This window comes from Pavona decussata, unplaced genomic scaffold, assembly GCF_977016875.1.
Source record: "Pavona decussata unplaced genomic scaffold, jaPavDecu1.1 SCAFFOLD_118, whole genome shotgun sequence".
In the NCBI taxonomy this organism is placed as follows: domain Eukaryota; kingdom Metazoa; phylum Cnidaria; class Anthozoa; order Scleractinia; family Agariciidae; genus Pavona; species Pavona decussata.
The window spans coordinates 41,654-113,581 of NW_028145532.1; the positions used below are offsets into that span (position 1 = coordinate 41,654).

The 71,928-nt window shown below is 37.2% G+C and overlaps 6 protein-coding genes and 1 pseudogene across 6 annotated transcripts in view; 2 read left to right on the plus strand and 5 right to left on the minus strand.

The window, feature by feature from the left end:
- Window positions 1–5,061: 5,061 nt before the first annotated feature.
- LOC146469793 (uncharacterized) lies at window positions 5,062–6,079 on the minus strand. The gene is made up of 2 exons (XM_085122829.1): window positions 5,342–6,079; window positions 5,062–5,115 (listed from the first exon to the last, which is right to left on the minus strand). Exons 1-2 carry the CDS (start codon window positions 6,077–6,079, stop codon window positions 5,062–5,064), a joined length of 792 nt encoding a protein of 263 aa, XP_084978955.1.
- A 2,525-nt stretch (window positions 6,080–8,604) lies between these two features.
- Window positions 8,605–36,688, minus strand: LOC146469794 (uncharacterized). Its single transcript, XM_085122830.1, has 4 exons — window positions 36,649–36,688; window positions 12,298–12,420; window positions 10,139–10,279; window positions 8,605–9,095 (listed from the first exon to the last, which is right to left on the minus strand). Exons 1-4 carry the CDS (start codon window positions 36,686–36,688, stop codon window positions 8,617–8,619), a joined length of 783 nt encoding a protein of 260 aa, XP_084978956.1. The 3' UTR covers window positions 8,605–8,616.
- Window positions 35,494–38,032, minus strand: LOC146469795 (uncharacterized). Its single transcript, XM_085122835.1, has 2 exons — window positions 37,938–38,032; window positions 35,494–37,111 (listed from the first exon to the last, which is right to left on the minus strand). Exons 1-2 carry the CDS (start codon window positions 38,005–38,007, stop codon window positions 36,726–36,728), a joined length of 456 nt encoding a protein of 151 aa, XP_084978961.1. The 5' UTR covers window positions 38,008–38,032; the 3' UTR covers window positions 35,494–36,725.
- Window positions 38,033–40,730: 2,698 nt separating this feature from the next.
- On the plus strand, window positions 40,731–44,263 carry LOC146469796 (uncharacterized). The gene has a single exon (XM_085122838.1). The coding sequence runs from the start codon at window positions 41,667–41,669 to the stop codon at window positions 42,084–42,086; it is 420 nt and encodes a 139-aa protein (XP_084978964.1). The 5' UTR covers window positions 40,731–41,666; the 3' UTR covers window positions 42,087–44,263.
- On the plus strand, window positions 42,204–44,263 carry LOC146469797 (uncharacterized; annotated as a pseudogene).
- Window positions 44,264–50,067: 5,804 nt separating this feature from the next.
- LOC146469798 (uncharacterized) lies at window positions 50,068–56,809 on the minus strand. Its single transcript, XM_085122839.1, has 3 exons — window positions 56,380–56,809; window positions 56,200–56,274; window positions 50,068–55,694 (listed from the first exon to the last, which is right to left on the minus strand). The coding sequence occupies exons 1-3, from the start codon at window positions 56,546–56,548 to the stop codon at window positions 52,540–52,542; spliced, it is 3,399 nt and encodes a 1,132-aa protein (XP_084978965.1). The 5' UTR covers window positions 56,549–56,809; the 3' UTR covers window positions 50,068–52,539.
- A 12,108-nt stretch (window positions 56,810–68,917) lies between these two features.
- Window positions 68,918–71,928, minus strand: part of LOC146469799 (uncharacterized) — a 12,049-nt gene continuing 9,038 nt past the window's right edge. The window contains exons 3-6 of the mRNA XM_085122831.1: window positions 71,610–71,724; window positions 71,275–71,403; window positions 69,172–69,300; window positions 68,918–69,048 (exon numbers count right to left, since the gene is read on the minus strand). Coding sequence (XP_084978957.1) covers window positions 68,918–69,048; window positions 69,172–69,300; window positions 71,275–71,403; window positions 71,610–71,724 — 504 coding nt within the window. The remainder of the gene's footprint in view (window positions 69,049–69,171; window positions 69,301–71,274; window positions 71,404–71,609; window positions 71,725–71,928) is intronic.

Consider the following 71,928-nt stretch of genomic DNA (forward strand, 5'->3'; position numbering starts at 1 on the left):
AGCTTTCATTTCATGCATGTAACTTTGCCCTCAAGGTATTGGACAGAGAGGAGCCTGGGGCTAGAGTTAAGCCAAAATTAATGTCAAAATTACAACTCAAAATTGCCATTTTTCAAAAAATCAGTGTATCTACCTGCCTTCTTGCATAACATCCGAACCTAAACCGTTATTTACTTTAGTGACCCAACTATCAAAATCAGTTGAGAAAAATTTGGCTTATCACGGTTTGTTGAATTTTTTTTCACAAACACTCCATGCCTCTATAAGGTCATGCAAAATGGAATTTTGAGCATAATTCACGCCATAAACAAACCAAATTGTTGACATGAAGCCCTTATTCTGTATTTGGTCAGTGAAAATGAATTGCTAAAGCCAAATCAGTTTAATTGTTTAGAAATACTCTGATTCTTACCTTATAATTGCTCTTAAAGGCCTTTGATTAGCAAAACAAATACCCTGATTTAGCAAAACAAGGTTTAGTTTATACTTTGAAAACCTAGTACCCATCAAACAGCACAAATGATGAAGGCCTAACCTCGATATAACGATCTTTCTAAACGATGCTTGAATTTTTCATTGATTAATATTCAGTTCCAAGTCATAATTCTTCTCCGTTGCTCCAAGCATGTGAAGTCTCTATATTTTGTCAGGCCTGATTTTTACTATGATTACAAGATAAAGTTAGCTTAACGAAAACGTTCGTTAGCATATAATCTATGTCTGTTAACAGCCTGAACAGTTCTTGTAAATACCCACCAGTAAAGGAGCATGGCCATGCATACATAGATATATAAACTTACGTAGAGATATACGAGCTGCAGTTTATAGCAGTGCCGATGTGACCCGTTACTTCAGAGTCCTCTAGAGCGGAGTAAATGAAACCATCCGTCAAGAAGGAATGCACAGTTAGGAGAGCTCGATAGTAAAACAAAAAACCTGTGTTGCTAAATACAATAACAAACGAGGCCAGGGCATTGAGATGATGCAAAATCAACTGGCCCGCCATTTTGGACATAGGAGAGAGTGGGGACTGGACCGAGGTTACGTTCTTCTTCCGTTTCGCGGCTATGTTTTATCGATGTTTTATCAGGTGTAAGAAATTCAAGGGTAATTTCACGATGGCACTTTGTTCCTTTGAAGGGGTAAGGGATAAGTGCGGTGCCACCGCATGGGCTCCGCACGAAACAGGAATGGTTCCTTTATTATCCTGCGAGAATGATATGACTGAATGGTTGAAGGAAAAGTATAAGGGGTCAGGTGCATCTGGGGCAAGAGGAAGACCTGGTCATACTAACGCAGCAGGTGATTCAAAATATCTGTTAGGCATCATACACGCGCACAAATGGCTTTTATCGCGATCCAGTGGGCTCTTTTCTCAGTGTTGAAGAGAGACCACGATATTTTACGATATTGTCGTCTCAAATTGTTTGTTTATGACTGATTGAAGATTTCCCGAGGTAATTTACTTGATTCTTGCGATGAGAAACAAACATTCAACAAATTGTTCACAGGAAGGGCAAAGGGGTTGACTAAAGCCCTAACTTTGAAAGGTAAGAGCGCAGTTATTTTATCGCAATTATCTCTATGAGCGAAGACAACGATAAGAATAACTTGAAGTTGAAGGCTGTTTTTCGTCTGCTCGCTCTGTTTGTTTACATTCAGCTTTACCTGTTCAGACGCTTATCACGCAATCCTACATTTACCAGATTCGTCTAAGATAAGAGAAGTTGAAAAATCTTTGCAAACATGCTGCATCGAAGCAAATCTTTCAAGCAAATCTCATAACAAATGGGCAGATTTTGAGACAATATAAGGACTTCTCAACGATGCGAATTAAGCAGAGAGTCCATATACGGGAAAACATTCTGTACGTATGTCATGGTGTCATTATCAAGTCGTAATACCGTCTCAAAATCGAATGTAGTTTCTTTTTATCGTGATTCATCCATTCTTGTAGAAAAAAATGTTTAATCGATTAGTTGAGCTCAGAATACAACGATAAATCTGAGATAGGTTTTAAACTGGGTGTAAGATTCCTAAAATTATACCGCCTCTATTTACATACTAAAAAAACTAATTATAAGTAATTAAAAAATGTATCCGAATAATTTTGGTTACCAAGAAAGTTATCCGTGAAACAAGACATTTTCTCGCTCAAAATGTCAATTTCATCGAAAAGCTTCGATGCAGCATGTTTGCAAAGATTTTTCAAGTTCTCTCTTCTTAGACGAAACTGGCAAATATAGGAAACCGGTAGGGTTTCACGCTCGAATTGTGATTGCATGATAAGCGTCTGAACAGGTAATGCTGAATGTAAACAAACAGAGCGAGCAGACGAAAAACAGCCTTCAACTTTAAGTTATTCTTATCGTTGTTTTCGGTCATAGAGATTGTTGCGATCAAATAACTGCGCTCTTACCTTTCAAAGTTAGGGTTTTCAGTCAACCACTTTGCCCTTCTTGTGAACAATTTGTTGAATGTTTGTTTCTCATCGCAAGAATCAAGTAAATTACCTCGGGAAATCTTCAATCAGTCATAAACAAACAATTTGAGACGACAATATCTGATCGTAAAATATCGTGGTCTCTCTTCAACAGAAAAGAGTCCACTTGATCGCGATAAAAGCCATTTGTGCGCGTGTATGATGCCTAACAGATATTTTGAATCACCTGCTGCTTTGGTATGACCAGGTCTTCCTCTTGCCCCAGATGCACCTGCCCCCCTGACTTTTCCTTCGACCATTCAGTCATATCATTCTCGCAGGATAATAAAGGAACCATTCCTGTTTCGTGCGGAGCCCATGCGGTGCCACCGCACTTATCCCTTACCCCTCCAAAGGAACAAAGTGCCATCGTGAAATTACCCTTGAATTTCTTACACCTGATAAAACAGCCGCGAAACGGAAGAAGAAGGTAACCTCGGTCCAGTCCCCACTCTCTCCTATGTCCAAAATGGCGGGCCAGTTGATTTTGCATCATCTCAATGCCCTGGCCTCGTTTGTTATTGTATTTAGCAACACAGGTTTTTTGTTTTACTATCGAGCTCTCCTAACTGTGCATTCCTTCTTGACGGATGGTTTCATTTACTCCGCTCTAGAGGACTCTGAAGTAACGGGTCACATCGGCACTGCTATAAACTGCAGCTCGTATATCTCTACGTAAGTTTATATATCTATGTATGCATGGCCATGCTCCTTTACTGGTGGGTATTTACAAGAACTGTTCAGGCTGTTAACAGACATAGATTATATGCTAACGAACGTTTTCGTTAAGCTAACTTTATCTTGTAATCATAGTAAAAATCAGGCCTGACAAAATATAGAGACTTCACATGCTTGGAGCAACGGAGAAGAATTATGACTTGGAACTGAATATTAATCAATGAAAAATTCAAGCATCGTTTAGAAAGATCGTTATATCGAGGTTAGGCCTTCATCATTTGTGCTGTTTGATGGGTACTAGGTTTTCAAAGTATAAACTAAACCTTGTTTTGCTAAATCAGGGTATTTGTTTTGCTAATCAAAGGCCTTTAAGAGCAATTATAAGGTAAGAATCAGAGTATTTCTAAACAATTAAACTGATTTGGCTTTAGCAATTCATTTTCACTGACCAAATACAGAATAAGGGCTTCATGTCAACAATTTGGTTTCTTTATGGCATGACTTATGCTCAAAATTCCATTTTGCATGACCTTATAGAGGCATGGAGTGTTTGTGAAAAAAAATTCAACAAACCGTGATAAGCCAAATTTTTCTCAACTGATTTTGATAGTTGGGTCACTAAAGTAAATAACGGTTTAGGTACGGATGTTATGCAAGAAGGCAGGTAGATACATTGATTTTTTGAAAAATGGCAATTTTGAGTTGTAATTTTGACATTAATTTTGGCTTAACTCTAGCCCCAGGCTCCTCTCTGTCCAATACCTTGAGGGCAAAGTTACATGCATGAAATGAAAGCTCTATTATAGTAATATTCATGGTCAAATTCATTTGGCAGCATAATTTACCAGTTGGGTTTTATGGCACTTTCAAAATGACGCCTGAAAGGCTGGATTTTTTGTGCTCAAAGGGCAAAAAATGAGACCCCCCCTGAAACTCTAAAACCTAAAGTCAGGGAAGTGAGCCAAATTGGCTTTTCAAATATCTCATGGCAACCAACTTCTGTGCCAAGTTTCAGCCAAATCGGTTGACCACAAGTTTTGGCCCCTGGAACACTTTCTCAGACAATGACACTTAACTTTTCCCATAAAGAAAATCGCTTTACAATATTTCAGTAACATTAAATGCTTAGAGAACTCCGCAGGGAATGCTTCTTTGTGTTTGATTGGCCGGCGGCGTGAGCGCGTTGACAAGTATTTCAATGAGGTGCGAAAACTCGGAAAATGTTTCAAGGCCGAAAGCACGGCTTTTGTTTTTGCGGGAATTCCCCCATCTTCAAATGAATTGATAGGGTTTGCAGATTTGCCAGATTTCAACGAAATTTGGCCAAAATGGTCATCAGATATTAATGCATTAAAGTGTGTCAGGCTTTTACAAAATTCAAAATATTTTTCCCGTGACGTGTTAACATCTGACGGGACTACAAAAATTTTCCATTGTCCATCTTTAGGATGGGTTTTCTCACAAACATATAGGAATAAAGAAAAAGCCTGACACACCTTGTTAGCCTATTATCTCCTGATTGATATTGTGCAGTCTGTTTGGTTGTGCGCATTTACGTAAGAGTTGGTAATTCAGTTAAGTACAAGTCGCTAGTATTGTGTTTGCAGGCTTCTGAGCGCATATGTATCCAACAAAATAAAAAAAAACATTGATATTTTCGCAAACTTCAATTTATCAACTTTACAGTGATCTGTTCATGTTGTCCTTCAGCAGCATGGTTAAAAATATATAAAACTGTTCAATTGAGGCCTTAAACTGCTGTTTAAAAGTAAAAACTAAAATCCAAGCTTTCGTCGATCAACGGCATCATCAGGGATGAGAAAATATTCCGCGCGCGCTGTATATATATGCAAAGAGAGTGTAGGGTGGAATGTGTAAAAAATGTGGCGTATATGTGAAAGTTATAGAAATAAACTGTGAGCGTTATACAAGGTTCTAATAATGGATTGTAGTCTCTAAAATGAAATATTAAAATAGCAGTTCCGCGAATTCAGTACATTCCTCTCGGGAATTGAGTGTGGGCTTGTATTTTCTGATGTAAAATGCTTCGTAGAGGCGTAGATTAGCGGGATCGTTTTCGCTCATAATAATTTTGATGTTAATGCCTTTATGGTCGTTGTTCTGGCAGGAAGAGATGTGTTTTTTAACGGAGGAGTTATCGTTATTGAGATGTTCTCTTACGCGGTCATGGATGAAGCGTGTTGTGCTACCAATGTATTGTTGATCGCAGCTGTTGCACGTGAGCTGGTACACTGCATTTCTTCGTAAACACAATCCGGTGTTAGCGATGGGGCATTTGTCTCTGGTGCATTTGCGCTCCGTGGAGGTGTGGGATAGGGCTTGTCTGAGCGTGTAGGACTTGTGGGCAACGCGTACTGGGATGTTTTCCTTTCTAAAAATGTTAGTTATCTTGTGATTGAGTCGTTCAGAAATGTAAGGGATCTTAAGGTACGACCACTCCATGCCGGAAGGTTGAGAGTTTCGTTGAAGATTTTGTGGGCATTTTGCCTGCTCTATACTGTTCTCTGGGTAACCGTTAAGGCGAAGGATGTCATCGAATGCGTCCAGGTGTTGTTTTGTAGATGTATTTGAGGAGCATCTGTCATCAATGCGTTTTCTCTCGTTGCGAATGAAGTTGAGTTTGGATTTGGTTGGCATGGCTGACTGATAGTGGACAAATAGTGGTTTCTTGGCTGGCTTTTTGTAAAATTCAAAAGAGCTGTTGCCATCCTGTGATACGGTAACTTTGAAGTCCAGCAACGACAGCGACTGGCCATTCGGTGTTGTTTGTGGTTTTTCGATTTCAAATTTCAAGTTAGGGTGCACGTTGTTTATTATCTTGTGGAAGTGGTCAGCTGTTTCTTCATTAGTCGTTTGGAGATTGATGTCGTCTACATATCTCTTGTAAGGGTTTATCATTAGGTGGGAGGAGAGGGCAATGGATTCAAGTTTATCCATAAATAGGATGGCCAATATGCTTGAAATGCTAGAACCCATAGGTAGGCCTTCTTTTTGGCGAAAAACTTGATCTCTGAAGGAGAAGTACATGTTGTTTAGCGTGACTTGGAGGAGGTCTGAGACGTCTTGTTTGGAGAGGTGGAGTACTGAGTTTTGGATTCTGTCTGTAGCGTTGGTGATGGCTTCTTGTATCTGTATTGTGGTGTATAAGGACACCACATCGAGGCTACATGGATAAGGTAGCACTTTTTTGTGGTGAGATCGCCAGCTTGGATGCATCTAATAAGTTCGAGACTGTTTTCTAAATGGGCTGGGACATGTTTTAGCATAGGTTTGAGGGCGTTGGCGAGAAGCCATGAAATCCGTTGGGTAGGTCCGTTGACATTGGATACGATAGGTCGTATTTTGATATCGGGACCTGCTTTGTGGGTCTTGATGAGATGGTAGAATTTGGGTAGGTCTGTGTTTGACGCAAGGAAGCTCTTTTGGACAAAGGGAGGGAATTCATTTTGTCGGCAGATCTTCTTCCAGGCTGTGTTTACTTTATTTTCCACTGTCTTGGCTGACATGCGGGACACTTTTTGGTAGGTGTTGGCGTCATTAAGATGGTCAAGGGCGACCCGTGTGTATGTGTCCTGTTGTATGACGCAGAATTCAGTACCCTTATCGCTGGGAAGGCATCCGTAGTTCTTCCCTTTAAGTTCTTTTATGGTTTTCTTGTCTGTTTTGTCAATATTTGACCATTTCCGTTGGGGCTGTAGTGCTTTGAGAGTGACTTGGAGTTTATGATGAATCCTCTGCAACTTGTTCTCAAGTTCGTCTTCAGACTGGGGTCTGTAGATGTGTCGGGTTTGTGGATAGGTGAGAAAATCTGACCTTTGAGGGTTTGACTCGCGATAGCGTTTCCATCTTATTTGGTTTGCTATTCTGTAGAATGCGATATTGATGCTCGTGATTGTGTTCATTGACTCCAGAAGAGAGGCTGAACTTGGGGCCTTTGGATAGGAGGTTGATTTCTTGAGCGTTGAGGTTATGTGTGAGGTCGGTGACTAGCTTCGTTTCGTTTGATGTGTTGCTTGTGTCACTGTTATTGTTACGGTTGGAAGCTGTGTTTATTTGGTTAGGGGAGTTATTATCTGAGGTGTAGTTACTAATAGTATCTTTTCTGAGGTTGTCCAGTAGTTCAAGGAATTTTTTTATCTCTTCTGGAGTCAATGAACACTTGAATATTTTCTCATCCCTGATGATGCCGTTGATCGGCGAAGGCTTGGATTTTAGTTTTTACTTTTAAACAGCAGTTTAAGGCCTCAATTGAACAGTTTTATATAACTTTACAGTGATATATAGTTTTCCGTGGTTTTATCGAAAGCAGCGCGCGTACGCTAGATTTCCCTGAAGGCACTCGCGAAACATGGCAGTAACCTCAAGCGAATTGCAATAATCGTGGAGTAACTCATGTTAAGTCACGTTTAGTTTATGTTGATATAATAAAATAACTAACTATAATACATTATAGCTAAAGATCAACCTGTTCAAAACCACACTTTAAAAACGAGTTGTGTGAATTCTAGGCCTAATTCAGTATAGGCAGTCGGTTTGTGTTGCAGTGGAAGACTTTTTAAAGGATGTGTACTGAAAGAATAAGTTTTTTTTTTTTTTTTTAATTATTCGTATCTTGTTTTCCAAAAACTTCACGTATGTCTAAAGCCGGAGATGTCAATTTGCACTTAGAGCATCTATCTAAACAAACTTGGGCAATTGTTAATTCAGCATCACTAGCTCCGAAAACAGCTAAACCATAAGCTAAGTTAGGAAAAACCAAACTTACTTAGTTCTTGTTGATCATAACCTTTTTTCCTTAAACAGCAAACTATATACACATTTGTTAGCCTTAGCTAACTTATTTCTAACATGTGATGTTAACCCTCCAATCTCAATTAATTCGATGTATTTTGGACAAAACATCAAAACTTTAAGGCAGACTGTTCAAAAGCATGTCATTTCAATTAATTGTACTGTCTATTGATACTTATCGTCGTGTAAACATTTTATTGGATTACTCCAAAGTACTTATTTGAGATGTTTTGTTTATTGTGCCCGTAGTACATAATTAAAATATGGAAAAAAATCAAGTTGCCGAACAATGGTCCGGATTGCATTGATCAATTTCAGGAAAAGCTCAAAAACAAATTTATATGATAATTTATATGAAAATTTGAAACACTTGTTTCTCAAAACGTCAGTGACCAAAGATAGCTAAAATAGGATTCTAAAAAAGTGACATTTTTGAGGATTTTTGACCCATCGAGAAGGCATGACAAAAGTCAAAAGGTATCAGATTTAATGAGTACCATCTTACGGCTTAAAAAATGAGGACCTTTTGCAAGCTCGGAACTGAAACTCTGTCAAAGTACGTAGATCGGTCGTAGCATATGAGAGAGTCGAACGTATTTAACTAATCTACGGTTGCTTCTTGTCCCTATAACCTCTAACTCTCTTCACATGTACCAAGCATACACATCAACACAAGTAGTACCACTGTTCCCACCCTCTGAACAATCTACGAAGTCCTGTCCATACCAGATCTGTAACTCTTGGTTCCGTGACAAAGACAATGGGCTTGAAAGGTTGCGAAAAAGAAGTTCTGGTGATTTGAGTACAATCCCTCCAAGAGAGTAGACGTGTTTTTTCTGTCCGCAGTCATTAGCTGGCGATCCCATTGCTTTCAAGTCTGGAGTCAGAATGGCTTCTCTGTTAGCATTTGTTATTATCGTCATTAGTTTGTTTCGTGCATAGTAATATAAATTGGTGCATCCCCAGTACGAAGCATCGTCAACAGGATTGCATAGTATGGACCCTCCGCGGCGAACAAGCTTCATGGTCATGACACGGCCAGTCTTGGTCATGTGGAAGGCACCATATTTGTTATCTCGAGCACCGAAGCAAACAGGATTTGTGTTGATTTTCCGCCAGACGTCTAAAAGTGAATACACCTTATTAGAAAACGTAAGGTCCATTGTATTGGCTATAAACTTTTTTCACGCCAGTTGGAAGAATTCAGAAGAGAGAGCAGGTTACAAATTGAAAAAGTAAGAGAAAGTATTTTTATAAAATACTGAAAATTAAAACAAACAGCAAGTAACCACACTGTAGAATGTTCTCCTTTGATAAATGAAGTAAATGACTGAAGGACTTGCACGAACTAATAAAGAGATGAATAAGTAAATAAAAAATTGGGTAAATGAATGTATGAATGGAGAGATAAAGAAAAAAAGAAAGAAAGAAAGAAAGAAAGAAAGAGAAAGAAAGAAAGAAAGAAAGAAAGAAAGAAAGAAAGATTACAAGTCGTTGCAACACGTTTTGCCGGGGAAGACATCACATAGTGTGAACAGCCAATTTAATTCTGTCAAAGCATCTTGCCACGGTCACCAAAATTAAATTGTTGAATTGTTTGAACTAAGGAGACAAATGCAAGCTCCCTGGGCTAGTGTCCTCAAAATTTAAAATGGTCCGTTATGTTTTGTGTGAGAGGCAAGTCCTTACCTCCACTGAAATTAGATCATTAATTACACAAGAAATCTGGGCCCAGTTGTTCAAAGCCTGATTAAGCTAATCCTGGATTAACGGGAACTTTGATTCGAGTTTAACTACTAAACAATGAAGATTTTTCAAAAAGACTTTTGTTCCTCAGCTTTTGCTTTGACTTTTCTTTACTATTAGCTTAAACTTAGATCTTAAAACATTTTTAACGAGTGAGCTGAAAACCTTGGTTAATTTTTAATCGTACATATGCTTTAATCGGCTTTCGAACCAACCCAGGTATCTGTGCCTGGTCAATTTAGTACCCTTCTACTCGAGATACAGTCTTGCAACTAGTCCCTGGAACGTGTTTCTCCGCAGGTACATTACTGGTTTGAACATTTTGAATGACAACACTGTCAACATTAACACTACCGATGAGCAATGGAAGAAAGAGCAGGGACTCAAAAAGAGTTGTCACTAAAACCAGATACGCTGTACCTTGACATTTAGCCAGGATCGCCTGACCGGCATTTTCCTCTAAGTATATCCAGTATTCGCTGCTATTCATTTTGTCCCCCTCACTTGCCTTGATTTCGCTACAGGATTGAGCTGGTCGCTCTGGAACTGAGCCTATGTGCGCTGCATGATAAACATGATACAAAACTACTTTAATTACCTTTTTACAATAACTGGTTTGTACGAAAGAGACAAGCTCAAAAAATAGGCTGCAGATTAAGAACAGATAAGAGTTGGTCAAGGTATAAATCTGTCAAAAACCAAGTGAAACAGCGATGAAAGTGGCTAAAGCCTACTATTATGGAAATATTAGGAATTTCCCGGAAAGTAGTCAAATCAACCCAATTAACTGGAATTAATGCTCTCAAAATTGGTGATGTTTCTTACACTTCTCCTCAAGGAATAGGTGGTCTCAAATAATCCCTTCTCTAACGTAAGGCCATCGCTAGCCAGAGAAATTCCACATACCACATACCTTTGCTTTAACTTAAACGACCAATAATATCGTTGCCTTTAAAAAAGTGTAGTGGTCTTGGTGTGACGCGTGACCAGGACGCTCGGGTCTTTTTGAGGGTTTTGTAAAACTACGTTAGGCCCCGAATGAAAGAACGATTGGTAGGTTACAGGTTGTAGAGTAAAAACATTTAAAAGGTGCATCACTATTTTTTTCATTTAAAAATTAACAGGAAATCTACTCAAGCAAATCTCTTGGATTCAAATCTGTTGCATATCTGCTGTTCAGCGCCTTATCAAGGAAAAAAATAGAAGCAAACTCGTATATGAGGTTTGAATGTGTGCTCTTGTTAATGGCATCAACGGTTTCTTCCATTTTGACTCCTTCATAGCTAAAAAAGATGTAATTTTTCCACTTGTGGTAGCCTGGAAACGAGCGAGGGAAGTTGACCAGAGTCTTCAGGGGCGTGGAGAGAGGCTTATATTTTGGCGCCTTTTTTCACGGCTACCATTCTGTTGGGGTACGATACCTTTGTGGTGGTAACTTTTTTGGGGGGTGAGATATTTTTGGTCAGGACTTTTATCGGTGATTACAACAAGGGAAAGCCAGGATTGTCATTCTTATGCTAAACAATCGTGTCAGTGTTTTTTTCTTTTTTTTTTTCAATAGAATTTTCTGGGCTTGCGTTCATTAGACTGTTTTTGGTCCGGGTGTAGACTAATGATAATTTTGCATAATTCACAAATACCTGTCACTGATATACCTGAGTATCCCCCCTCTCCGGGCTCCATATATCCCTTGATTACAATTTTCTCTAGTCAAAGAGTGAGTCAAACAATTTGCTCCACACTGCCAAAATTAACCTTTTGTCTATTGTCTTGCAAATCAGTATAAAATGCCACTTAAGCAAAATACTCTGATTGGCAATATAGTGCAAAAATATATAATGCTTTATCGTTCTTTTCTTTTCTTTTCTTTGTTTTTTGCACATCGTCAATTTCTAATTACCCTTGAACTTGCAGCCTATCTGAAGCGAGAATTGTTTTACAACTAAAGTCTATTTCAACTGAACTCATTATACATGTACTGGCTTAATTTCAGGCGTTTAGTGCATGACACGCTGAACACATCAGTTTTCCTGCATTAAAGATCACTTAATGATAGCTGTATTTATTTTAATGTTTAACATTGAACTTCTCCTAACATTACCTTATATGTACCACGTACGTATTGACTGTTACGGCATGAGTAAATGCATGTACATTATCAACCACACAGATCCGCAAAAGAATGATGACAATAGTCAATAAGCACAGTCATTCTGACAACCAAAATAGATTGATTCTTTGAATTATGAAAACTAAATTATAGATTGCTTTTAGCCGGTTCAGTTAGTAATAATAATAATAATAATGATGTTGATGATGATGATGATGATGATGATGACGATGATGATGATGACGATGATGATGATGATCATGAGGTCAGTCTACAAACAATCTGCTCCTTTAACGAATCACAGATAATTAAGACGTGCCTTCCAAAATTGCCCTGAGTAATAACTTGTCTCAAAGACGATAACTTCTGCCTGACGCTACCAAACAAAAACAAAGTGGAAGTTCAGGTATCAAGAGTACAAGTTCGAAATTCTTTAGATTCCCTTTACCGGTTTATATAAGTCACTTACGTTTGCAGTTGACCCCGTCGCCTTCAAATCCCCGTTTATAACAACAGTTGTAAGATCCAACAGTGTTGACACACTCGGCTTCCTTGTGACATTTGTGGTCATCCTTCGTGCATTCATCGATATCTGCCAAAGAAAGAAGCGCCTTAGTAAAACAAGGAAATCTTTAAAAAATCTTTAAAAAACAACGTTTCGAGGGAATGAAAGGTCCCGTGTAAGTTTAAGCGCGCTTAAGCTAAAACTAGCTAACAGTTAGACGATAAGTTCCAGGTTTCTATTTAACAATTAGATTATGAGCTCGAGATTTCTATCGCGTGATAGTTGATGAGGGCGAAGCCCGAATCAACTATCACGCATAGAAATCGAGAGCGAATAATCTAATTGTTTTAGTATAAATCTACTAGTCGTTCAAAACTAAACAAGAAAATTATCTATTTCCTCATCGCAGACACTTCGAAAACGCGACGAAGCGGCCGCCATTTTGTTGAAAACCGCTACTCACTATCTATCACAGAATAGATAGCGAGTAGCGTAGCCAATCAGAGAACGGCATTCGTGATAGAACACTAGTAGATTTATACTTACAGCTAATAGTTCGCCCTGAATCAAATATCAGGGCCAATAGAAAACGAAGAGAAAAAAGAATATTTGTTTTTATCGACTGAGTCGATAAGGTAATTTAGCCATCGTAAAGAGATTCCAGAGCTGATAAAACTAAATATTCGTTTCCACTCCCCCTACAGTTTCTTTAGAAACTACCCCTTACCTAGGGAAGGGAGCAAGGTTTCCAATTGTTTAGCATAAGCCAGTGAACAACCTATTTAACAAAGAAATTCTTAAAAATGATTTATTTTTCAGTAGACGGTGTAAACTAATGTTGCGTACACTCCCATGGTAGTCTGTTGAAAATTAGAACGCTCTTGTTCACATTAACTCTCGGCATCAAACTACAGCCCCAGATGACTTATTTCATGCTCTTGGAAACCTTTTTTTCATATTGCTATTTTCAGTTCGATTTATTTTGTTATGCCTGGCGAGGTTCTTCCATTTTCCCGGAGTTTGGGGAACAGAACTGAATTGTTGTTCCAGCCTTCCGTTTCTGTTTAGCCTTTCGTTATTGCCAGTAAATTACAGCGTGTTTTCTCAGTAATAAATTAATGAAGAATAAGTTGACATAAACATAGTCTAAACTTGGTAACGCCAAACTGAGCTGAGTTTGCAGATAATCAGATTTCTCTTTTTTCATTAAACCAGTAATAAGTTCCTGTTTTTGTTAACGCAATTTCAAGTTTGGCCAATTCCCTAAATTCTCAGTTGTCACCTAGTTCCTAAAACACATGATCCAAAATGTTAGACAACTGCTTACCACGTATTTTTCAAGTTGCTTTGTTTGTTATATATATGAAATTTTTCTCATTATTTTTTCGATCGTGAACGTTCGTATCCTTCAGAAAATCAGTTTAAGTGCTTCGTTTTTCGGTCGCACACTTCGGTGTCCTATTATTACTTTTATCTCACATTATTAGGCACAAATTACCTTGATGCTGTAAAGGTGAAACCCCTGCAAGACCACAAGTTTGTTTGGATTTCTATATTTATCTCCAGTTACCAGTTCACATCGTAGCTTTTTCTTTTCATTTGGCAGGAAAGCAAGGTTGAACGAAAAACATGGTGAGTTATTCAGGCTGGCGAGAGTACACTCGCTTGGTTTATCCACTTCAAGAGAAGAGTCTAAGGCCTAGGGCAAACGTCGAATCTAAGTCGCGTCGAATTTATTAAAAATAGGTTCGACAAAGAGTCCACTTAATTCCAGTGTGGTCGCAAACGTCGAACCTGAGTAGACCCTAATTCACAAGTTGCACTTTGTGAAACACGGAAATAAGCACGTGGGCCCGTGCTATTTGCCAGGGACCTTACGAAAACACCACGGCGACGGCGACGACAAAGCCACAACACAAAAGGCTTAATGAGCAAAAACAATCGTTCTGCACGTGCGTTTTAAATTTCTTTGTCGTCCTCTGCAAAACAACAACGCGAAATGACCAAATTTAAGGTTTTGTGGAGAACGTGAACCCACGGGAGTGAATTTTTCATTCTCTTCCTTAACTTGAACGGTACTCCTACCAATTTGGTTCCTGGGTAGTTTGTCCTTTGTGTATATAAGTTGAATGAGTTAAAATAATCGCGAAGTAGCACAAATGAAATAAAGTTATACTTTCAAATGACGTTTGCGTTGGCGTCACCGTCTTGCATTCGTAAGGTCCCTATTCACTCAATGCGCGGCTAGTTACTGCTAGGACTTGCTAGCGAAATGCCTAGATACAGTGCTCGTCGGGCTTTTCTTTGGCAATTAATTGCGAAAAATAGAAAGAGAAAACTCAAACACTGAGCATTTATTGCAAATAGGCAATTCGCATTTCAATCATTTATATTTAGTGTTCAAGAAACACGAAAAACACATTTCCATCACGCTGTGCGATGTCAGCAATGACTTTCGATAGCTCGCCATTTCTGGTCGCGAAATTGTCTTTGTACAGCGCATGCTCGTCAGGGGGGGAAATAGCGTTTGGCAGATGGGGGAGTCAGTATTTTTGTTACTTTTGCGCAGTTCATCACATTTGAATTAATTATTTTGTAATTTGCATGATTTATGAATTGAGTTCAGCGCGTGTTTAGAACGGCGTTTGCTGTAACGCCGAACCACTGTCGCATTATCCGACTTGGCAAGTCGAACTTATGCTGGAGTCAAACCAATTAATTTGAGTCGAACTTAATTGCGGCAAACGTCGCACCATTCATGCGCCTATTTCAAAATTAATAGGTTCGACGAATTAAGTTCGACTAAGATTCGACGTTTGCCCTAGGCCTAGCAGTGATCCTTGAAGTAGTTAGATATTTAGGCATATAGGCACACTTTTGAAAATATCACTGAATTCATACCTTTTTGGCCGCCATCTTGGATTTATGCATGACCTTGGGTTTTCAGTCTTTGCATTCAACAATGACTCCTGCAACGGAGACGTCAAAAACCTAAATTTAGGTTTTTCAAAAACCTAAATTTTTATCCTCGTTTTTGAAAAACCTAAATCCTCACTTTCATAAATGACACCAAACTGATCCCCAACTCACAAACAATCATCGATTAAATCCATCGAACTCATCAATCGCTGATTTGAATGATGAATACAATATTTTTGAACATCAATTTGGATATAATTAACCTGTTATAAAGAAAAAAATAATCATAAATAATTTAAATTTATGGTTGTTGTGTGACTGGATGCCGTTACTGTCACGCGTGACGTTGTGTGACTTGTCACAAAAATGGACAAAACCCTGAACGTGGGGTGCTCGGTTAGCTGTTTACTTGCCTGGCCCCAGCCAGGTCTTTTTCCCGACGCTGACAAGGCGGCTGTCCCTTCCCAGTTTACCTCTGGGACCGAGGTTGAGTCCTGACGAACTCTGAGCACCCCGCTGTAAACCAGTAGGGCCTGAGCGGGCTCACCCTGGAGGTACCGTCTACTGGAAGACATCCCACACTACTCAGTAATTCACCATCTGCACAAGCCGTTAAACAGGTTTCAGTCAGGGGCCAACTGACACCACCCTAAAGCTTCACCAGAGTTTGTGAACTAATATAATAATGGCCCGATTACCTATATATTACACTCAGTTCTGAAATTTTTACACTTGTGGTGCTATTTTTCTGTATATTGCGTAATATTGCTTGATTTGGATTAACACGCATGCGCTTTCATGCATGTTCACGATGACACAACCCAAAGCGGACTGGACACTAGTTTGTTAATACACGTGTCGGCCATTTTGTTGCCATTTTGTGAAGAGCTTGTGTTTTCATGTTTATGGTTCCTGTTTTGGGAATTTTTGGACATTTATTTTTCCACTTTCATCGTTCTGATGTTTGTAGACGCTTTTTGAGGTAAGAATATCATTTATCTTGCACACAACAATAGATTTTTTATTGGATCGACTCGCTATCGAATATTCGGGAAACCGTGACTGTATGATAGAATGAGCTTATTTATTTTTGCACATCGACTAAATCCTTGATTGGGATCCAAGAATCAAAGGTATCATTGTATCCTTTCCACTTTACCAAAGCTTGTTTCTTCTTGTAATCTCTCCTGATAACTTTATCGATTCTGAATATCTCCTGTTTGGCTTTCAATAATTCTGGTTCATAAAAGCTCCCTTTAATCTCTTCATTATTGAGATCTTTCAGTTTGTATGTGATCGGATTGGTGTATTGAATTTTATCGATAATGAAGACCTCTTCTGTCCAGTTTTCTGTATAACCTCGATCAAACAGCTTTCTTTTATACTTTGATATTTTAACCTTTTCACCAACTTTAAATTTTGCTTGGGATGACGATTGTGTTAAATTGCCAAATAGATTGAAGTAAACAGTTTTTTCATTCTTTTTCTTAGATGCTTCTGTCGGTGTCATTTTTATTGAACTGTGTTTAGTGTTATTATACTGATTCAATATTTTAGGCAAAATATCCAGATACATTGTATTGCCTTGGGCAGTGAATCGTTTCCACATTTTATTTTTAATCGTTCGATTCCAGCGCTCAACAACTGATGACTTCTCTTCATTTTCAGTTGAATACAGTGTAATGTTATGTTTATTGAGCAAGTCTTTGAAATGTTTGTTGTAGAACTCTGAGCCTTTATCAGTCCATAGATACTTTGGTTTTCGACCCTCTTTGAATATGCTTTGAAATGCTTTCGTTATGGTCTCACCTTTTTTATCTTTTAATGGAACAATCCAACCGTATTTACTGAAAACATCTATAGTCATTAGAAGATACCTACTACCTTTATTCCATTTACTGAATTGTTGCATTTCAACAAGGTCAGCAGCCCATATTTCATCAATATTATTTACAATAACACGCCGCCGAGTAAAGTTACGCCTTATGGGTTTATGCAGCTCATTAGCTAATTTTTCTTGCCAGTTTTCCTCTTTACCCGACGGCTTTTGACGTTTTTTGGAACCCCAAGACCCACTTTCTGTTTTGTATTTATTGCATTTCTTGCCAACCAATGTCCCCATTGTCGTTCGGAATATGGAACAGCATCCAATGACTTTACCATCTTTTTGTCAGCTTTTAATTTACATTTTTTGTCATCTTTGCAGACTGAATAATCAACATCATGTTGCATGGCTATTGCATCTGTTTTGCCTGTTGGTTTATCATATATTTCCAATATTTGCCCTGTTTTGGGGTTATATTTTACTTGATTCTCCAAATCATTGTATGGACCAGTGTATTTATGACCAGGTAATACCCACCCAGCTTTGGGTTTTGGGAGCTTACCAATCATTTTGTGTATATCAACTGAACCACCGCTTTTGGGTCGTCCTTTCATTCCTTTTTCATACTCACCCCAATTTGGTGGATGCCAACCAATTGCATCATAACTTGAGCATTTCGGTGTGTTATGATATTTGCTTCCAATCTTGACCATGCTTTCACAAGGATAATCTTTGTATTTTTCTAATGTCTTTTTCCCAGCCTTGCCAGACCAAAATTGACTCGATAATATGCCAGTATCTGTGCTAAATGCACTTTTGGCAATGTCTCCAGATTTGTATCTATCAAAGACTTCCTTTGTTGATGGAATTAATGTTCCAACAACATCCATTGACTTCGACGCAACCTTACCTGGTGTACCGAGTTGTTCCAAAATTGCATTCAAATTACCACCATCAAGTTCTTTTCGATCAGTTTTGTACCTTCTTTTTGGCCTTACTTTGGTTGATAATTTATCAAACATCTCTGATCCAGTCTTTTGAACGAAAGGTGTTGCTTTAGAGATAGCATAATCAATAGCTTTTTTCTGCAATTTAGGGTTTCTAAGTGCTTCAGACCCATAATATCGACCCATTTCAACTGCTTTCTTTCCCATCCATGGTAATGCATGTTGAATTAACATATCAGCACCAGTTGATGCTAAAGTATCCATTATGCCCGCCCCTTCGAACGGGCTATTTAGTTTCCCTGTTTTTTAACAAATTTGGTTTTAGTTATACCACATTCAGCACATGTACAGAAGAACATGAGCCGACCATTTTTGGCTTGCTTGTAACCTGAAGGCTGAACACATTCAGTTTCTTTCTTTTGTTTAACACAATATGATTTGACCATTTTATATCACTATATTAGATTAATTATCATCAGAGTCAGACTCATAATCCGTCTCATAATCCTCTGACTCAGAATCTGTTACCAATGTACACCATAAACATAATTTTCCTGAAAATTCTGTGTATTCATCACACTCTTCACAATATCTTATATCAACCATTATACAAATTAATTAGATAATTTTTTAAAATATTGGATTATAAAATTATGATTGACACTTTGATTGTTCATGTCAAAATGTGCATTGTGGATTGTTTTCAATATACTTGTACCCTTTTGTCTCTCAAATAAATAATACAAACACCAATAGCCACATAATACTGAATCTCTTTCCTGGATTTCATCACCTGAATACATTAATCGTTTGCCACTTGTTGACATGAATTGCATAATTTCTTTTGGCATAATTAACCCAAAACTATCAAAATATTCTACATATTTGTCTCCGTTTCGATACGCAACCCAATGTGTACCTGGTCCAATCTGTGAATCCAGGTTAATGATACCAACTTCATCTTTTTTCATCTTTTGTGGTAGATTATCTCTGCTGTAAATGCCTCTGAAGTGTTTTATTTTGAGTTTTTTGACCCAATCAATGAGTTCAAAGTTACTGAGTGGTTTATTTATGAATTTCACAGAATGTCTCCGATTAATGGAATCCCCTTGAATGGACTGTTTTTGCCTAATAACAGACCTTTTCCTTTTTTGGTATTTTTTTTTTACCTTTACCATATTGATCCCATGTACCGAAAACTGGAGGCGGCCTATAATTAACTGGTAGGACCAAACCACCATCTTTTTTGGTTGTGTTTGGAAGAAAAACTGGGACCGATCTTCTGGATCTACTTCTATCCACCTGTAACCCTTTACCCATTAATGCATTCAAAACCATTGGAATGCCAATTGAAGTCAGTAAAGTACCCAAAAAACCTCCTGATTGTGTCTTAGTTGGTTTAATTACAATCTGTCCACCAGTATGTATTGCATTGACAATTTGCTTCTTTTGTGCTTCAGTGAGCCAATCTTTGTATTTTATTAATTGATCAATTTTGTTTTGAGGAATGAGGAAACCACCAGCTTGTCCTCTACCAAATATTTTATTGACTCCCACATTTGCAAGCCCAGAAAGTGCTCCAGTAGCTAATGGTCCAACTGCTTTCGTTGCCATTGGTAGCAATCTTGTGCCAATTTTGAATAATGATGACCAAAGACTGCCTCCTTGTTGTACAGCTTTTCGTATCTGTGTTTTGCTTATTTTAATATCTGCTCCAGTTTTGTTTTGCATTGCCTTTTTCAGCCTATTTATTTGTGTTATGGTTAACATCAGCTGATCCGGACCAGTTAATTCAGAATTTGATAATCTTATTGTTATTGCTGAGTTGTTTTTTAATGCTTTTGCTAGTTTATCTTTTTGCCCAATTGATAGGTTTACTCCATGTGAATGATAAGTTGTCATATCTTTTATATAACTAACGTTACATTAAAAATTTATTCCATTTATCGAAACAATAGTTTGCCATCTTTTTGAATGAGCTCAGCGTCTTGTTCATATAATGTCAATGCATAAACTGAATATGCAGTTGCAGTTGTGCCAGATAATTCGTAGTGGAATGTCAGCTTTGTGGTACCATCTTTGATATCCATTTTTTGTTTTGTTAAATCGAAATACAAGAATGGGAATAGTGTTTTGAAGTTATTGATATTCAACAAAGTCCCCTGACTGTATTCATTATTTGCATGCACATATTTGAGGACATCTCTGTAAACTCGAGTCAAATCAGCCTCTGGAGTGTAATGTACATCAGGATATTCATTGCCATTAGCCACAGATAAATGACAATTTAGCAATGTTCTGGGATCTGTTGATACACTAAATGTATTGTACAAAAATGGATTTACTGTTTGTGCAGCAAGATTTGCATCATTGATAATGAAAACAAATACATGCCTTGGCTTTGAAATCCCACTTGTTATCTGAAAATGGCCACTTCTTTGTGTTGAAGAATTACTTCTCTCAATATTTTCACGCAAATAAACCCATTTATGTGGCTTCAAAAACTGACTCATATACAGTGATTGTCCCTCTGAATTGAAAGTGATTCGTGGTACAATAAGCTCCATTCTAGTAATCATTACACGACAATCAGCCCCAGCTTGCCAAATAAGATTGGCATCAGATTCAATCTGCAAATTTAATTCCAATCTTGTTGATGGTAATAACTCATCCATCAATGCTTCAAAGAATGAGTATCGATTCAATGGTATTTCTGTATTGACAACCACTGATAGACCCAAAAGTGCTTTTCTTGCAGCAAATCCTTTATTGTACTTATCTTCAGCCGTTCGTTCTTCAGCGTGCCGGCTTGTATCCAAATAGAAAAAATCATTGGTTGCAGTGGATTGAGCATATCCTGGACTATATTCCAATAGATTCTTAATATTTACACAATGATTTGCATCATTACAATCATATACCATTTTACCATTCAATCTTACATCGAAATCATGTATAAGACTGTGTGAACCATTAACAATACCATTATGGTCTTCATCTGCAAGATTTGCATTCTGCATTGTTTGGACTTTAAAACCAACTGATATTCTTGCATTATACCAATCAAATGGTGTTACTTCTCCTGTGTTGTCAACAACAAAACGATAACCCTCTTTCTTTTGTGACCTATTATTTCCTGGATTACCAGTATTCATTGGTGTCTCCAATTGGAAGAAGACATCTTCGTAGCTCTCAATGTATTTTGGATTTCTGAATGATTTCATTTATACAGATATGTTACATTATTTTCATTTCCTCCTTCTTTTGAGTTTTCCACCAGATATCATCCTATTGACTCTCTCAGCTATTTGAAAATCAGTCAGTGGCTGCTCCATTTTTGGTTGGCTCATTGTCACTGATTTTGTTTTGGAAGGTTGTTTTTTGCTCAATAATTGAATTATTTTATCACCTGCTTTATTACCAGCAAACTCACCAGTTTTGGTGACTGCTTTTTCAGCTGCAGTTTTGGCTCCTTTTTTAGCTAATTCTTTTGCTGTTTTTCCGAAAAGTTTTGATCCAACTGATCTGAAAACATCCATAATTCCTTCACCATGGATATATTTCATCGCATAACGACCCAATTCTGGGTCAAAACGTGGCTTAAATTCACTTTGTCGTACCATATTATTAGTACTTTGTCGTACCATATTATATTAAACTAGACCTGAGAATCAAGCTCATGAACCAGTCAATGCCATTCAAGTCAATTGGCCGACCCAAAGCGTCAGTCACTGTTATCCCCATTTCTGAAATAATTGACTTGGAAACTGGGCTGTATAATGCTCTTTTTGGCTCAAAAGTAAATGGATAACTCCTTGTTAAATTGTCAGTGGGTATCATTATCAGTGTATTTGTGAATCGTCCATCACTGAGGCTATCAGTTATTATATCACAATTAATGTTCAAAACGTCAATATCATTGGTAATATTTGGCAATTTTGTCCCATGTTCAGTTTGGTTAATTAACTTTGGTTCAAATCCAATAAGTGCTCCAAAATTAGAGTTTCTAATATCAAGCTTCCATTGGTTGTCCAGCTCAATGACAACTCTATATAATGAAAGCACAAAATATAGATTGATGCCCTTGCTGGAAGATGGTTTATCTCCATTTTGAATTATTGATTGAGTGATATAATCATCAAGATCATCATATGAATACATTCCATCAACAAATGTGATTGTCTTCCATTTTGTACCATTATCTGGGCTGTATTTTATTGTATTATTGTTGTATCCTGCATTGACATTATGCCACGAGTATGTCATTGAAACTCGATCAACAGCTAGCTCATGTCTCATTGTTGTGTCAAGCTTTAATGGTGGATCAAATTTGATAATAAAGTCTTCAGGCCGACTTCGACCTATTTTCTGTCGGTTAGCAGATGAAATATGTATCGCCCTTTCTTGCATATATTATTTGATTATATATTGTTGCAATAAATCAATGAGTTGTTTGTTGTTTATTAAGCCAAGTTGATTCAATTTATGGGCTATTTGTGAAAATTCCTCTTTGACTCCATTATTGCCAGCCAAAATGGATCCACCGAGCAATTCCATTCTGTCAATCAAATCATTAGGATCATTGAAATAAACAACACCAGAGCCCAATTTCTTGAATTTTTTGCTGGATTTATGGATTGGAATCTCACTGAGTTGGCTCAATTCATCAAATACCATTTTGGCAATATCACTGTATTTCTTCTTTGAATTAAATCTCTTGGTCAATAAATCGATTGTATCGAAATCAACCTTTTTATCCATAACTTTGCGTTTATCTTTTGTTGCCACAAGTCTGAGTTGTCCCATTAATTTTGGAATATCAATCATCAGTCCACCATATTTCCCAGAAGATGATATTTTGTATGCATTTCTCTTTGGTTGCGTATAACCATAACCTTTTTTGATGGTTTTCATTCCTTCTGGGATTATTTTAATGCGCCCTCTGTATTTTTGCAATAATTTTATATCTTCATCTATTTTATCAATTTTGTCTTTATTCTTGGTTTTTCTTTGGCCCTTGGATAAAGGAACCTTTTTTATTCCAAGTTTTTTCAACATTTTGCCAATATTAGCATCGTAATCCTTGATGTCAATATCTCCTTGCATAGAAGCTTGGAGAACAGAACTCGGAGGTGCAAGATCGTATTGAATCAATTTTTGGAACTCATCATCATCAAAACCAGCATCCAAATTTGACATTGCTGGTTGGTAGCCAATTGGTAGCTTTGATTCTGGTAATTGTGGTTTTGTTTCAGGCTGATAAGTTAACATAGCAATGTCTTCCAAACCTGAAGTCAACGCTTTTTGGTTTTTCTCCAATTGTTCAATCAGTTTGTCTTGTTTTTCATCAATTGTTTGTTTTGTTTCCTCTTGAGCCTTAATAATTGGTTTGAAAGTTTCTGATAAACCTTGTTGTAAATCTTGTTTATCATGCTTGTACTCCTTCAATGTATCTCTAACTTGTTTGGTTATTGTTCCAGCCTTAATCTTGGCTTCAGATAGTTGTTTTAATCTTTGTAGATCCATTATATTATTAACTTATATTAACTTATATAATGTATTGATATACATGGAAATCCCAAATTATGACAGACATGATAAAAACACTAATTTCAAAAGATTGTATGGTTACATGCCAAGTGACACGTTTCGGATGTTAATATGTGGTAATTCAGGATCTGGAAAGACAAATTTATTGTACCATATGCTGATGAAACCCCTTTTGTATTATGATAGAATACATTTATATGCCAAAAATTTGGAGCAACAAAAATACAAGGATATGCTACAAACATTGACTGATATATCAAATAGTGTCGGGTATAATGACCTTGTTTGTAGCAATGATGATATAATTCCAGTGGAGGAATTGAAGGATGATGATGCCCAGAAGATAGTCATATTTGATGACTTTATTTGTGAAAAAAACCAGAAACCATTGATTGATTATTTCATTCGTGGCAGACACAAAAACTGCTCTGTTATTTATCTGAGCCAATCGTTCTACAAAACACCAAAAGATATTCGACTCAATTGCTCTCATTTCTGTGTCTATGACTTTCCTAGCAGCAATGAAAGAGGTCTGATATCCCGTGAGTTGGGTGTGGAAAAGGATAAATACATCAAAGCAACAAACGAGCCATTTTCATTTCTATATGTTGATAAGCCCCTGAAGAGAATTAACAGGAATTTTTATGGAACAATATAACCAAATGATATAAATGGGAATATTCAACGAACATAGTTCATCGTCTTCTTTCACAACGGTTCCTCTTCAACGAGCCGCTGGGCCTCAAGGAATAGGGTTTAAATTAACCCAAAATGGCAATTATGATATACAAAACAAAAAACTTGTTAATGTTAAACAAGGAGCTGATCCCAATGATGTTGTCACAAAGAGCCAAATACAATTGCTGGATAATGCTCCTGGTGATGTGCGAGCTAATAAAACAGTAATTTACAGCAACAGTGGAAGTGTTCATACCAATAGTATCTATCTACAAGACACACCAGACGGGGCTGGTAGCTCCAATGATGTTCGATTATTGACTGAGCATCAGTCTTATGAAAACATTCATCTTAATATACCAGATTTGAAAAACTTTGATGGCCATGGTGGACGAGCTAAAAGTGAAATAATGGTTACATCAACAGAACAACATATTACTGGACGGAAAACATTTTTTGATATTAGTGTTTTAAAACCTGATAATAACGATCAAGCGGCGAATAAAAAATATGTCGATGATGAGATTAAAAAAATACCATCACCTGATTTATCTACATATTTGAAAAAAGATGGCACTGTTGAAATGACTGGAAATCTGGATATGGGTAATCAACAAATTACTAATCTTGGAGCCAATATACAAAATACATATGATGTCGTTAATTTAGGTTTCTGTGATACTAAATAGTTACAAAAAGTCTCCAACAGTGACCTCGATATGGACAATCATAAAATCAAAGATATGGCTCAACCAACTGATGATAACGATGCTGTTAATAAACACTACGTTGATCATAACTTTCTCAACAGGTTAACACCCAATGCTATTGGTGGTGATTTAGATATGAGAGGTCATAAAATAATGATTCTTGGAAATCCTTCCAATCCCAATGATGCTTCCACTAAAGCATATGTTGATACAGAAATAGCTAAAATACCATCTGTTGGAGGTGATTTGAGTGTATATTTGAAAAAAGATGGAAGTGTTGCAATGACTGGAAACCTTGATATGAATAATAAACAAATCAAAGATATCGCTCAACCAACTGATGATAATGATGCAACTACCAAAAAATATTTTGATGACAAATTGGAGCAAAGTCATCTTGTCAGCAGCCATAAAACAAATGAATTCAAATATCTTACAGATACCGATGAAAGCAGTTCAGAATATAATATCACAGTGTATGGAATAGCTGCTTTCAATCAATCCCCACATCAGAATAAAAAAGCTTATGATATCACATTGATTAAAGACAGTGGAAGTAATGATTACAGATCAAGGATAGGTTTCAATATTTATACTCTTGCTATTGGAACATACACAATTGTGTTTGAATTCTACCCACAAGAAATGACTAATATTCAATTATCATGTACTGCATCTGAAGCATACATCCACAAAGCTGTACAGCGTGATTTCACTGCTTATAGCAAGCTATTGGTTCAATTCAATAACAACAGCAAACAAACTCCAAATTACATCTATTTGACGATGCATGGAACAGCTACAGCGACTCCAGTACAATGTCATCTGGTTGTTTATGGGGTGAAAGATTGGTCAGATAGCGTTTATCCAGGAGTGTATGATGGCTTCGACAATGTCATGTTTGAATATAAAAATGGAGATATGGAGATGAAAGTCAATTTGGATATGAATAATAAGATTATTTCTGGTTTAATAAATCCGATATATGATTCTGAAGCAATGAATTTGGGTTATTTTACCAACTTATTCAAAACGAAATACACTGGAACTATTGCCAGTGGTGTTTTCCAAAGAACAAATCCAACAAATAATTTTCAAATCGCTGCTGATGGAAATAACTTTTTCAATCCATACTCCGTTGTTTTCCAAAGCAATCAACAAGTTGCAAATGCACAAATTTTGATAAATGGGAAAAAACAAGGTGAAACAACCATCACTGACACATACCACAGAATCGGGAACATAATGAGTGGAAGCAATACATTTGATTTGCCCAAATCAAGAAAATTTGTCAGTATTGATTCTATGTCAATATTGGATAATATTGGAGCAGGAACTGCTGTTAATGGAACTTTTGAATTGAAAGTATTATACTCTGATTTTTTTGAAAGATATCATGCTGTCAATAAAAGTTGGTTGTCAAATATTGAAACTTCAAGTGTTGTTAACGGCAACATAAAAAATGGAATTTTTGAAAATGTTCATGGTTACAAATTTGGAACATTAGGCCCGGTTAAAATAAAAAATATTGTAATTAATACAAAAAATCATTACCAAGTTTCTTTTGTCGCCATTGCTAACAGTAAAACTTTATTTTCCCATTTAATACAATTTAATATGAAAATTGGGAGAAATTTTGTAACTACAAATACAACAATCAAACCCATGATAATTCAAATGGGGATTTTTAAAAGACGTCCAGGGTTTACTTCTCCAACTATAAACCAAGAAGTCACAGGAACTTTTGAAATTTATTTATCAACACTATTAATATAATGCCATACATTGAAGATGAAAATGGAAACCATATTCTTGATGAAAATGGAAATAAAATTGAATTCACAGTAACTCATGAAAATTTACCAGTTGGATTTAAATTTAGAGAACCAATACATCTGAATGATGATGGTCATTTGGATACAGAAAACAGACATTTAGTTATCAAAGATGGAGTTAATTCAAATCATGCAATTTCACTCCAACAATTAATTAACAACAATGAGGACATCATCAAACCATATGTTGAAACAAAAATACAACAAGCTCTGGCTCAGTTTAAAGCTCAACAAGCTCAGGAAGCTGTAACGTTTCTCAACAATCAAGTTGCAATGAGAATAGGAAGAAAAAGTGGTACAATACCAAAAACAAATTACACATGGATAAAATTATTGAGTAAAGATGACATTAAAGGAATCAATACATTGCAAGAGATTATTGTGACAAACACATATATCAGGAGAAATGACAGATATCATCATTCCAAATCCGATTTGGTGTCATCATCATTTGATCAATTGGAATTCTTCTTTGATGTGTCATTTGAAAACTATTATTGCTACTTCAACAATCATCCATCTGATTGGACAATGAAGTATTTTGTTGAATATATTAGGATACAATTACCTGGCAATAATGAATAAAAATATTGTAATCAAATTGTATAATGAAAGAATTGCCAGAATTGCAAGAACACATTCGAACATCGATGATAGATTTTCACCGTAAATTGAGTCTTCCAATATTGCCCAGACAGGAATGCAAGATAAAAAGTATCGTAATATTCACATATTTGCATGAAAAATATTACAACACAGGTTTACCTGATGAAGTTTACAAAGAGTTAATTCATGATGGAATCGGATTAATTGGACCTGGAGATGGATGGTTAACAGCTATTCTCCATCGATTATTTGGTTGGCAACCATATATTAGGTCTCATGGAATACTACATGATGCTTATGGTCAATTTTACAACAAATATCATCGTGACAAAGGATACATGTACACCATTAATGAGAAAAAAACATTCAATTGGATGAAAAAATGCATGTTTTTGGGTCAAATAACTGGTCTCTATTATTGCATCAAAAATAAGATAACCATATAATATATGCAAAAGAAGAAATTAATAATTGATTTCAATCATATTTCAAATCGATTATCAACAGAAGAAATTGATGAATTGAAAGCTTATTACATGTCATATCACAAAAAGATGTGGATGTACAAAAGTGCATACAAAAGATTCAAAAAATGGGAGTTTGCTGGTAATATTTCATCCATTGTATTTGCAACTGGTGGTATTGCATCATCGGTTGCAACCAGTGGAGCTTCATTATTGGCAATATCATCGGTGTCTGTCATAATTCAAGCTTATATGAAGCGTAAAAAAGTTGAAATCAAACTTTATCAATGCCAATATGCTTTTCAAACTTACGGACATTTATTAAATGAAATAAAAGAAATAATGAGAAATGGACATTTTGATAGAGATGATTTGACAAACAAGCTTACTCAAAATGATGATTTCATTTTGGATAATTCGCCGATTGTCGATAAATGGGGTGACAAATATGATAAAAAATATCAGATATTCACTTATGTATGATTAATAATGTGCATGATTTGGGGGCCAATAATGTCCATAATTTTATCCCAATAAACATTGTATAATTTCATTGTTTTTTTGGATTTTGTCAACTCAATTTGGGAAGAATCAATTTTCATCAATTGCAATATTCTATGCAAAAGATATTTCAAACTGATTATTCTCTTTCTTTTGCCATTGATTTGTGGAAGTATTTTGTTTATATATTGTTAATATAAATTGGTTGAACAACTGATTTCAACTTTGTTTTTCAAAATAATTTTATCTAATGTATGCGACAAATGGTATTTTCTATTATACACTGTTTTCTTGTATATTTTAAACAAATTGGCATGAAAATTGATGTATTCTGTTTTGTATTCTTCACCAACAACCTGTCCACAAGCAACACACGTTATTTGACATTCCATGTTTCTCAAATTTTGTGATTCACAACATTCAGGCATTGATTGTTGTGTTTCAACTTTGGATTCATCATGATATCCACAAAATTCACATTCATCTTTGCAATGCAGGCTTTGACACAGAGATGATTCCACCTGCGGAGAAACATCTTTTGTTTTACTCAATTTTTGATTCATTTTTGTATAATTATATTATATATTATAGTTACACAAAAAAGTTTTCAAAAATATTGAAACCACAAAAGATGATACAAAGTCTCGAAATCAAATATTTGACAAAAAACAAACCAAATACCACATCACAAAAGATGAGTCAAAGTCTTGAAACCAAATATTCACCAAAAACATTAAAATCAAATATCTGATCACAAAGAATGAGTCAAAGTTTCGAAATCAAGTATTTATCAAAAAACAAACCAAATAATTGTTAACATATTGAAATCACAAATTTTATTACCATGTTTTGATCACAAGTTGATACCATCATTGGATAGCATAATGACCATAGGCCAATGAGTGTATTCCATCAGGATACAAATATCGTTTATCATCAAAACATGACAACGATGTCTTATTGATTGTGTAACTACCCAATTGATGATTGTTACTTCGGATTGTCTTCATTTGATGGAATAATTGTTTTTCATTAAACAGAACATCTTTGTAATCATCATGATTTATATCATTTTTGATCACATTTTTTTATTCCTTTGGCTGTTTTTCCACCATTGTTGTTATCTTTGATGTATGAATACATCTTGGATCTCAATCCCACAAATTCAGTAATGGGTACACCAGCGGCTTCATCTTTGAATTTTCCAATAACTTTTTTATTTGCTGCATCAAAATATTGATGATTTGATGGATAATCCGAGTTATCAAACATTTCTTTTTTATTCCAAAAATCTTGATACACATCTTCGGCCTCAATTTCGTATGTCAAACTATCAGTACCCGTGAATAGTAATTTGGCTTTGTTACCATATTTGTTTTTAACGAAATTGTAATGGAAGTCATACATGAGTGTTTTACTCAAATCAATGATACACATACCAGCGTATGCTGGTCGATTGAGAGTCAATGATTCCTTGATTTTGTGGACTGCAACCAAGTTTTCATTAAAGATTTTGCTATTGATGAATGTTGGTTTGGAAGTCAGTTTCGATAATTGTTTCTCATTAGTCACCAGTTTAATGTCTTCCCGTTTTCTGATATTCTCCATTGTTTTACCGAAGACACTATTGCTCATCAATTTGAAGAAATCTTTTTCAAAAGCATTCTTTGCATTAGTTCTTTGTCGTGTATTGAAATCAATATATGTCTTCAACCAGGGTGATTGGTCAAATGACAGAACACGGTGAATTTTAGTTAATTTGAGTCCCAATTCACGGTATAATTGTAAGTTTCTATAATGTAAAACGTATTTTGTTTTGTTTGCTAATGTTGGAATCAATTTATTGACTTGTCCACTTTTGATTCCAAATTTTTCTGCAATTCTTTGACAATAATCTGACAGCATATCTTGTGTCACTTTGATTTGTTCAGCGCCACATGGATAATCATTATGCAGGTCATGTAATTCATGAGGATATTCCAAATCAACTTCCAATAAATATCCAGTTTTGTTTTCTGCGTCAACTGTTTTCCAATTAATATTTTTTATTTGTTGTTTATTCAACCATTTAAAATTCCCAGTTGGAAGATATTGTGACATAGCCCAACCATAGAGATTGTTTGCATCCAAATACATGAGATATTTACTTGTTTCATTGGGATTCCAATTTTGCATGTATTTGTTGTTGGCTTTACCGTATCTATTGGCAATGTAACTGATTCCGCCTCTCATTCCTTTTTCAACGAATTGATACATATCAATATCCGTTATAAGCTCCAAATTGACTTCAGTCATTTTCAACATTGCATCCCAAGATAATCCTGGAGATGTAAAATAATGACATGGATCCAATCTATAATATTCCAAACATGTTTTCCTGAAATTTTCAAATACATCAGCCAGCAATAAAACATCAGATTTGAGATATAAATCATGGTATTCGCCCATATTTTTCAAATTAAAAGTATTCCAAACATTTTGTGCATGACTGTATTCTTCATCAGTAATATGTGTATTATTCATTTGACTGAAAAAATCGTTTTGACTCGCTAATTGAGTATCATTGAATTTATCAAAATTACTCATATAATCATACGGATAAACTCCTTTTTGTTTCATTAATTGCAGTTTTTCACCTTTGAAGACTTCATTGGTATATTTTTATGCATCTTCTGGTAGATTCTTTGCAAGATTTGCCAATGATTGATTCATAAACTGAAGACTGTCGATAAATACTAAATTATAACCCAACATGAAGGCCATGTATTTCTCCATATTATTTGGGATTACATTAATTTTGTGTTGTCTGGTTTCACCTTTTCTATCCACATAAGTATTGGTCTCAATAATTTTACCAATTTCTTGCATTATAAAATGACTATCATATCCTTTCAAATTATGAAATATTACAGGGATTTTGTTAGTTATTGTAAAATCCCTGTTACATTGATTATGGGCTGAGCCACGGAATTCTCCATTAATATGACAATGATCTCTGACACGTTTATCTGTTTTCTTGTATTTTTTACCACAAATATGACAAGATGTTGCTTTTTGGAATTTGTCTTCATCTTCTGGAGACATAACTAATGGTTTATTGAATTTGTATTTAATAGTTTGTCTGCAATATTTGACTTCATCAAGCATTGCTTGCATAAATTTGTAAACAGCTTTTTCTCCACGATAATATTTTATTGGTTTGGAATATTTGTCATCATAGCAACAAACAACTTTGTATCCATAACCACAATCAGTGTGTTTTTGATAAGCTTCAGTAAAAGATTGTTGGTTAGATTGATTACAACCATGAATTGGCTCAGTGATTGCTTCAAAATCTGCGTATATCACGAATGGCGCTTGCATTTGTTTATTATAATTTGTGAATTCTATTTTGGAACCAATTGGTGGCATTTTAATAGCTTGTTTTCCATTGATTTCCATGCACACTTCCTTGTGTTTGTTCAAAACTCGTTCTGATAAAAATCATTGCAAACAATGCATACAAAAATGTTTTCTATGATGTAATTTGGTTTTGTGGTGCATAAATCGATTAAAATCCTTGATAAGACAGTAATGTTTATTTTCATCATCTGAGATTAACAGCAAATTCAATACATCATCAAACTTTTCTTTTGAAACATAAATTGGATAAGCTTGTTTGTTCTCATATCCGAATACATTGATGTTGATATTGTTTTGTGTTTCAACTTTGTTATATTGTTTGACTGAAACAGGGAATTCAATTCCTTGGTAATTCAATTTTTCGACAAATGATTTGTCAATTTTTTTGATTCTTTGTGGATTGTCATTTCGTGGATTTAAATGACGGACGTGACACCATCGAAAGCATTCATTGTCTTTATTCTTGAGATTTATCAATCCATGTTTGTGATGTTGAAGTTCAGTTGGCAGTTGAATATAAGAACTTCCAGTAAGAGGCTCATATTTGATAATATTGATGTAATGTCCATTGATTGATTTAATTATCCAAGCTGAACCTTCACTAATCCATTTGTGAATATCATTCATAATTTGTTCAACATTAACATCCAAAGATTCTTGAAAATCATTGGCATTAGTTATTGTTTTTGGTTTACTATTAAAATATCCAATTCTGGAGACAGTTTGGTTTCCTTTTTGTTGTTCAAAATAAATTGTCAAAGTTTCAATAAATTTAATTCCTTTCATTTGAGTGAATAATTGTTTCATAAAATGAGCAATAGCTAATCTGGTTGAACTCATTTGAATCAAAGGATCTGTTTCATTTTTAATTCCAACTTCATAAGATTTTGTATATCCCTTGAATGCTCTTGCAACTTCTGTGATTTGGGTTCTTTGTGTTGGAACTGGAGCCATTTTCTTCATCCTTGGCTTCGGGACTGGTGTATCAGCAAATTGTTTTGGAGGAGGAATAATGTTGTTTCGCGGCAAAGGTTGAGGTCCATCTCTAAATTGAACAGGTGGTTTGATGATTGTATTCTCATAATCTTTTACCATTTGTTTGACAGATTGTCTAGGCTTTGGAATTGGAACCATTTTCTTGGTTCGAGGCTTTGAAACAGGATGTTGTTTTTCCAATAATAATGCTATTAATTGATCTTTCGTCAATTTTTCTAAATTAGATTTGTTCATAATATTATATGTTATATTATTTTTTCGTGTGCGTCTGTTTTGCGATTCCAGGTTTGGCATAGATGAATGAAGACTGGAGGCAACATTCATGTCAGATATCCGTTGTACATCTGACGGGTACATTCTCTTATTTATTTGTTGAGCCATACGGCCTGTATACACTCATTGAGTATACACAGGTCGCTAAACTACAAACATAAAATCTAACTAATTAATTACAAGATTTTTTATGCAAATATTTACTTCCATTTTTTAATTGTTTGTTGCAGTTTGGGCATATAAATGTTTGTTTTTGCCATCTTTTAGCTCGTTCTTTTTGATTCATTCTTTTTTCTTCATCAGTGTGTTTTCTTGGTCTGATGTTTGATGATTTCAAATAATTGTCTGGTAATTCTTCTTGTTCAATGTATTCAAAAATGTATGCTTGATGATTCATTTTGGAAATTGCCGTTTTACACATATTTAATCCCTCGGCAACCATTTTAACCAATCCAGGATTAATTCCAAGATGTTCTTTTATTGAATACATACTATTAAAATAACTCACTTCTTTAGTTTCACAATTTGTTGCCTTAACACATTTCCGGTTTTTGTGATTATTTGCTGCAAATGCATAATCTCTTTTCTTTGCTGATTTCAAACAATTATCTTGTTGTGTCATCACTTGTAAATTTTTTATTCGATTATCATCTTTGATATCATTAACATGGTCAATAACCATTCCATTTGGTATAACACCATGGAAGCATTCATAAATAAATCTATGAGCATACATTCTTTTTTGTTTATTATTATTTGATTTAACACTAACATGTAGATAACCATTATAATCATTGTTCCCAAAAAAATCATTCATTGTCTGAAAATAAATAACTTTACCAGACTTTGAAGCACCATATTCATTGTAAATTGGGTGAATATAATATTTTTTACCATTAATAATCATAGTATTATTAGATAATTTTTTTGTAGATGAATCCAAAAGTTGATTTTCAGATTTTTGATTTTTCATTTCTCTCATATATATTTTGATTATACTAATTATCGCTTTAAGCCATTAAGGTAAAAAAATTACAGTAAATGTATGAGACCCCAAAAATACATCAAACATAGTCAAACAACCCTTGTATTCATTGATGATTAATCATTGTAAAGTGGAAAATTAATGTCATCCATATCGTGACACATTCTGTAATACATCTTATTGATTAACCTGTTTTCTGTGCGTGTAAACTCACAATCATTGTCTTCCATTGGTGGAAATTCCATTAATCTATTGACTGTTTGTAATTCTTCTTCAGAGTATGAGCTGTTAAAAAAGGCTTTTCTGGCTTTGTGCATGTGTTTCATATTTTCAGAGGCTGTCACCAATTGCAAATTTTAAATGAAATTGTCTTGACGGTTGGAATTGATGTGATTAACTTGCAATCCAGGTGGAATTATTGTTTGATTTACGGCCTCATAGACGAATCGATGAGCGGGGCATGTATTGTTACGTCCCGGAGAAATTATATAATAGCCGTTCTCAGACAAATATCCTTTTCTTGGTTCCAATCTTTTTCGGTTGATTATGTAACCATCAACTGAGGCTCCGTAATTTTCAAATGTTGGATGAATAAAATATGTTTTATCATTGTGATCAAATTGGTTGTTCATATAAATTAGATTAGATAAAATTGAATAACCGGTTATAACCGGTTTTTTTCTTCATCATTCAAATCAGCGATTGATGAGTTGGTTGGATTTAATCGATGATTGTTTGTGAGTTGGGGATCAGTTTGGTGTCATTGATGAAAAACGTAAATTTAGGTTTTTGAGAAACCGAGGATAAAAATTTAGGTTTTTGAAAAACCGAGGATTTAGGTTTTTGACGTCTCCGTTGCAGGAGTCATTGTTGAATACAAAGACTGAAAACCCAAGGTCATGCATAAATCCAAGATGGCGGACAAAAAGGTATGAATTCAGTGATATTTTCAAAAGTGTGCCTATATGCCTAAATATCTAACTACTCCTTGAAGGTACTGGTTTTTGTAAACGACAAAATATGCGTAGGATGATACGCCGTTTTCATGATTGCCTTCAGTTATGTGTTGATTCTGGTCTGCTAAGATTGGAACTGTAAGCAACAAGGTAAGTTGAAACATTTTGTTTAACCATGACATTTTGCCAGAAATTAATTCAAAATGTTCCTGACCTCAGTATTTTTGAGAAACGAGTAAACCTTATGAAAAGTTAAACATACCGCTGAAAAGAAATAATTAAGCGATATGTTTACCAATTTTCCATGACCTCTAACTGATTATTTAGACTTTCTAATTATTTTCTGGATGCATTTATCCAATTCTCATCATTTTTTTAATTATGAAAGCTTATTGGTCGAGACAGGGGGCATTTTGAGGGCAAAATTACTCACTCCTGATTGGTCAAGCCGCAAAAATACTCCCTCCTGATTGGTTCCAAGTTTAGTTGGTTTCGTTATTTTGTGCCCATCAACAACGAATTCCATGGAAATCAAGTACTACAGCTAGAAAGGAAATATATACAGGTGAATTTTCGTGGCTGAGAAAAAGCAGGAAAATATTTTTAATTTGAATATATGAAACATATTTGAACTGCGGGTGACAGGTTTAACATAGAAGAAAGATCCTCGCCCCACGCAGTTATTTACGCAAAAAGAAAGCGTGACGAAAATATATATTAATTATAAGCTTGAAGGGGGTTCAAACCTCGAATGACCTCTGCGATGCCTGTACAGTACTATGTCAAGTGAGCTATCAAGCCAGCTAAGCCGCTGGTCGTATTGGTCCATGAATAATATGCAACATATGCAAATGAATAAATAAGCAAATAAAGGTTACAAAGCAAATGATAAAAGTGAAATATGTGGGATAATAGGGAAGTCAATTCCCACAGTGTGGCTACTCTCCTTTAAAATATATATAAGTATATAAATGAAGGATGTATGATGCATGGAAATCAAGATTGTGTCCAGCCTTTCTGCAATAAAACTGTACTTTGTTATCAATGAGTTGAACAATAGTACAATTGTCCTGCTCAATCGTGCGGAAATCCCTTGGCTAAGTATCAGGCGATTTCGCAGGATATTTGTTAAATGTATGATGCATAATGCATAACGCACAAAACATAAGGCATAATACAGTAAAACACTTTCTTCTTTCTGTTTTCGGCAATGTCCAATTATGTTGATTGATTGAAGAAAATTTTTACTTTTTACGATCTAAGCTAAATATAACGGGCGAACAAAGGATTTTTAATTAACTAACGGCGTGGACAATACTGGTTACATAATTGAAAACTGATAATACTTGTATTTGAAAAAAGTACAACCTTTTGAAAATGCAAAATATGTTTCGACAGAAACATCTATCATATACTTTTATTGCATTTATACTGTTCATGTTGCATGAGAAGATGCTCACAAGTACAATGATCGTAACATATTTTGAATATTTATCAAAATTAAAAAAAAAACTCTAAAGTACATTGAATGTCTGTTAGACTAGAAAACTATTAAGAGAAAGGCTTTTCAAAGTTAGAAAAACAAAACCTCGTTTTACTTCTGAATCTGGATTATACAAATATCGGTGATTGTGGTGACTTCATACTGATGGTAACGTTCATATGTACCATGCATACACATCAACACAGGTCGAACCACTGTTGCCATCTTCTGAACAATCCGCGAAGTCCTGCCTACACCAGATCTACAACTCTTGGTGCAGCAACGAAGACAATGGGCTGGAAAGGTTGCGAAAACGTAACTCTGGGGAATTGTGTGCAAACCCTTCAAGAAAGTAAAAGTGGCGTTTTTTGTCGCAGCTTTGAAATGCTTGCAATTCTTCATGGGGTGGTATTATTGCTTCTCTCTTGGGATTTGTTATTATCGTCAATGACGTGTATTTGGCGTAGAATTCTGAATTACGGCAACTCCAGTAGGAAGGATCGTCATTAGGATTGCACCGTATGGTCCCTCCGCGGCGCACAAGCTTCATGGTCGTGACACGGCCAGTCTTGGTCACGTTGAAAGGACCATATTTGTTATCCCGAGCTCCAAAGCAAACAGGAGCCGTGTTGATTTTCTGCCAGACGTCTAAAGTGAAAAATACATTATCAGGAATCAGGAAAATTAAGGTCCAGTCCATTAATTCTAAACCTTTTTTCCATACCAGTTGGAAGAATTCAGTAAAGAATAAAGTTAAAAATTGAGAACGTTACGAAAATCTCGTGATGCAATTCGGGAAATTTAACTGAACAAGCGGTATCACAGCATCACAACGAACTAGCTGACTGACTGACTGACTGACGAGCCGACTGACTGACTGACTGACTAACTGACTGACTGACTGACTGACTGACTAATTAACTAACTAACTAACTATCTAAATGACGGACTGACTGACTGACTAACTAACTGACTGACTGACTGAATGACTAACTGACTAACTAAATAAGCAAACAAGCTAATGAATAAATAGATAAATACATAAAGGGTAGAAAATGAGGCACATCTGTAAGGGGCCAACCCTCCCAAAAGTCTTCAAAGTAAATTTCTTCGTGCGAATTACCCATTCAGTTTTCGTCAAAACACCTAGTTGGGGCGACTAAAGTTAGGTTTCCGGAAATCGAGACAATTGCAAGTTCCCTGCACCTGTCCCCTTGTTGCCTTGTGTGTTCTATTGGTGAGGGAAGTCGTTGCGAGAAAAATGAACCAATCACAGACGAAAGCAAATTATGTCTGCCAGATGTCTCCAGTGTACCGCGAGAGAATGGCTTCGCATGATACAGTCTTGTAATAAATGTCCGCAACCAGTTACCTCCTGCACGACAAGACACCAAACACTAACATTACTGTATGAGTAAGGGGAGCGGGAGCAGGGATTCAAACTGTGGTGTCACTAAGACGTAAAACTCCGTACCTTGACAGGTAGCTAGGATTGCCGGACCAGCATTTCCATCTGAGTATATCCAGTACTCGCCGTTCTTCATTTTGTCTCTCTCACTTGCTTTGAATTCGGCAGGAAACGCTTGCACTGAGCCTAGCGGCACTGCGAGATGAAAGAATGAGACTTCTTTTAAATGAAATATTTGTTTACAAATAGAGTTTTTATGTCCCTACCCGAGAAGTTGTGTTATTCATTCAATTAATATGAATTTTAGACAAGAATGAGTAATTATCGATTCAGGACAGGTTGAGTGGTTGGGGGCATTCCTTTGTACCCCCTATAGAGCGCATTGTAAATCGCGTGGGGACCCGTAGTCATGTCTCATTCTGCCTCGCTACTTCAGTGTGAAAGGACGTCGAAAGTTTTTCGCTACTTTAAAGCGAAAGGACGTTGAAAGGTAACATATTTTGTTTTCCTTGTCTTTTCTCCGCTGTAATGTCTTCCGACTTACCCCGGGTTTTGGTTTGGGGTCACTCTTTCGTTGATTTTAATCTTGCAAGCCGTGCACGTGTTAGCTTGTCTGGGCATGGCGGTTGCAATGTCCCTAAGCTTTGGTCTTACGATCTTGTTATTGTTTCTCGCTTACTCCCGGATATAGTTATCCTAGAAATCGGTACCAATGATCTTTCTACTGAGGAGCACTCGCTTATAGCTGCTTCCATCGAAGTTTTGGTTCGTTTACTGCACGATCGCTTTTCGGTAAAAGCGATATTTGTTTGTCATGTCATCCCGCGTCGTTCGCCATGTGCTTTCAACGACAAGGTGGCCGTCTGCAATGAATTAGTTCGTTCACTTTTAGCGCCCCTTCCTTACGTTTTTTGTTGGTTTCACTAGGGTTTTTATAATAAGGCTGGAAAGTTATTGTTAGCCGATGGGGTTCACGTTAATCGTTTAGGACAGTATCGTTTGTATCGTAGTTATCGTGCCGCCATTTTACAGGCTTTGTCTTTTGTTTGACCTTGTAATTAGCCATTACCTTCCCTGTTTTTATTTAAATGCCTGTTTATCTCTTTGTTTTAAGTTATTTTATGTGGGTCACGCTTCTGCGGCGCCAAGTTTGACTCCTTTTATTGTTTGAGATCCCCTCTTTGTTTTTAAGTGTTTGGGCTTCAACAAGTGTTTAATTTTTTCTAGGGCCTCAATACTAGTTTATGTAATGTTGAAGGATTTGGTCCTAGTTTATGCTGTGGAAACGGCTTTGCTCCTTCAATTGTTATTGTTCTTGGGCTTCGATCCAAGGTTATTTTATTTTGAGGACTTTGATCCCCACTTGTTGTTAATTCTTGGGTTTCGACGTAAGATAATTTTAATTTGAGGACTTTATTCTTGGGCTTTGATCCAAGGTTATATTATGGTGAGGGCTTCGATCCTCATTTGTGTATTTGAGGACTTCGATCCTCGATTTTTATTAATTCTTGGGCTTCGATCCAAGTTGATCTTAGTTTGAGGGCTTCGATCCTCATTTTTGTTTATTCTTGGGTTTCGATCCAAGTTGATCTTATTTTGAGGGCTTAGATCCTCACTTTTTATTTTTACTTTGGCTTGGATCCAAGTTGATCTTATTTTGAGGGCTTCGATCCTCACTTTTTATTTTTACTTGGGCTTCGATCCAAGTTGATCTTATTTTGAGGGCTTCGATCCTCACTATTTATTTTTACCTGGGCTTCGATCCAAGTTGATCTTATTTTGAGGGCTTCGATCCTCAATTTTTGTTTATTCTTGGGCTTCGATCCAAGTTGATCTTATTTTGAGGGCTTCGATCCTCACTTTTTATTAATTCTTGGGCTTCGATCCAAGTTGATCTTATTTCGAGGGCTTCGATCCTCACTTTTTATTTTTACTTGGGCTTCGATCCAAGTTGATCTTATTTTGAGGGCTTCGATCCTCACTTTTTATTTTTACTTGGGCTTCGATCCAAGTTGATCTTATTTTGAGGGCTTCAATCCTCACTTTTTATTTATTCTTGGGCTTCGATCCAAGTTGATCTTATTTTGAGGGCTTCGATCCTCACTTTTTATTAATTCTTGGGCTTCGATCCAAGTTGATCTTATTTTGAGGGCTTCGATCCTCACTTTTTATTTTTACTTGGGCTTCGATCCAAGTTGATCTTATTTTGAAGGCTTCGATCCTCACTTTTTATTTTTACTTGGGCTTCGATCCAAGTTGATCTTATTTTGAGGGCTTCGATCCTCAATTTTTATTTTTACTTGGGCTTCGATCCAAGTTGATCTTATTTTGAGGGCTTCGATCCTCAATTTTTATTTATTCCTGGGCTTCGATCCAAGTTGATCTTATTTTGAGGGCTTCGATCCTCAATTTTTATTAATTCTTGGGCTTCGATCCAAGATCCTCACTTTTTATTTTTACTTGGGCTTCGATCCAAGTTGATTTTATTTTGAGGGCTTCGATCCTCACTTTTTATTTTTAATTGGGCTTCGATCCAAGTTGATCTTATTTTGAGGGCTTCAATCCTCAATTTTTATTTATTCTTGGGCTTCGATCCAAGTTGATCTTATTTTGAGGGCTTAGATCCTCACTTTTTATTTATTCTTGGGCTTTGATCCAAGTTGATCTTATTTTGAGGGCTTTGATCCTCACTTTTTATTTTTACTTGGGCTTCGATCCAAGTTTTATTATGGTGAGGGCTTCGATCCTCAATTTTTATTAATTCTTGGGCTTCGATCCAAGTTGATCTTAGTTTGAGGGCTTCGATCCTCATTTTTGTTTATTCTTGGGCTGCAATCCAAGTTGCTATTACTTTTCCCACTTTTTGTTTTACTTGGGCTTCGATCCAAGTTTATATTATGGTGAGGGCTTTGATCCTCATTTGTGTGTTTGAGGACTTCGATCCTCAATTTTTATTTATTCTTAGGCTTTGATCCAATTTGCTCTTATTTTGAGGGCTTCGATCCTCACTTTTTAATTTTACTTGGGCTTCGATCCAAGTTGATCTTATTTTGAGGGCTTCGATCCACACTTTTTATTTATTCTTGGGCTTCGATCCAAGTTGATCTTATTTTGAGGGCTTCGATCCTCATTTTTGTTTATTCTTGGGCTTCGATTCAAGTTGATATTACCTTGAGGGCTTCGATCCCCCCTTTTTGGTTTACTTGGGCTTCGATCAAGTTTATATTATGGTGAGGGCTTTGATCCTTACTTGTGTCTTTGAGGACTTTGATCCTCAATTTTTATTAATTTTTGGGCTTCGATCCAAGTTGATCTTAGTTTGAGGGCTTCGATCCTCATTATTGTTTATTCTTGGGCTTCGATCCAAGTTAATGTTACTTTTAGGGCTTCGATCCTCACTTTTTATTTTACTTGGGCTTTGATGCAAGTTTATATTATGGTGAGGGCGTTGATCCTCATTTGTGTGTTTGAGGACTTCGATCCTCAATTTTTATTAATTCTTGGGCTTCGATCCAAGTTCATCTTTATTTAAAGGGGTTTTATCCTCAATTTTGTTTTATCTAGGGCTTCTATTCAAGTCGATATTACCTTGAGGGCTTCAAACCTCACTTTTATTTTACTTGGGCTTCGATCAACGTTTTTATTTTGGTGAGGGCTTTGATCCTCATTTGTTTTTTCTCGGGCTTCAATCCCATTCTATTTGAGGGTTTTCATCCTTGTGTACTGTGGTATGCACCAGGCACAACTTCATTGTACTTCGAGGGCTCCTGGCTTTCTTTTTCACTTTCCTTTCAGATGCCTCCTAAACAAACAAAGCAAAAGGCAGCACCTTTGGCCACCTTTAAGCTGTCCAAGTTTCAATCAACCCAACACGTTGCCACTGCTGTTGTTCAGCGCTCAGAAGCAGGTGCCACCAGAGATCAGTCAAATGGAAGTAGTCCTGCTCACAGTCAACCAGAGCTTCTTGCTGGATACAATGGCCCTGGTCAGGACGTTTTGCCTGTACTTTCTAGTGTCATCCTCAACCAGATCTTGGCCCTTGTTATGCAAGAGGTCACCAGCAACCTTGCTCCTCTACTGCCTCCAATTTCACATTCAACTTCACAGCCACCTTCTGCTCCTGGTCCATCACATCCACTGGTAGCTCAGGCCTTGAGCTCGATTCTTGTTTTATGGAAGCTTGCTTACCACTGGACAAAGTTGACAAGTGTATAGGCATTATATCAGATTTTCTTAAAAGGAAGAAGGTAACCTTGCAGGAAGTCCAGTCCCTCACCGGATTTCTCAACTTTGCTTGTTCCGTTATCATTCCAGGTCGGGCCTTTTTACTTTATAGTCTAGATATTGAAAGGTTATGGGAAGGTGAGTTTCCGACTAGACAGCCGGCTACCTCTGACCTTACCTATTTTGCACAGTTTAGTCCAGGCTGCTGCTGTGGTGACCATCTCTAGGGAAAATGCAGCTCTGTTTTGGCCATGTGCTCTTTAGCTTTTTATGCCTTCCTTAGGGTTGGTGAAATGACTGTTGTGTCGAGTAATAAGCCGGACGTGCCTCTGCAGCTTGATCAGCTAACTCAGCTTGTTGATTTAAACTAACATGTTGTGGCACTTCAATTGTCTTTTCGTAATTACAAACACAGCTACAATCGTCCTACCTTTTCTTTGACAATTTCTTGTTTAGCGAATTTTTGTCCGGTTAATATAATGTTGGAGTACTTGAGCATAAGAGGTCATCAGCCTGGGCCACTATTTGTTTCTACTAGGAGTCAAGCAGTTTCCAGGGAAATGTTTGTTAATTTCCTTTCTAGAGCCCTTGTTCATTGTAATTTAGACCCTTCTAGGTATAAGGGCCACAGTTTTAGAATTGGTGCCGCTTCTCATGCAGCCGAACAGGGCTTCACTGAGGCACAAATTAGTGGATTGGTCATTGGAAGTCAACAGCATTTCTTAAGTACATTCGTATTGCCAACTTTCCCAACTAGGTAATATCTAGCTACATATAGGCTGTATATTCTTTGTGCCTTAATTTGATTCAATAGAAGCAACAGGGGCTTGGAATCAGGAGTTTCTAACAGTTGCTATCCTTATCTGTTCGATGGGGGTATTAGTGTATGTCTTGCAGGGGCAGCATACATTAGTACCCTTACGTTACTAATGTATTCCATTCAACATTGTATAATATTTTCCTTGACCAGCAATGTTGCTTAAAGAAGGTTGCAAATTGTCTTGCAGGGGCAGCAGTTTCACCCCCTTTTTAAGTTAGAGGTAACTTGTATATGTCTTTCGTGGGCAGCATACATTGGCACTAAATCACGTTATTGAGTTGACCAACAGTATTTCTATAAAGAGGGTTTTTGAATTGTCTTGCAGGGACAGCAGTTTTTAATCCCTCATTTCTTTTATGGCTTACTTGTGTATGTCTTGCAGGGGCAGCATGCATTAGTACTCTCAGGTTATTAATTTTCCATGTTAAACATATTAATGTATAGAACTTTTCTTGACCAGCAATATTTCTATAGAGGTTTCAAGTTATCTTCATGGGCAGCAGTTTTAATCCCTCGTTTATTTTAGCAGTTACTCGTGTATGTCTTGCAGGGGCAGCATACAATAAGTATCTTTATTCCTTAGTCACCAGATTACTGGTACTGTTCTTGTTTTCAGTGGGTACTGCATTGCCTGGGGTGGGGCTGCATCATTGCTTTTTCAATGATGCTTTTGGCCTTTTTGTGCCCTCACCTTTACTGGGCTGAATATTTTTATGTAGCCAATGTGGTGAAAGTATTTTTGATAAACTTATTTTGTACACTAGTTTTGTGATTCTGTTTATTACAATTAAAGCGGCTATGGGCTTTTCCCATAGCCATTTTGACCCATATGGCATTTGTGTCTTTATTGCCCAGTAAACAGAGCTCAGCCGATGCAGTACCCCAGTTTTTAGTAATATAACCGAGGGAAGGACATAAATGAAACATTTGTTTACAAATAGAGTTTTTATGTCCCTACCCGAGAAGTTGTGTTATTCATTCAATTAATATGAATTTTTGACAAGAATGAGTAATTATCGATTCAGGACAGGTTGAGTGGTTGGGGGCATTCCTTTGTACCCCCTATAGAGCGCATTGTAAATCGCGTGGGGACCCGGAGTTATGTCTCATTCTGCCTCGCTACTTCAGTGTGAAAGGACGTCGAAAGTTTTTCCCACCTCCTCCCCTCGCCTTGTCCTCGTTTCCTTTATTTGGCCTTTTTGTGCCCTCACCTTTACTGGGCTGAATATTTTTATGTAGCCAATGTGGTGAAAGTATTTTTGATAAACTTATTTTGTACACTAGTTTTGTGATTCTGTTTATTACAATTAAAGCGGCTATGGGCTTTTCCCATAGCCATTTTGACCCATATGGCATTTGTGTCTTTATTGCCCAGTAAACAGAGCTCAGCCGATGCAGTACCCCAGTTTTTAGTAATATAACCGAGGGAAGGACATAAAAGATACATATTTAGTCATTGATAGGTACCATAACAGCCAGCCACTATCGATCGCATTCTTGTCACACAAATCTTAAGCAATTTACAGTCCTTTACCAGGGTCCCAAAATCTGGAACTCTCTCCCAATACCAATTACTTCTTCACCTAGTTTTTTCAGCTTTAAGGGAAATAGGGTGCAGTTTTTATCTGTAAAATCGAAAATCTAGTTGACTTAGCCGCACTTACGTAGCTCCATATTTTCTATTCATTAATGACGCTCGGGATTTTTCGAGGGTTTTGTAAAACTACATTAAGCCCAATGAAAGAACGATTGGTAGGTTGCAGGTTGTAGATATTTTATTAAAAACATTTAAAAGGTACGTTGCATTAGTAGATTTACTCATACAAATTTGTTGAATGTCTGCTGTTCAGCACCTTATATCAAGGAAAAAATGGAAGCAAACTCATATATGAAGTTTGAATGTCTGCTCTTGTTAATGGCATCAACGGTTTCCTTCCATTTTGACTCCTTCATAGCTAAAATAGATGCAATTTTTCCATTTTTGGTAGCCTGGAAAAAAGCGAGGAAAGTTGACGCGAGCCTTGAGAGGCCTGGAGAGAGGCTTATATTTAGGCGCCTTTTTTCGCGGCTACCATTCGGTTGGCGTACGTGGGCATGCATGGTGGCGTCATCTCACTTTCCTCGTTTCTCGGAGGGAAAGAGGTTTGCAAGATTGTTTTGCTCTCTTAGTTTTGTTATAATCTATCAAATATTTTCGCTCGCACGCGATTGGTCTAAACGCCTGACGTGACCGAATACACCCCAGCTAAAACTGGGGAATATCCGGTGTTATTACTTGGGCGGAGCCCAAGTTATAAAATAGGATTTTTTCGTAAGTCTTAAATATATGGCAAAGAGGGGTCTACTGCGCGTGCGCTACATGTTGGCCGTATAGTGCATGTATTCACCATAAGCTGCCATAACGGGACAAAAAACAAGGACGTAAAATCAACAAAACGAACAACTTATTCTTAAAAGAAAACAGCTAGTATGTGTGTTGTCTGCTAACTCCTTCCATTGAAAGAAACTAAAGGGCAACTTTCCTTCCAGGACGGATATTTTCCAAAAGTTCGAGTTTGATTAACCTTCCTCGCAGACGCTCTTTAGGCTCTTATCGATAAATCCCCCTTCGGTATCAAACGTAATCGATAAGATCAGGCCGTAAACACTGAATTTACATACAGCCTAACAGAACATTTCATTTCTCTTGCCGCAATATAAAAAAAAAGAAAACGTTCAATTAACATTAAGATTCAAGACCATTCCACGGGTGAAAGGCTAAGGGTAAAGTCGGAAACTAAAACTGAAGCTTCGAAAATAAATTTCATTCGGGGTCCAGTGTGAGCGATAAGATCTATTCACCAGAACAAATGTAAACACTGAAAGTTTGCTAATGCACAGCGACAATCAACGCTTGATGTATTAATTTCTTTATTTTCGATCATTTGGATAAAGCCAAAATGTGACCCTTCACGGGAAAACAGGGAAAAAGGTGAACGCACCGGCACGCCTAACTGACACGCTAAACAATAGGCAGTGAGTGAAATGACACGCCGGCATCTGAGCAGTGTGTCAGACTGCACGGCTAATTAATTTTTATTTTGTTCGTATCGCACGATAAAAACAAAAGGTGCGTGTTGGATCGAACAACGAAGTGTGTCAGCACCGGATGAAATGGCACGCCAGCGAGTAAAATGGCACGCAAGTGACCAACATGACACGGTAGCCGTGTCTAAGATTTTGAATTCTATTCAATTTACCGTTCTCTCGTCTTGTCAAACAATCGCAAACTTGATCGGCACGCGAGCTGTGTTTCAACTAGCGGTATAAACGTACGCTTACTTTAGAAACAATTAAACATTTTGACAGTACCAGGGAGCTCTTCTCAATCGAGTGTGAAACCAAAATTATTCAATTCATCTTTATTAGACGTTCTTTAACGCGACACAAACTAACGGGGGCTACGAGAAAGTGTCAAATGACTCGTGTGCTCGTTTCGGCAAACATAAAACGCAAAAATGAAAACTTTCAAAGGAAATAATTAAAAGGGATTTGCTGAAGCAAAGACATGCAAAAATTACAGAGAGATTTAAGGCTCGACGTTTCGGAGTCATCTTGACTCCATTATCAAGAGAAAAAAATCAGTTTGTGAACGCGGATATTTAAATAGGCTAGAGCTGAGAATTAACATATTAATAGATGGTTAAACAAATACTTTAGCGCGAATTGAATCAGTTTGCACGTTCAGTTCTGGTTTCAGTTTGCGTATGAATAGCATCTCATGAATGAGGCAATCAAATTTGCTGGTGCATTTCGCAAGAACGTGAAACCGTAAATGGAAGACGACTTTCTTTTGTGTCCCTCTACGCGCTCATGCAGGTGCCCACGCGTGTACCCCACATATCCTGCATCGCACAGGTTACATTTAAATTCGTATACTACACATTGTTGGTTGACAATGGAGGGCTTGGCTTCCTGCATCTTAAGATCTTCATTGAGTTTTCGACTCAAAAACACAGGTTGGATGGCAGTTCCTACTTTTAAACTTAATTTACTTAGTTGCTGTTTCACAATGTTCGCTGAACTCTGATCTTTTCTTTTCCATTTACAAACACTACCATCTTCAACATAATGACCAGATACCACAGCGTTCTTTAGAACGGTTTCACGTTCTTGCGAAATGCACCAGCAAATTTGATTGCCTCATTCATGAGATGCTATTCATACGGAAACTGAAACCAGAACTGAACGTGCAAACTGATTCAATTTGCGCTAAAGTATTTGTTTAACCATCTATTAATATGTTAATTCTCAGCTCTAGCCTATTTAAATATCGTCGTTCACAAACTGATTTTTTTCTCTTGATAATGGAGTCAAGATGACTCCGAAACGTCGAGCCTTAAATCTCTCTGTAATTTTTGCTTTTCAAAGGAAATTACCCCAAAAATCCGAGTTAATGTTGTGAATGAAATTATAACCGTAGAATCTGAAAAAATCCTTCCTTCGGGGTCGAGTGCTAGCGATAAGATCGATTCATTGGAACAAACGTAAACGCCGAAAATTGGCATATCCATGCCAACAACAACTGAGTACTGCAACGCTAAATGCATTTTTATTTTTACGTTGGATAAAGCCAAAATAGCAACTTTAGCTCCCGGGCTTTAGCAAAACTGAAAGCCCCTTCCGATGTTACAAAACGTTGAGAGAAGCCGTCGTTTGGATGCAGAAAGGAACTGCCACGCTGAAAACACCGGCAAGATTTCGGTCAAGTGCTAGGCAACCAAAATCGTTCACGTGTATCAAGTTTCATCCGGCGACGCGGCATTGAGGGAAAAAAATTTTCGGCGATTTTTGAAGGAAAACTGGACGGTTTCTGCTTGTTATTCAATCGCCACGGGAGCTACAGTGTCTTTCCACTTTATAAACCCAGCTTCTTTCATTTAAAAACCTTCTAAAACCTGGAAACTCTCTCTTTTGTGTCATGATGTTTTCTCCATTGGCAATCACGCAAAACCACTAAAAGAATGAACGTACACTTCGACCTTTGCGTTGCCTTCCATATCGAAAGGAACAGTGCGAGTAAAGTTTATTTTCTTTTTTGCGTGTTTAATAAACAAATAACTGTAGACATAAATTGAAATACTTCATTCTTTGGTCACTCACAGAGCGCTTTGATTGTGTCATCAGTAGAGTTCTGTCCCATTCCAGTGATCATGAAATAGACTCGTTGAGTTAACTTTCTGTAAATCGGATGTTCTGTGAGGTTTATCTTATCACACGCGTCCCATATCAAACGCATGTCTTTTCGCACGCGTGTCATTTTACACGTTAAGCGTGACATTTTGCGATCGTGCGCTGTTACCAGTGAAAAAGCTGGAACATCTGTCACAGAAAGCCCAGAAAATAAGGGTATCAGGGTGGAAAGGTACTTGCACAAATACCCCTCTGTCGCCAAAATTCATCATTACCACTTGAACCTCAAATACTCCTTTGTCGCCAAAATCCATCATTATCTTAGATGCACTTGATGGTTTCAAAATCCGACATGTTTAGTAAGAGTAATGTTTTAGCGGAGCTCCCGCGCGCGCCGCAAGGCGCGCGCGAGCGGAGCCCCATAGCTAAGAGAATTTGGTAAACCCAACAAAGGGGACTAATGTGACGCATGCGCTGACGCCACCAGCAAACTAGTCGAAATGGTATTCCAACGGACTTAGAACGCAGGAAAAAAATATGGCTGTGTCGTCGCCATTGCGTGTATTTTTTCAACAAGTTTTAAATGGTGTTTTCTGAGCTAAGGGCGAAAGTATTGAAAGAAGATGGACTGGTGTCTGAAAAACTAATGCAAGGCTTCTACGTTCATAAGTCCGTTTCCTTCGGAGAAAGGTAAACAAGCTTGTGAACTGAAGATCAAGAAACGTGGTTGTCTCGGAGAACTTCACGAATTGTGAGGAGCAGCAAAAGATTTTCCTTCTCAGCTGAGTGTACGTTCGTTTTTGAAGATGTAGTTGACAAGAATGACTGCTGTTATGGAAGAAACTATTTGGAACCAGGACTTACATTTGGATTTGTGTCTTCATTACAAGAATATACGGTCTCGAAATGTATGAAATGCAAATTTGCGAATCAGATGCGATTCAGAAATTGTATGCCACTCGTAAATGGGCTGTAATCATCACCCTGGTGTCACAGCTTAAAGTTAGTCTGTGAAATGAATCGAGGTTAGTGACAATGTATTCTGGTGTGAATTTATTTTGTCTTCTCGGTCTAACTAGATGCAATCTACCCGAACGCGAGAACCTTTCTCAAAATCGACAAGTGAGTTATTTCGTTTTTTTATAAATAAAAAACTTTTGGTTTAGCTGTGCAAGACTTTTGTCTTGAACCGTGGTCCACGGAACGCAGTTAACTGAACAAAGATTATGAGCCATAGATAGGATCTGCCGAGAAACATTACCATCTAAAGTGGCATAGCTCATACCGAGAGCTCATGTTCTCTACTCGTCTGGGCAAAAAAGTGGTTTAGTTTAGCCACCAAGCCATGTTTGTTTTTCTACCATCGTATCCATAAATTAACTTTATTTTGGCCCTCGAAAGCCCCTGTATTGTAAATATGTAATTTTGAAGTTCGATGAAGTAGTCTTTTTGTCCACTTTCTCTGAAATGTAAACAATAATGACCTTTGTCTTACGCGCAGCTAAAATTTTCGTTCCCGAAAAAGATAATATCTCGCCACTGTCTGGGTTAAAAATGGTCAAATCTCAATAACAAAGGTGTGGTCCAGGGATCGCTTTAAATGGCAAAGGGAAATATTTGCTATGAATCTATCTCCTTCGAAAGTTTACTCTTTAAAGTGGCAAGGCGTGCGAAGTATTGTATCAAAGTGATGTATTGTTTGGCCACAAATTATGCACTTGAGAATTGAATCATCGAACAGACACGAGCTCTGACATTGTCAACAAATCCTACTTCGTACCTTTATACTATCAACGCAATTAAGAAACTAAACAGCGCTTGCAATCGATAACAAAACTGGATTTAGCAATACAAAATGTTTTATTTCTGAATAATTAGCCTGAATTTCCTTTAGCTTTACATGTATTATAATTAATTGGATCCAATATACACAACAAGAAATCTCTAACAGAAATTTCTGTTTAATCCATCTAAAATATATTACACGTTTCCATATGTCAATGTTTATTCACAAGATATATTTAATTAACAGATAATTTTACATTTTCATATTTACAATTTGTACAATGAAATTAAATTCTCATCAGTTATCTGTCCATTGCATGGTCTCACTAATTTAGAATAAATTATTGTGTAGATAAAAAGCACAGTGAGTGCAACTTATTTACATTTGTACAGTTTTGACTGTTTTAAAAACTTTAAAATTTTAATATACAGTCATGCACCAGACAGTATCAAATGGGCACATCTGCTTTTATTTCAAGAATAAATAGTAGTATAATGTTGTACGAGTGCTACCTTGTACATAATGATTGAAAAATGACAATATTTCATTGCGGCAAAAATTTGCAACTTTATTACAAGCTTTGACCCAATTTGCCATATTTGAGCAACAACTTGCAACTGTTTGATTTTAAACCTTTACACCTGAAACCATGCCCCTAGCCTGTTTGGTGTAAACTCAGTTAAATGAAACAGCTGTTCTGCTGTTTGCTTGAATTTATACATTCGCCTGATTCGCCATAGCTTAAATGCGGCATATAAATTAGACATTATAAAATGGGATACTTTTGCATGTGATTTGGATGCTACACTCTGCAAATGCCCTGTCAAAACATTACTTTTTTATCTTGCACCTGGCTAGAGCAGTTTTCTCAGGATTGTATGCTTTTAGCCAGAATTTGAAAAGTGGGCATTCTGGAGGACACTTGCCTCATTAAATGTTTAAAGTTAAGGTAAGATTTTCATGAATGGGCAATACCCTTCATGCTAAAAGATTATCTGGTTGCCTTGACTTGCCATTAGCTTCATAAAATATTTTTGTCTCAATAACAATAATTATTTAAACATTTATTAGCCAATAATGTTGGCCATAATAGAAATGTTTACAAAAGAATAATATTAATTCAAAGTTATTGCCAAAGGTGGGTCTGGACTTGTCTTGGATGTTCAGTGAATTGAGGGTTTTTTATTTTTACCCTGACTCCTGACTGAAATTAGGTGCAAGTTGAAAGGTTAACTTTTTGTACACTGTACACAGCCAAATGACAGGTTCAGGAGTATTAAAGGTGAATTAAAAATGATACTTGTTCTTAATACACAGAAAGACATTTCTGGGACAACTAATAAATATAGATAAATAAATTATATTTTTTCTGAACTGCTGAAAATTTGAAACAATTAAAAGAAACACCAGAAAGCAACAAAAACCTGCAAGCAATATTTTTGTCTTTACAGAGGATAAAACCCTTGGGGAAAGAATGAGAACCAACAATAAACTCAACCCACACACGGTGGTTCATCCGGGAATCAAATCCAGGCAACATAATTTAGTGGAAGGCAAGCACTGTAATCACTGTGCCAAACCTGCTTGGTGTGCTCAACATGATAAAAATCTGTTCCTTACGGCAGATTTTTATGAATTTATTTTGACCAATTGAGTGTCAAAATACACATACAGTCATTTAACCCAGCCTTAAGGGTTTGCCAGATAATGATATTAAACATTGAGCTCAGCCAGTTGCATGCAGTGTGAACCTTAATGCTGTACTTACAAACTCACTTTGGATGACATCTGAAACAATGTAACAAAATAATTTATTGATTAATGTTGAAAATAATTTGCAAAACAAGGAATGTAATCATGACAAGTAATTCAACGAACTAAGGGACCGGTCATTACATGTGTAGGAAAAAATTAATTGAAAGATAAAGATAAACACTTCTGCCACAAACCCCCTCTTTAGGCCTAAAAATGGCAAGTGCCCCCCTCTTAATTCAATATCCATTGATGACCCTCCCCCTCCCCCTCCATATATAGTGACTGGTCCCTATTTATCATTTTGCAACTTACTAAAATTTATAAAAATAAATAATTATAAAAGAGAGATTTGCAAGAATGAAGTATGATAGAAGAATGAAGCAAGAAAGATGAATGATTACTGTAGTGAAAGGAAAAGAGAAAAGGAGGGTGGCAAAGGGGGTACCAATCACACATCAGAGACACGCGTCATGTAAATAAGGGATGATAATCCAACCAGCTTTCAAGAAATGCACCACAGAGGAGTAAAAATTATTCTGTCAAGTGTATCTGTACAGGTAGTCCAAGTTTGTAATCGGAGCACCTGTATTTACAGAACAGTGCAGGATATGAGTATTTGTATGAAAATAGCTATAATCGCTCTAAATTTGGAGGAGAAACCACACAGGAGACAACAAATACACAAGAGGAAAAGGTAACATTCATGTATCAGAGATCATGCATCATGTTGTGATGTTAGATCCTACATTGGGCAGTTAATTTGGGCACAATCATGCATCACGCAGCTAATTTGGGGCCGATCACTTGTCCCGCAGAACCCCTTAGCCACCCTCGAAAAGGAGAAATTATAGTATTTAAGAGGAAATTTGCTTGAAAAAAAAATTGGTACCCTGTTGCACATTTTAGTTTGCTCAGCACAACTCAACAATAGTCATGTCAAATGGGGTGGAATTATAGGCCCAGTCTCTTCTTGCCATGAATTCAATGTACAGAGCCATCTCATGTAATTTGTGAGGACCTGCAGAAGCAATAATTGCACCAACATTACCGTGCATGTGACTTTCCATGAGTACCGACTCACCACATCTACCTACAAGCAAGAGCATCGTTTTATCAGGTGGTAAGATTATCACTGCTGCAAGCTTTGAATGTTGAGGTCTTGCAGCAAGATGTTGAAGTTCACCTGCAAAAGAAGTAAAATTGTTAAATTGATATTCATCCCCACATTTCACAACCCCTGAAAAACCAAGTTGAGGATGATTAATAATTTCAGGTGCACTGTAAGTGGCTTGCGGGTTACCAATCCCATTGTAGGAATGGTTGCCATAAATCATAAGTTGTTTAAACATGCTGACAAATTCCAAAGGCAAACTGTGAGGAGAAGGCAGACTCCAGTTTGTTGAAGGCATAAGAAAATTAACAGCCCCATACACAGAAATGATTGTACATGCATTGCTACCCATTTGCCCAGGGGTTACAGTTGATTGTGAAAAAGAAATCAGCCACTCGGTCACATCTGGATTTATCTGTGTTTCCCTGACAACAGGTCCCTGTGGAAGAGAAGAGATGGGTGGATTAATGCCTGTTTGTGACTGTCTTGAACACCAAGCACATTGACAAGGCAAAATACGCCCATGTCTGGTGCACGACTGAGAAGGGCAAACGGGGCACTTACCAACTGCTCCCTGTGACACTGGTCTCTGATGGCCTTGCTTGAGATGACCACAGGTACTGCAGTGGGGAGGCCTTCTCTGTGGCGATGGACATGATGGTGTTGATGGCACATTGGCCCTGGATGGGGCCAAAGGCTGCGCAGGTGGTGATGCAACAGAAAGAGACATTACCTGGCGTGTCAAGTTCTGAACAACTTCATCAACATTTCCATCCACTGTACTCGTCAGAGGCTCATCATCATCGCCACCTGACCCTGTCGAGTTGTCAATCCCTTCACTGGGACCATCAGTTGCAGTGGCATCCTGCTGTTGACGAACAGATTGGTTAGCTGTATTAGCTAAGGATGTCAATGCTGTTACAATTCCTTCTCTACAAATGGGACAAACATCAACAACAGTTAAACAACATAAATGAAAAGAATGCCAACACCCTTCAAAAACCTTCCATGGGGTGTTGGTAGAAATGGTGCAGCCTGACTTGTCGCATCTTCTTCCCTGATCTGGACATGGCTGGAATTGAAAGCCAAGGGGAAGGTAGTCACTCTTGATGGAAGCATCTCCAAACAAAGCTGGTGCACACCACAATGAAAGATTCCTCCTTTGCCCTGGTGCCCGTGGCAGGGGATGGGCTGCTCCTGGTGAATTTGCAATTGAACTTAAAATGGTAACAATGGTGCTTGCAACCCTGGAAAATAAATTAACAAGTTGACGACGGCTAAAAATATAATTCTTGGAAGGGGTAAAGGCAGCACGGAAGTTTGCTTGCCTATCCCCTGATGCAAAAATGGAAAACAATTTCTGTTGGAGTTGATCAACACTGTCTGATGGATTTGTTGATTTCCTTGCAAGGCTGTGAACAAACTCAACAAAATACTCATCAATGACACTGAGAGAACCTGAAAAGAAATTGTAAACATCTCTGCATCCATTAGTTTGCCAGAAAAGAATATTACTGAGCCAAAACAATGGTGCCTTGTTATAATTCTTCCTGTGAAAGCAGAAAAACATGATCCAAAGTCTAAAAACTGAAAAGTAATAATCATCAAGACGGTTCAGCTTAAACAGAATACTATAGCTACAAAGGGTCAAAGGAATGTAATTGTCTAACAGATTAAATAAAATGCCATACTGGACATCTTTGACCTGTGAAAAAACAGATTTAACAACAGTTCTGATTAGTGTCCATCCCCCATAAACCAACTCCAACACAAACTGTATGCGCCAAGGTTTTGGCTTGTCAGCCAGTTTCCTACCAGGGAAAACAGATTCATACACAAGACGCATAAATGGCATGTAGCCAACAACAATATCCTCATCAGCATTAAGGTCCACATGCAAGGGACCTAAGGTGGGAATGACTGAGCTGAGTGGGTGACGGCAGGAACCTGGGGGAAAATTGCTTGCAGTTGTTGCTTGACTGGCTTTCTGGTAAACTATTTGCCTTGGAAAAAATTGGCCAGGCCAGTCAGCTGGCATTAAAACAATAAACTTAGAGAGATATTCCCTCATGTTAGTGTCTAAAACTATATTAAAAGCATCCTCATAATTTTGCTTACTTTTTAAATCTAACTTAACAAAATCAATTAAATAAACATCCTTAAAAGATCGTAAAGAACAAGAACTAGCACCTTGATAGTCGTGGGGTTCTATTTGGTGTCTACCCATGACTGGATCAAAGGCAACAGAGGTAAATTCTGGCATTGAAGAGGCAAATGAAAAAGTACACACTTGACTAAAAAACTGAACTGAACATAACTTATTTACAAGAAGATCAATATCAATGCCATAAGGGTTATGAACTAAATTAACAGAACTAAAAGGAATGGCAGGGACTTCTTTTACAATTTTGATGATGATAGTACACATGTGATCCACTTTGCTGGTCCCCTGATCTTGTGGTCTCCTGATGGTATGGATATTATGGTAGTCGTCTATCATCAGCAAAATTGTAAACTTCTTGTCGATAGCTTCTTGAATGGCATCATTGACCTGGCTGGTATTTTCTCTGGCAATGGCTGCACGATTCCTTGAGATTACTTTACTTGACACACTTGTCCCCAATTGCCGTTGCGTTTCAATTCCACATTGAGACAAATTACAAAATGAAAGAAATAAACCATTGTCCTCTTGAAAAAAATTACACTTTTGAGAATAACCAAAACATAACTGATACAAAATAACTACTGTGCGTTTACGATTTAAAAGATTTCTATCCTCAGTATGGCGAGAACAGGTCATGCAGTTGAAAATAAAATTGAAAACATTAGCTGCCCCGGCGAGTAAACAAAACTGGAAAAATTCATCAGGCTCGTAAATCGGGGGATTCTTGTTTTTTCCACAGTGGTCCTGCAGGGCTCCTTGTAAAGACCTGATTTCTTGTGTGAATTTTTGGCCTAAAAGTACAGAAAAAAGGAACCAAATCAAGTAGTGTGACTTACAAATGTTTTAATTTTCATTTTAGTATTCTCTAAACAATATGTTTTACTTGCAGTCAAGATGCAATGACTACAGAAAAATTAACAAAAAAAACACCTAAAATTATTATTATAATTATCATTATAATTACCTTGAATGCCTTGAACTAGTAGTCTAACCACATGAATGACAACAAATTTTACTTGTTTGGTTTTAAAAACCCTTTTTCAAAGTTTTTAGATCATTTAGTCCTGAGGACCACCAGTTTGTTAGTCTGTTTTTTTTTTTCAATTTTATTTTTGTAGTGTTTTTAAAGTCATGGGAAGTTGTAAGCTTATGCTTAGCTATAAAGCGTAGCTAGAATAATATCACCACAAAATTATCATCGTTCAAAACAATTATAAACTGCAATAACATTTAAGCTTATTTCACTGTTTATAATAAGTTTAGTTCAATGATAAAAAAACCCTTTCAAAACCGTACCGGTAACTCGAAGAAACTCTCTGTCAGCTGTACATGTAGACGCTGGTGACAGCAACTCAGCCTCTGGTAACGTTTCTGTAATTTACAAACATAAAATTGGAATTTGACTTAAATTTAACATATCTCTCTTTGAATAAAAACAAAAGAATTGAACACAATGTCGACGTTTTTCTCAAATACCTGTTTCAGATGCGAGGGCTCCATGGGCAGCTGCTGCGTCCTCGACCACCTTCACCGACTCTCTCTTCACTTTGTTGTAGCATTTTCTGCACAAAAAAGCACCTTCCCATCCGATAAACCTTGATTTTGACCTTGTCCTTGTGCATTTAGCGCATTTGTTGCGAAACATTTTCAAGTTTTACCCGAAAGAAAATTTGTTTTCGCCAAAAAAAAAAAAAAAAAAAAAAAAATTCCCGCCTCTTAGACACCCGCTGCAAAAACCTTTTCCCGCCATTTGAGATTTAAAAACCACCTAAAATTGCTACAAAGTTTAGAACGAACGATCGAACAAGGACGAGAAGAAACCTTCCCTTTGGCAGCCATCTTGTTTATTTATCTTATTTTTGGCGCGCTGCCGCGGCCGCGCGCCGGGAGACTGAACACAAGAAAAGCGAACAGCCAATCAGACAAAAGTCCCCTTTGTTGGTAAACCCATCACTGCGAGAAATTTTGGTTTGGTTATGACGTCACTTCCGTCCGACCGACCGTACAACGTACGTACGTACGTACGCTCCTCCATGTAAGCAATGTGAAATGAGACACTCAAACCTTGTGCTGCAAATCAGGTTTTTTTCGGCGGGAAAATGCATGGCCAACTGCGCTGCCGGCCGCATTTGTTTGGCAGGAAATTGCATCGCCAGCTGCATTTGAGAAAAAAAAAAATTGAAGACGACGTGTGCGACAAAACACAAACTCAATTTATGAATAAGTCTAAAAACATGTAAAGCAAAGAAAGGGAGATAGAAAGAGATCGAGAAAACAGGCGACGAAGAAGCGAAGTTCCACGTCAAAGAGAGCGATTGAGAGCGGTAGCAAACAGGCTAAACATGAGTGACGAACAAAGAGAGAAAGAACAGGAAAGGGCGCCGAAAAAACCCTGTGTTGCGGCACAGGGTTTGAGTGTCTCATTTCACATTGGCTTACATAAATGAGCGTATGTGCTGTAACCCGGGTTGCTTTTCGGCGGGAAAATGCATGGCCAACTGCGCTGCCGGCCGCGTTTGTCTGGCGGGAAGTTGCATCGCCAACTGCGTTTGAGAAAAAAACAAAAAACCAAAAAATAATTTTTGAAGACGACAAGATACAAAGTCAATTTCTGTATGTGACCAACAGCAGGAGAAAGAGCAAGGCAACTAGCGGCGGGAGAAACAAATCGACTGGCACATCATCAGAATCTGGAAGTGAAGTCATCTTACTCCGATCCAGCGCCACGAAACGTTGGATTTTTCATCTTGAAGTGAAACATTTCGCTCAGTTAACGTTGTAAAACGAACGGAAAAATCAGCAATGGAATAAAGGGACTGGTTATTCTCAGAAGAGGCGAGTACATTCATGCAATTTTGTTGACAAAACTTTGCTAGTTTGCTGGTTTGCAAGATATTGTTTTCTTGTAGTTTTGACGCGCCGTTTAACTTAAGCTTAAGCTAATACTGCTAACTCAGAACAGTATTTTGAGCTCAGTTTTTCGGTCCATGTTGATTATTTTTTCCTTGGAGTTTTATTTTCTGATCTCGTCCAATTTTGCCGTCAAACAGCGGGAGAAAGAGCAAGGCGGATCGCGGCGGGAAAAACAAATTGATTCTTTTAGCAGCTTTTTGAGGCGGCACTTCATAAACAGCCGCCGAATCTTGAAGATAAATTATTTTACTCTAATCAGTGTCTAATCCGGCGCGGTGAAATGAAATTAACATTCGATGAATTTTTCCTCTTGAGGTGAAACTCAACGTTGTAAACGAACGAAAAAATCAGCAATCGACTAAAAGGACTGGTTATTCTCCAAAGAGGCGAGTATATTCATGTGATTTTGTTGACAAAACTTTTTCTTGTAGTGTTGACCCTGCAACTTGTTTAACCTCAGAGCAGCCTTTTAAGCTCATTTTTCGGTCCATGTTCGTTATTTCCCTTGGAGTTTTATTTTCTAATCTCATTCCATTTTGCTTCATTTAAAAAAAATTGATTCTGAGCTAAAATAGTCAGTCAAACAAACTTCTCCCAACATTGTATCGTTGGCATAAACTACTGACAAGTTTTTCTCGCATATATTTCTGACAATCTTGACAGAGAACAAACTAGAATACTTAAAACAGTAGGATATAACCGCAAAGATTAAGATGTGTGAGTAATTTTCACTGAAAGTGAAAGTCTTTTCAAAGAACGTTAAAAGCGAATATAAAATTAAAGTGTGATTCCATTTTCATCAAAACAAAGTTTACTGACGCAAAACATTCATTCGCTTGTTTTTTGTGAAATTTTCAAAGATCATTGCTTAGCTTATTTCTGTACTTATTGCTATGAATCATCACAGTGCTTTTTTCATTTATTACACAAAGATATATTTGAATTGTGTTTTTTGGTTAGTGTATCTATTTTTCTCTAAGGTTTATAGCGTACGGCCTTCTTGATAAGCAAAATTTACTACACAGTGACAGTGCCGGTAGCGCGCGTTGGCTGTTCACAAACAGTTTTGCCTCGATCATCTTAAAAACTAAAAACAATAATAAAAACAGAAAATATCATTTTGAGCCCTTTAAATTCCGCTTTTATAACACAGAGGGCAAAATGTTGCTAAAAATATCAAGGAACTTCGTAAAACAGTCAGTAAAACACGCATCGAAGGCGCAAGCAAACCAATGAACAAATTGTTTAATTTTTTCGTAGCGTACAAAACAAACAAAACCGACGAGAACTGTTCCCATTAAACACATATAATTAAGAGAGAATACAAGTTTAATTCAGGAGCAAACTAACAACGATAAATCAAATGTTAGGCATCAATTAATTGTTCACCTGCGATGTGAAGCTTCCTACCGCTTGGAAATCACACGAATATAGATCGATACTAAAATAGCAAACGATGGATCCAAAGAAGGAACTTGCGGAGTAATTTCTTCCTGCTCCTTCCTCCCATCAAAAGGACACTTTCATGCTCGGTTATCGTTCGTTGAAAGCACTTGGACGCCATGACTGATTTCAGTTTCTCAACCAAACAAAATAAAATCAATCCGATCCAAGTCTTTAGCTTTTGACACAAATAATCTTTTGCTGTTTCTTGTGAGAGACACCAAAGTTAACCTTTAGGAATTTCCCTCCTAGCTGCAGCACTTGATTTCCATCTATTTTTGGTACAAAGAACCCGGCTTAAAGAGTCGAACTTCGAAAGAACCTCAAAGAACTTGTTTTTTAGACACAAAATGCAGAAACCAACAAAATGTAAAACTGTCGTGCTCAGCCAATCAGGAGCGAGTATTTTCGCCGTTCGACCAATCAGGAGTAAGTAATTTGCTCTCGGTGAAAGGAAAATTACGAAAAACTGCCCTCTGTTACAACAAATCAGCACTCAGTAATTTTGCCCTCTGTTTTACATTGTTATTGTTGATGAGCAGTTAGCTGCATATGCATTAAAAATGTACTATATAACTGCAGAATTGATGAGGAACTCATAAGGTTATTACGTTCATACAATAAGCAGACTTCTATTGTGGAGCTCCGCTTTTAGGCTTGGCTAAATATATATATTATTTTGTTTGGGTGACATTTTCGGTTGAACTACATCACGTTTATCGCAAATACAAAGTGATGCCTTAGACTCTCAGCGAAATTTCTTTTATCGTTCACCTGTCATCAAAGACTGAAGTAACGTGCATGCTCACAACGACGCCTAAGTATACGCTCCCACAGCGTCTTGTTATTCAACACATTGTGACAATGCCCAAGTATGGTCATGGTGAACTCAATATACGTCGTCCGCACATAACAGATATCCTGCGATATACGTAGTTTGCGTGCGTCGGGGATCGAGAAAAATAGCAGAGCGTTTTCAAAAAGTGACGACCTCGCAAGAACACCAAACTATTTATAACGCTGTTTTATACTGAACATAAAGAAGACAACCAAGTTTGCTGTTAAAAATTTAATGGTTAGTGCAAAAACGTTTACTGCTTACCTTTCTGTTTATAATTAATATATTATAATTAATTAATTACACTTCAGCAAAAACGTTTGATATATTTTCCGCTAGACTTTTGGATTGTCCCTCATCCTAGGGCTCAGAAATTACAAACAGTACATGTATTTTCTTAGATTGGTTCTCGCAACCGTTAAAACAGATCTCGACTCGTCTTGAAGAGATGGAGAAAACCACCTGAGAAAATCCGAGCTCGCACTAGTGAAGTGTCTCGAGAAATTTTAGCTTTCTGGCAGACAAAAAGACGGAGTACAAAGCAATTATTCTCAAAAGCATCCGAGCCGCTTGAAAAACCGTTTAGTTTCATAAAAGATCTAGAGTTCTTGCAAGCAACAAGGTACTAGATGCGTTTGCCAAACCACAGAGGAAAGATCGTGAAATTGCTTGCGTAGTAAACAAAGAAACACTCACCCGAGAAATCGTTGAAAAGCTTTTCCAGTCTGTTCAGCTCGGCCCAGCTGACAGAACAAATCCTTCGCAGCTAGCTTTTGAGGCTAGAAATTTGTGGAAAATTTTGCCGGAGCGATTAGCGCACTAGACGAGTACTCAATATTTGAATTTGATGCAAAACCCTCTCGATTCATTCAAACTTGAACAAAGCTGCCACTTTCATTCATGCCGGTCGGCGCAAGGGAAAATGTTACAAGTTTCTTTTTTTGACAAATAAGGATCGCCTCCAGCTTTTCTGCTATAAACCTGTGCTTTGTTATCAATGTGTTGAATAATAAAACAATTATCCTGCTCAATCTTGCGGAATATCGCCTGAGTTTAGCCAACTCGGCCTACGGCCTCGTCGGCTAAGTATCAGGCGATATTCCGCGCGATTTCGCAGGATAATTGATAACTATAACCTACCCATTAATTTTCGCGCGATTTAAATTTATTGGCTACTTTACGTCACGTGGGGCAAATTCACATGACAGTTATCACGCAATAACCCCCGCTAGCGGAATATTCCCCAAGTGATATTCCCCAATTTCAAAAACTTCAAGGCGCGTCTAGTTTGCAATTAAAATTAATGTCAAGATGGGGGAACGGTTTGCTTTTGTGAGAAGAAGAGATAAACCTGCCGGTCGATAAAGCAGTACCAGAAAACAACATACGCTCTAAACTTTTTCGACGGTAAGCTGTTCGTAAACGAAATGTTGAAATACTCAAGCTCGTATTTGCGACACTTTCTCTTGGTTTGAACTCTGTTCAACAGTCCTTGAATTAAAAATGTAGCAAAACTGAAAAATATGAAAGATGAAAAGTTTTAGCCCATCTTATTTAAGAGTATTTATGATTTTTTTTCAGTCTGACGAAATGAGAAAGCCATCAACAAGCTATTAAACGAGTTAAATAAGCGGTCAGTGTAAAATGCAGACTGCAGACTGCAGACTGCAGACTGCAGGCTGCAGGTTTTTCAGACTGCAGACTCGGGGTGAAATGCAGACTGAACACTGTCAACACTGCAGACCAGGGGTAAAATGCAGACTAAATTAAATTAAATTTTGTTCGGTTGGGCAAGTGGTATCCCGAAAAGTAATCATTCATTTTAAACATTTTAAGCCAATTTACCGGCAGATTCCACAGATTCACTGGACAAGGAAGAGCCGGCCACATCGGTGGAACAAAGAAAAGAAGCCTCTGAGAAAAGACAGGGTCCAGAAGAGTTCAATAGGCCATTTTACAGTTGTGTGCTCAGTAACCTGGCCTTGGATTGGAAGCGAGGCCTTGGGGTGACCTTGTTTTAATACAAACCTCACTGCTATTCGTATGTAAATGCAAACTAGTTAGCATAAGAACAGTGTGATCTACATGTGAAAAGCAGTGAGGTTTGTATCAAAACAAGGTCAACCCCAGCGTCGCTTCCAATACAACTGTAAAGTGAGCTATTCGATCGTAGACCGCTGAGTTTATATTGCGTTACAATTGCGTTACACAAAATATTTACCGCGGGCCAAATTACTGTGGGCCCGGAAGTTATTCGAAGCTATTCGATCGTAGACCGCTGAATTTATATTGCGTTATAATTGCGTCACTCAAAATATTTACCGCGGGCCAAATTACTGTGGGCCCGGAAGTTGCGCCCGGGAGCTGGTGATTGCGGTTTGTGAAGTAAAAAAACAACATGGCGGACGAACGGGGGGCCGATCGAAAGGATATTTATGACAGTTTTATGGAAAAAAGGAAAGCAAAAAACGGTAAAATTGGATTCAGGAGTTCATTGTACAAAGCCATGATTGAATTGAACATGAGTACATGAGTCGTCGAGTGTTTTAACTTTAAAAAGATTGTCTTTATAATTTATTCTGCATTTTACCCCTGGTCTGCAGTGTTCAGTCTGCATTTTACCCCCAGTCTGCAGTCTGCAGTCTGCAGTCTGCATTTTACACGGACCGGTTAAATAAGCTCGAAGCTCCCTCACACGACGGTAAATATTACAGTTGTTATTCAACGAGAGTAATCTGTGCTGGCCTGGATAGGAATTTAAATGAAGAAAACATAAATTTCAGTTACATTACTGACAGAGTTCAAGCCGGTTAATGACGCTATCAATGCTCACCTGGTCGAGATCGCTCGCGAAGACAAAATCTCGTCCACGAAACATAAACCAGCCATGATACCCCGAGATGTCGAAATTCTCTACGAAGAGAAGCGGCTTGTCCTACTCTCGAGCAACAAGCTCAATGAATCCTCAGCGATAGTGAGCGACTTCGTTGCTGGCTCTATTCAATGTCAAGTTAGCAAAGAAAGCGCTCTGATGGAAATCCAGCAAAACAACCGCTGGCGACTGTAGGTTCAGCCTCGATTTCTTCATAGGTCGTTTTCGGCTTGTAAATTTCACAATTGTATTTTCAATATAAAGTGCTGCTCCAATCGAACACGAGATAAAGGAACAGAACGTGAGAACGGCAAAGCTCCGGCTGTTTCGTTGACGGCGGTTTACACTTTTTACGGAATGCGATACTCTACATGCAGTTTTTCGCTTTCAGTGATCTTCAGCTTGTTCTCGAGAACCTTATCCGCCACTTGAAACTTGCTCAGTTTTGTCTTTCACGGAATTAAACAAGTTTCCCTTCCTTCTAAATGTTTTACCTTTTCGGGTGTCAGTAAAACGCGGGGCCGGGGTCAGGGTCGGGGTCTCTTTTTTTATTAATTAATTTATTTTTTGTGTCTTTTTTATTTCTTTTCTTTTTCTTTAACCCAAACGCCGATTTGCATCAGCAGTCCATCATTTCTATATCTCACAGTTCGCATGGAAACCCATAAAGAAAATGAAATGCAGTGGAGCTCAATCGTCAGGGATATCACCGCAAACGATCCGCGTCACATTTCAGTCAAGACAGCCGAATATAGAAGCTGCACAAATTTCTTTTCTAGTTCAGCGCCAAGTTCGATATATCAGAAAACGACAAGAAAATTTTTTTTTACCTGAAACAATTTTTTTTTCCTTTTTGAATGCGTAAATCTCAGTGAAGAGTGATGAGTCTACGCGACATCCTCGCGCATTTTAGCCTTTTTAAATCTAGCTTACAGGAGTACATCAGGGGCACCCAACGGATCGTTTCGGTAAATTATCTGTTCGGAAGGCCCTTAATCCCCTACAATTTTCTAATGGGAATTTTCACTTCGAACTTTCGTGATATGGGAAATTTAAGGCCTAGTGTTTTCGGATTGACAAATATGTCGTTTCGGGCACCCGAAAAAAGGTCAGCTAAGATTTTCGGAAAGGAAATAAGACCTAAGATCTTTGGGAAATGGACAAAAATGCCCTAGTAGTTTCGAAAAGACTCAAGTTCCCCTAGAATGACCAAACAGATAAAAATATTATAGCGCAACCTAAAATGAACCTACAGAGTTTTAAAGGTACTCCAGATAGCCTAAAGTAGTGTTAACTCTCAAAGGATCTGAGAGAAAACTGTCGTTGGGTGCCCCTGGTACATGTATGTTTTTTTAGAGCTAAATTGGTTTTTAAAGGCCTGCGCTACTCCCAAGTATTTTTAGCGGGTTTGGAAGATTTGATAGAGCCTTGGATTTAACCATCGTATGCTCAACATCACAGGTCATTTGTGGGTCAAATAAGGATTAAAGCCTATAAAAAAAGTTAAGTCTCTAAACCTTCGGATAGGTCATCTCTGACAACACTCAATGCAGTCCCGTATTCTGGCGGACATTGGTTCCGTGAATTGACAACCTTTTATTCTTCCAGGAATCGAATTGAGGCAAAACGTACAGGGTACGAGTATTTTCCCTTGAACTAACAAATTCGTGAACTAGAATGTGCATGAACTTACTATGAACACCCCCGCCGCCTACCATGGTCGCGTTCGTTTGTTACAGTCAATCCATGTCAAACGTGACCAGTATTTCCGAGAATGAAATGAACATTCGAATTCCTCTTTGTAAGGGACCGATCGTTTATTACGTCCTAGGCCTTATTTTTTTATTTATTTTTTTTTTATTTTTATTTTTTTTATTGAAAACATTACTTACAAATACAAAATAAAGCATGCTAACTTACCAGATAAATATATACAAGGTAAGTTACAAGATAACGTTTAAAGCTTACCCTGGTTACATGCTGACTTTCAGATACTAACACATACACACATTTACATATAAATACACACTGCACGTGAAGTTTGAAACCAAAATTATTTACAAGTCTTTACACAGCATTCTTCACGAACAGAGGAACACGTGCATACAAATTACATAGGGGCCCAGGATTTAACAAATTGTTCTAATTTATTATTTGCTACTGCTAATGTTCGCATAACAGAGATTTTGTTTTTCAGGCGTAAAAGAAAGCTTTCAAAGTTTAAAATGCCATTGCAAACACTAGTGCTAAAAATGTGGTACTTGGCAATAACGAGGGCGTAATTGAGCGCTGACCAGTTGTTTGATTTTTGGTGCCAACCATACAGAATCACACTTTCAGAGAGTTTTATGTGTTCTTGGTATGTTTTGTGCCACCATCGCGTAAAGAGGTTCCAAAACGTGTAGGAAATGTTACAGGTAAACAGCATGTGCAACAATGATTGACTTTCGTAGCTGCATAGCGGGCAACTGTCACTGTCCTTTATACCAGCACGAAACAAACTGGACTGCGTAGGTAGGATGTTATGAATAATTTTGAATTGAAAGATTATAAGCTTTGGTTCATGCAAGATTCGGAAGGGGAGCATATAGACGTTTTGGATGTTTTCTTTGGTGAAGCCGTAATTTAAAATTTTACTCTCACCGGTTGGAATCAAATAGGATTTGCTAAGTAAAATCGAATATGCAATTTTAGTAGACGGAAGTGAGAGAGATTGTACCTTTGAAGAGACTGTGTTGCGGAGTTTTACTTTCCATATCTTTGGGATGGCTTGCAGTATACCGTAAAATGTAGTGAAGGGAACTTCAAGGTTAAGTTTTGCTTTGAGCTCAGTTAGTGATAGAAAATTTAAGTCTTCAGCTAGTAAATCTTTGATACAAATAATTCCTTTATTGACCCAGGAGTTGTAGAAAATTGGTTTTCCATCTACTAGGATGTCACGATTATTCCAGATTATTTGCTTCTCCGCTGATACTTCATGGTTTGTTACAAGTTTAAAGCTTTGCCAGTAACTCAAGATAGTACGGTAGAATTCGGGGAGGTTTTGTAAATCGAATAGTTTGATATCGTATTGGCACTTGATGAAAAACGTAAGACCGCCATACTGGTTTAGAGCGTATTCTGGGACTATTTTCCATGAAGCGTCACAATTTTCTATAATTCTTTTAACCCAGGCTATTTTTAGTGATCGTTCCATCATTTCAAAATCGACCATCCTTAAACCACCGCATTTTTTCTCAGCAATAATAGTTTTTCTTTTAATTTTAGCTGGTTTGTTATCCCAGATGAAGTTAAAAATAATTTTGTTGATTTTTTCTATAAGACCTTTCGGTATAGACAATAAGGAAGCACTGTAAATTAGTTTCGATAAGCGTAATGTTTTAACAATATTTATTTTGCCAATTAAGGTGAGCTTTCTTTGTTTCCAGTTGTTCAGGGTTTTTTCCAATGTGGTTATCTTCTCCTCAAAGTTAAGTACATTCGCGCGTTCAAGATCATAGGAGAAGTAAACTCCAAGGGCGAGAACAGGCTCATGTGGCCATTTAAATCCGAAAGGTTTTTCTGTGCGGTTTTTCCAGGCACCCAACCACATGGCTTCGGTTTTTTCTGTGTTAATTTGCAATCCGCTGACTTGTTTGAATTCGTCTAAAAGTTTCAGTAGTCTTAGAATTGAGTCGCAATCACTCACCAGTACTGTGGTGTCGTCTGCATATTGTGTAATTTTTATTTCTTTTTGGTCTACATTGATGCCTAGGCCTTATTACCTTGTACGAAAAGTGAGGGGGGTAAAATTTTAAGGGTACCAAGTAAATGTATTTAGCAATCTTTCTTCTCATCAATCATAGAGTTGGTAAAATCGACTAGATACTTCTCCATATCGCTACTATTCTTCAGAGCGACAAATATCTTGCACGTAATAGGTTGAGTAATGACATAGACAGGCAAACCGTGTATTTCATCGAGCAGTTTAACTCTAAAGGGTTGTTTATCTGGGAAAAAATTGACTAAAAAACGAATAGAGATGGTAGGCTTCTTCAAAATCTTTATATCCACATCCTTGATCCACATCCATACATCAAATGCTCCTGTACTGCTCTCAAACCCCGAGCTGCTTTGACCTTCTGTGTACCTTCTTTTGACGACTGAAGAATAGACTCCAGCAATAACAAAACATCGTTATTATCAAGACATTGAAGAGATATTCTAAGGTACGTTCCCTTACTTGAATTTCGCCTAACTTCTGATTGTTTCTTTTGCCAGTTCAGATTCAGAGAGCTAGCGATTTCCGCATGTAACCAAGCGTTGTGCCCAAGAACTTCTCAACAATTCAATCACCAGGCCAACCATGGGGGGGGGGGGGGGGGGGGTGGGCTAAAATTTTCAAACTGTCATTGCAGTGGAGGGTAAAACGTTTGTTTGAAAGATATTTTTTTCTGGGGGGGGGGGGGGGGGTAAAATCCTTTCTTTTCTGTCACACGGTTGTTAGCTATTCGCGACGGCTTTCACATATTTTGTTTTGATATAATATTTTGAGCATGTGTGTTGATTTGGAAAGAACAATGAAAGAGTATTATAAGGACAAACATAAGAAAATGGTGTGGAAAGCTGGGAGACAAGCTCAACCTTTCTTTTTAAACAGGAAGTTCCGGTATAAAAGGTTCTCACCTTCAGTTATCAATCAACCATCAGCAGCGTAAACAACTGACAAACAACATGTGCCTTTTTCTTCGGCTTTTACTGATAAAATCGGCTTAGTTTTCAGAATAGCCCTTGTTAAACATATTAGAACTTGATACCTTATATTGGTGTAATGATATTATAATATTTTGAGGCATATTTTTCAGAGGACTTTTAAGTCAACAACCTGCCACGACTGAACATTTATAATTATCTCACTACGGCGAACCTCACGGAATGCCATTGCTCTTTTTTTTTTTTCGGGGATTACAACGAAGGAAAACCAAACAATCGTGTCAGTCTCCTTTCCTTTTTTTGTTTTGTCAATAGAACTTTGTGGAGTTACGTCCTGGCCATTGGGCTGTTTTTGGTCCGGGTGTAGCCTAACAATAATTTTGCATCATTCACAAATACCTCTCACTGTTACACCAGAGTATCCCCCCTCCCTTCCCCGGGCTCCATCTATTGCTTCATTGCAATTTTCTCCAGTCAAACAATTTGCTCGAAACAGCCAAAGTTAACCTTTGATCTGTTTTCTTGCAAATCAATACTCTGATTGGCAATATAGTGCATATTTTCTTTCCTGTTTTTTGCCCATCCATAATTTCTAATTACCCTTTAACTTGTGCGAGCGAGAATTATTTTACACCTAAACTCTTTTTCAACTGAGCTCATTACATATGTACTGGCTTCATTTCAGTGAAGCATGCCCATCTCTGGCTTTTACTGACAGGCTGAACGCATCAGTCATGCTGCATTAAAGATCACTTAATCATAGCTGTATTTATTTTAATGTTTAACATTGAACTTCTCCTAACATTACCTTATATGTACCACGTACGTATTGACTGTTACGGCATAAGTACATGCATGTAGATTATCAACCACACAGATCAAAAGAATGATGATAATAGTCAATAACCACATTCATTCTGACAACCAAAATAGATTGATTCTTCGAATTATGAAAATTAAATTATACATCGCTTAATAATAATAATAATAATAATAATAATAATAATAATAATAATAATAATAATAATTACATGAAAATAATCCTGAGATCAGTCCACAAACAACCTGCCCTTTCAGCGAATCACAGACGTGCCTTTCTAAAATTGCCCTCCAAAATTGCCTGCGTAATAACTTGTCTCAAAAACGGTAAGTTCTGCGCGACGCTACCAAACTAAAACAAAGAGGAAGTTCACTTGTCAAACAAGAGTACAAGTTCGAAATTCTTTAGATTCCCTATGCCGGTTTATAAATATAAGTCACTTACGTTTGCACTCGACCCCGTCGCCTTCAAATCCCAGTTTACAAGAACAGTTGTAAGATCCAACAGTGTTGACACACTCGGCTTCCTCGTGACATTTGTGATCATCCTTAGTGCATTCATCGATATCTGCCAAAGAAAGACGCGTCTTAGTAAAACCAGGAAATCTTTAAAAAAATCTTTACTGATTCTTAAAAGAATCATTAAAAACTTATCAACTTAATATGAATACATTATACTTCATTAACATACCGTCACAGTTACTGATACCGTCCCCAGTGAAACCACTTGGACACGTGCAACGAAATGAACCATCACTGTTATGACAGTCTGCTTTATGGTGGCAGTTGTTGGTTGCGCTGCTTGAACATTCATCGATATCTACGCAAAATAAATTACACTTATTAAACTTTTGTGCTCCTCATATATAAGGGGCACCCAACGTATCGTTTCGGTGAATTATCTCTTCCCCTAGAATTTTCTAGAGGGAATTTTCACCACGAACTTTCGTGATATGGGAAATTTAAGGCCTAGTGTTTTCGGATTGATAAAAATGTTTTTTCGGGTACCGAAAAAAGGTCAGCTAAGATTTTCGGAAAGGAAATAAGATCTAAGGTTTTCGGGAAATGGACAAAAATGCTTTAATGGCTAATTTCGAAAAGACTCAAGTTTCCCTAGAATGACCGAACCGATAAAGATATTATAGCGCAACCTAAAATGAACCTATAGAGCTTGAAAGCCACTCCAGATCGCCTAAAATAACGTTTCAAAGGATCTGAGGGAAAATTGTCGTTGAGTGCCCCTGATATATGCTGTAGCTTTCTGGATTAAAAACTATTGTACAGTCTAACATTTCGTTTAATATGACTTATTAATATTACTTAATAAGTTTTTGTGCTCCTCATATATACTGTAGCTTTTCTGGATTAAAAACTAACATTATACGTTTAATACGTCTAACATTACGTTGAATATTAGGTACACATTTGCCTTTAGGTAAAAGGAATGACAATCAAGGAGAGGCTACTTCTTAAATATAGCTGTGGTCACACTACAAGCTTTTACCATGGGGATATAGATCTACCGAAGGAAAATTTTCCTGAATTCACCTGAGGTAAATTTATCCTATGTTTCACTTTTCCAAGGTGAAAATGTCACACTTGGTTAAAAATTACAAAAGATTCAAATTGGCGAATGTGCTAGGACTTGTTATAGTGTTAGACGTGTTTGCGTCGGCTACGTAAGGTGTATGTCGCGCGAAAAGATAGCTATTGTGGTAAATTGGTTAAGGCGGCTTTTCTTCGGGATTCAGGTTGTCGAAGGAACAAAAATAAATATTTTGATCAGGCAAAGATCATAAAAGATTACGAATAAAAAAAGGAAATCATAGAATATTCGTAAAATGTAGGATGCAAAACTGAATTATACTTTATACATAATAGCTGTACATCGCGCCATGGTAAGCCGCAAGTGGATAAATGCACTTTTGCCTTACTTCACGTGGATTAAAAATAGTTTCACCACATGATATAATTCCAGATCTGTCAGCAATATACTTGCTGACAAGCGCCGATTGGTTTGTTTGCATGCGATTTCATGATCCCCATTCTGTTGCTTTGGGGTAACTGTCAAGTGTTGTTTAGCTAATGTAAGGGTATGTTATCGACTTTGATTTTAGAATACAGTTGTTATTTCCTTTCGAAAGTTTTGATGGATATTTCAAAGATTAGAGTTAATTTTAATGGTTGAGCTGTGGACAGGTTTGGCTATTTCCTTAACCTCGGCTTGGTCCTCCACGAAGATTGAAATCAAGGAAAAACACTTTAAAAGGATTTTATCAGCCTGATTGGTTTCCCTTTCTATCTATTTTTTAGAACAGTTGTGATGTTCTTTCTTGTTAGAGTATTTTGGCAAAACCAATTCTTATCTCCGGCTGGGACCATCTGGCCTTGGTTGAATTACAGTTGTAAACTGTTTACAGCACACTATAAAGTAAGGCGTGATTTGAGTGATGAAGTATTGTGTAGAATAGTCGTCAAGAATAAAGAAGAACTACAAAGATTCCTGGTGCCTCTCTGTTGTGTCAAGCGAGTGTCTTACACAAGGGCAAACCGTTTGTTCTTGATGGATCACAGCTCCATCAGCTAAAATTTTCCCGACGTAATTTCTCTCGGAAAAAAATCGGTCGCTTTGTAAAATTTAAGTTTTCCGTGCGTTTCCCACGGACAAATGTCTGTAGTGTGACCATAGCTTATGCCTCTTGCAAATAATTGTAGAATTTATTCTTCATTATAATTTGAGAATAATTCACCGCTTACGAACGTAATATTAATGCATTATACTTCATTATCATACCGTCGCAGTTGCTGATGCCGTCCCCAGTGAAACCACTTTGACACGTGCAGCGAAATGAACCGTCATTGTTATGGCAGTCTGCTTTCTGGTGGCAGTTGTTGGATGCACTACTTGAACATTCATTGATATCTGCGTGGAAAGAATGACGCTTAGGCCTTTGTACTCCTTTCATATACTGTACCAAGTCTTACGGCGTCTTATCTCATCAGACTTAATATTAGGAAAGGAATTAATGTTATCTAGTCTTCAGAAAATCAAATATAAATTTAGTTTTTGCGACACGTGCGCTTCCAAAACTTAGCTCTTTGGCTGATATCCACTAGCGTAAACCTCACCTTGGTCACAGTTTTTTCCAGTTCTTCCTCCTCGGCAGTCACAGATATAGTCATTTTTGTCGTACAGTGGACGACATGTTCCTCCATGTATGCATGGAAAGCTCTCACAGGGACTCTGAGAAAAGTAACGATGAAAACCTTGTTGAACTATCATCAGAAAACCCTTCGTGTTTAATTTGTGGGAAGTTTTTCGTTTCCGGCTTTTTATTATTATACCGTATTCTGTAATGGTATGATTGCTTTAAAAAAAATAAAGGGAAAGTACGTCATTAATCGGATGAGTTTAACATATCGAGTTTCACCTTATATGCCGCGTAAA

Coding starts and splice junctions, on each gene's coding strand:
- LOC146469794 (XM_085122830.1), bottom strand. CDS start 36,688: ATGGCAACAGTGGTTCGACCTGTGTTGATGTGTATGCATG. Junction 10,280..12,297: donor CGACGGGGTCAACTGCAAAC/GTAAGTGACTTA, acceptor TTTATCATGCAG/CGCACATAGGCTCAGTTCCA. Junction 9,096..10,138: donor GATCCTGGCTAAATGTCAAG/GTACAGCGTATC, acceptor ATTCACTTTTAG/ACGTCTGGCGGAAAATCAAC.
- LOC146469795 (XM_085122835.1), bottom strand. CDS start 38,007: ATGAAGAACGGCGAGTACTGGATATACTCAGATGGAAATGCTGGTCCG. Junction 37,112..37,937: donor AATCCTAGCTACCTGTCAAG/GTACGGAGTTTT, acceptor TTTTCACTTTAG/ACGTCTGGCAGAAAATCAAC.
- LOC146469793 (XM_085122829.1), bottom strand. CDS start 6,079: ATGATAAACCCTTACAAGAGATATGTAGACGACATCAATCTCCAAACG. Junction 5,116..5,341: donor CACGCTTCATCCATGACCGC/GTAAGAGAACAT, acceptor ATTTCATTTTAG/AGACTACAATCCATTATTAG.
- LOC146469796 (XM_085122838.1), top strand. CDS start 41,667: ATGCCTCCTAAACAAACAAAGCAAAAGGCAGCACCTTTGGCCACCTTT.
- LOC146469798 (XM_085122839.1), bottom strand. CDS start 56,548: ATGTTTCGCAACAAATGCGCTAAATGCACAAGGACAAGGTCAAAATCA. Junction 56,275..56,379: donor AGCCCTCGCATCTGAAACAG/GTATTTGAGAAA, acceptor TGTAAATTACAG/AAACGTTACCAGAGGCTGAG. Junction 55,695..56,199: donor AGAGTTTCTTCGAGTTACCG/GTACGGTTTTGA, acceptor CTGTACTTTTAG/GCCAAAAATTCACACAAGAA.